The 72,089-nt window shown below is 38.7% G+C and overlaps 2 protein-coding genes across 3 annotated transcripts; one reads left to right on the forward strand and one right to left on the reverse strand.

The window, feature by feature from the left end:
• The first annotated feature begins 7,252 nt into the window (after positions 1-7,252).
• Positions 7,253-12,195, forward strand: LOC104221866 (GTP-binding protein At2g22870). Of its 2 annotated transcripts, XM_009773004.2 has the most exons (5): positions 7,253-7,772; positions 8,455-8,524; positions 10,226-10,388; positions 10,566-10,812; positions 11,842-12,195. In XM_009773004.2, exons 1-4 carry the CDS (start codon positions 7,295-7,297, stop codon positions 10,776-10,778), a joined length of 924 nt encoding a protein of 307 aa, XP_009771306.1. In that variant the 5' UTR covers positions 7,253-7,294; the 3' UTR covers positions 10,779-10,812; positions 11,842-12,195. The 2 variants fall into 2 exon arrangements, with proteins under 2 accessions (XP_009771306.1, XP_009771305.1); XM_009773003.2 differs by lacking the exon at positions 11,842-12,195 and having other exon boundaries at positions 10,566-11,096.
• Positions 12,196-19,573: 7,378 nt separating this feature from the next.
• LOC104221867 (uncharacterized) lies at positions 19,574-20,230 on the reverse strand. The gene has a single exon (XM_009773005.1). It carries the CDS (start codon positions 20,228-20,230, stop codon positions 19,574-19,576), a length of 657 nt encoding a protein of 218 aa, XP_009771307.1.
• Between the last annotated feature and the right edge of the window lie 51,859 nt (positions 20,231-72,089).

Here is a 72,089-nt window from a genome sequence, read left to right on the forward strand (position 1 = left end):
TTGATTGTTTATGAGGTGAGAGTTACCTCATACCTTGTCTTCATCGAGTGAATACGCTTGTTAATTTGCTAAGTGAGATTGCAAGCAAACTAATAACATGTACTAAACTCATGTTGACGACCTCCAAGTTTGATTTTTAAAACTAGCCTATTTGGACTTGATGAATGAAATTGGCTGTTTATTAGGAAAACTACTACTTATTGAACTAAAAACGCCTGCTAGTTTTCCTCAAAAAGTCATCGCATTATTTCGAAACAGTGAATCTATACCGAAGCCCAATATCGAACCTATATCGGATCAAGTAATCTGACAAGAGAGTTGGCGTACATGGCCAAACTCTTAATGTGACCGCATGAGAGTTTGTTTGGGGTACATTTGTCCCGGACCAAATACAACAGATTTGGACAATTCAGTGGTCTAGACAAAATACATGCAGATGCTTGCCAATGATTCTATGTTATACTGTCATAACTAAATCAAGACCCCAATGATTATATACATTAAAACACACCTGATCTAATAAACAATGCTATCTAATATTTCATCTCAAACAGAATGTATGTTAATTTATACAGAGCAATTGCTGTTGGAACGAACTTAAACAAATGTAGGCCGACTACCATTCAACCTATGGCCATGTTTTGAACATAGGTATTGTGAAGGAATCAACATTCATTTCTTTTATTTCTGCTTCAAAGCTTCAAGCTTTCAACAACAAGTAATTTCAGAAGTGTGTACCTGGAAGTGTTTACAGTTGAAGAAGAATAGAAGTCAGCAGAGTAACAATAGGAGCAACACCAAACATCAGCAGTAACAGCAGGTAACAAACAAGGCAGTGGAAATAGAAATCCCAGATAGACCAAACTTCAGGAAAAAAAACCCATGCAAACTACAACCAGTGAGCTCAGTTTAAACTTGGAAGGATCAGAATCGATTGAACAAGTAGAAGAACAAATGAAATCCAGACAACAATGTGAAGAAAACAGTTCCTGATTTTTCTATATTCTTTCTCTCTTGTATCTGTGTGTGTGTATATCAAAATCTGTTCCCTTTTTTATCAGCTTCAAATCAACCCTTTAACAGCCTGTTTAGACCATCAGAATACCCTCCCATGTGCTACCCCTTTTCAGTTTCCACTCACTATTTAAATAAGAGCACAACCCCATGACATTCCCTTGGCAGGCTTAACTTTTTAGTAATGTTTATTATTTCTGAAACTTAAAGCAGAATATGGGCAGCAGGATGTAGTCTGACAGCATATGCTGTCAAACTATTTAATTCAAAAAGCACTTAGGCAGGGCACAGGCTGTGCACAAAATGCACATGTTGTGCACAAATGCACATGCCCTCCAATTTCAGAATTGTGACTAAACAGAACATTGATTTTTACATTTCTGATTCAAATTAACAATTATAAGCACTAAACTCAGTTCCTAAATGATTCAGGCCATGCTTATCAAAAGTAAATCGATTTGTTATTGTTCAGGCAGCTGAAACTAATTGACGACACATGTCGACTTGACTATATTAATCATAACATGTACAATCGTAGCCAAAATCAAACATTTAACAGTATCGAACGCATGATTTGAATTGTACTGACTAAGCAGAATTGTACTCGAGGAATCAGTTAATCAGTTCAAATTTGAAATTCAACTAATTGCACAACAAATACATACATACACATTATCAGAACAAGTAGAAGAAGGACTCAATCAAACAACAGAGGTTCAGGCAAGGTGGACAGGACACAGTCGATAAAATTCGAAACACAAATTTCACAACAACATGAACAGCCTTTTAAACAAACATGGACTAACAGAATAAAGAAAAGAAAACAAAACTCACCTTAAATCCCGAAAAATCAAAAACCTTAACTTGGATTCGAACAGACCTTTCTTAAGGCTGAACGGACTTTAATCGAAGTGTTTCTCAGATGAGAAACACTTCGATTAAGGTCCATTAGACCTTAATCTCTTGGTTTAAACGAGATACGGACCAGTGACGAGGAACCCTAAGGTTCCAAAGATTAGATCTGGGATTCATGCTTCCCTGGTCAGATTCGGACCAAACCAAGCATGGTTTGGTCACGAGGGGGGTCTGGGGAGTGTCTGGTGTGAAACTGGGGTTAAACGGTGTAAGTCAAGTTCCGACTCGAATCTTCAAACGAAGATTCGAGAAGGTGGGAAGGGATTCGAGTTAAGTAGTTAACAGATCCATGTTCAGGATGGCAAGTGGGTTCTATGGTGTTAAGGGTGGGGTTACCGGCGTCCATGCCGCCGACTTTCATGGTGAAGAATACAGAGGCGGCTAGGGTTTTGGAGGGGAAAGGGATGAGGACGAAGGTGACCTAAGGCTGGGGTTCGGATAGGGGGGCAGGGTAAGGTTATGGGTTTATATAGTTAGTGGATAGGTGGATCCTGGCCGTTGGATGAGACGTGATGAAGGGCCAGGATCCTTCAACTAACGGGGAACGGTGTCATTTCGAGGGTAAAGGGTTGGGGTCGGTCCGGGTGAGACGGGTCGGGTCTGTTAGTGGGTACAGGGTGTGAGATCTTGGCCGTTGGATCAGTTTGGTTTGAATGGTTGAGATGGATCGGCATTGAAACGACGTAGTTTTGGTGTTAAACTACGTCGTTTTGTGGCCTGGGGTGGGCTGTTCGGACTGGTGGCTTGGGCCGTTCATTTGGGCTTCAGATTTTGAAATGGGCACGGCCCAAATTTATTTAAAACAAATTTTTACCCTCTTTTTCTTTATTTCTAATTTCCTAAATACACAACCTAATTAAATAAAACTAGACACCATTAATTAACACTTAACATATTTATTTCACGCGTATAAAATGTTAAAAGTAGGTAAAATTAAACAAGGCAACAAATCAGGACAAAAGAAATGCGTATTTTTGTGATCTCCCATTTAACAATCGGATTACGGTTCACATTACGCACGACACATACATTTTGTATTTTGTTTTAATAAAAATGGGCAAAAATCATAAATAATTAACAAAGTGCCATGTAAAATCCAAATTTGTACAGCAGGACCATTTGTTATTATTTTTTAATTCTTTTGGAGCGATTGTCGCGTAAGACAAAAATCACGTGCTCACATCGGGCATTTTCAATCCTTCAAGGATCTTCATATAGATTTAGCCAAATAAGTCATATAGGTTAAGACTTGTATCTAAATGGTATGACATCTTCAAGTGTCTGGACTGCTGGTCCGATCCTCACAATCTTTTATAATATTGTGCACTATATTGTATCAAATATATCGCCGACGATCATTTTGTGTCAGTTCCGAAGCGACATAACTTGTGGAGATCTCATCACTTTCTTTATTTCCAGGTACCTGAACTTTTTCGGGAGTTTCATGAAATGTTATGTCGTGGGCTCTTCTAGAGCTTATTTCCTCCTTATTATGATCATTTTGATCATTAGCTCCTACTATTTTTCAAGGATTGTTACCTTTGGAACCAATTGGTCTATCACGCTTTATGCGTACAGTAAACTCTATCCTTCATAGACTTTAATTTTAATAGGAGCATTTGTAGCTGAAATATGATATTAGTTTTGTATCAACAAATGCTTCTGGCATTCGACTTGAATTATCTTCTAAGTGAGGATCATATTAATGATAATTTGATTCATATACCATATTTTTCAACTGTTTATTCCATCCCCCAAATATTAGAAAAACTAACATATATCCCCAATCATCTTTGGGAAACATATCTTTGTGTATTATGGTAGAGAAATTAATCATATACCACACAACAAAAGATAGTAAAAATATTTGGTTTCTGATCCTAAACCAATTGTGAAGGGAGGACTTATCATATATTGTTGATCTGATGCATACAAGTGCTGCTATATGCAATTTAGAAAATCTTAGACCAACACATGAAGCTTTGTTCTCATAAGCAATGGTTTAGCCATTAATAGGAGGTATTCAATGCTAAACCAGCTTGGATATAAACCAGCATTATCAAGATGAACTGTCTTGATTTCATAATCTGAAAATTATGCTCTTAATCGAGAAAAGCAATTCCAAATGCCAAACTGCAGGTTGACAATAATTACACATGTAACCATCTCATATATGCACCTATAAGTGGTTCACATGATAGGTGAACGAGCCCATATTCACCTTTTATATATTTCAGAATCAGGGGTCTTAGTCCCAACTTTAGCTGGTATAATCAATTCATTATGAGAGCAAGCAACACATGAGAATTCCTGAAGAATCTTCTAGTTCTTTAGTATATGCTTATCTGAATTCTCAAATAGCTCATTTAAAAATGGCAAATGAAAACTTCAAGTTTATCATGTCATGTGCTATCTCTTAGTAAACTTCTGGTTTACTATGGCATAAACTTTTGCTTTAGTAAACTTCTGGTTTACTGTGATACATGATATAGTACAAATTAAAGAATAAGACGGGTAACTTCTCACATACATATTATTTTACCCCCTATGATTGTGGAAACATGAAGATTATCAATCTTCCAATCATTTGTAGTCTCAATATGATAGCCATTTGTATTAGTAAACTTCAGGTTTACTACAACATATGTTTTGACCATAATCATATAATATGAATGACATATTTGTATATAAGCTCTTCGAGAGCCTTCATTTATTATCCACAATCTAATATTTATCGGGCACTACTGGTGTCATGTATCCTTTAGGCAAACAGTTAGCTCTTCAGGAGTTGTTGATACATTTTGTACTATCAAATATTTCTCATACACTTCTGGTATCATGAGAGAAAATCACAATCAAATAAACAATGTAAAACAATTATTTAAGCACAAGAAAACTCTTTTTCATAATATTTTCCTACTTCAGGAGGCAATTTCAATTGTATTACTTCTTCAGGAGCAAATTTAAAATACGAAATATTGAGTATATATTCTCTTAATTATATTACCTCTTCTGAAGGTGAATTGTGATATATTCACATCAAGAGTGCGTTCATATTTACCCGATTTATTAATATTGTCACATTCACTTCAGGGAATGGATTAATATTATCCAAAGTTCTCATCCTTCAGGAAATCGAACATAATTATCTGAATGCGCATTAATCACATCAAATTGTGATGCCTCAATCTCTTTTAAAATATTTACTACTTCAGGAGCAAATCGAGGCGTGCATTTAATATAGAGAATATTTATGTAGCTTATCTTCAATTGTAACCATAGAAAGCCTAAATTATCACTTCTGGTGATCATAGACATATACCACTTCTGGTGGTTAACAAAATATAATTACAATGAGATATATGAAATATAACTACTTCTGGTGGTTGTATATTTCTTGCAAACTCTGCTAGAGTTTAAGTTGATCTAATAATATTATCCATATTCTTCAAAATGACATAAATAAGATATATTATAGTAAACATCATTATCAAATCATAATTTTTTCTTTATGTACAACAATTACATAACCATACTATCTATTACAAACAACAAAAATTAAAATATTTACATTTCTATAGATTCACCACCGATTACATGACTTGTTTCTCCTTCTGGGAGTGCAAGGTAATCAGTTACATCCAAATGCATGATGTCTAAATTATCTCAGAAATAAAATTTGCTTCAGCATTTTTCTCTGTCTTCTTTAGGAAGGCTTGATAAAGCTCAACCAGGTGCTTTGGCGTACGACAGGTACGTGACCAGTGCCCTTTTTCTCCACATCTATAGCATGCATTTTCTGCATTTGGTGCGTGCACCGCTTCATGCTTTTGTTCCTTCCTTTTCCACTGATGGTGGTGAGGAGTGTTCTTTGGTGCATTATTATTACCATGATTAGAGTTTCTTTCCCGACCACGACCATGACCACGACTGGGGCCACGACCTCTTCCACGTTTAGCTTGGTGGAAGTTCGTCTCATTCACTTCAGGGAATGGACAAGAACCAATAGGTCGGCTTTCATGATTTTTCATTAATAGCCCATTATGTTGCTCTGCTATAAGAAGATGTGAGATAAGTTCAGAATACTTTTTAAATCCCATCTCTCGATATTGCTGCTGCAGGAGCATATTCGAGGCATGAAAAGTGGTGAAAGTTTTCTCCAACATATCATGATCAGTAATATTATCACCACATAACTTCAATTGGGAAATAATTCTGAACATAGCAGAATTATACTCACTGATAGATTTAAAATCTTGTAGCCTTAGATGAGTCCAATCATATCGTGCCTGTGGAAGAACGACCATCTTCAGGTGGTCATATCTATCTTTCAAATTATTCCACAGTATGACTGGATCTTTAACAGTAAGATATTCCATTTTCAGGCCCTCATCAAGGTGATGGCGTAGGAATATCATTGCTTTGGCACGGTCTTGGTTTGATGCCTGATTTTTGTCTTTGATGGTGTCTGCCAGACCCATCGCATCAAGATGAATTTCAGCATCAAGCACCCAAGACATGTAGCTTTTGCCCGATATATCCAGGGCTACAAATTCAAGTTTAGAAAGATTTGACATTATTTAGGAAAAGAAAGTTCTTACCTCAGATACTTTCAAAATATTTGCTCGAGATGGCAGAGTCTCGTGCTGATAACGTGTTATAAAATAAAGACTATAAAGTAAAGACAAGTATAGAGAGAAACTGATATATTATTCGAATTCAAACTGATGTACATAATGAACTGAAATCTCTTCTATTTATAGAAGAAAGGAAGCTGTTGTGTAAGCTGCTACTGTACCAGATATGGATAATCTTCTACTGAGAGCAATGTTTATCCATAACGGAGTACTGAAAGGATAAACTTATTATACTCGATATGAATAATCTTCTATCGGGTTATTGTTTATCCATAACTGGGTACTGAAAGGATAAGCTTATTATATCCAGTATGGATAATCTTCTACCGGGGATAATATTTATCCATAACTGGGTATTGAAAGGATAAGCTTATTATACCCGGTATGGATAATCTTCTATCGGGGGTAATGTTTATCTATAACTGGGTACTGAAAGGATAAGCTTATTATACCCGGTATGGATAATCTTCTACCGAGGGTAATGTTTATCCATAATCGGGTATCGAAGTGATATATTTCCAATAGAGTACTTAAATAGATAAACATATTTACGGTAGAGTCCCATATGGATAAGCTTCTTCGAAAAGCTTATTTACGACGGAGTACTAAATTAACATTCAAAGTACAATATATTTATAACAAGTATATATTTATTATTTATATCTTGGGAACGATAAGTAGTGTGTAACCAGTGCAGTGCAGCCATTGAACTAGAATTAAAGCTCAAAATGCAAGTAATGTCAAGGTTTCGCCTCTTCAATTTCCATCTCTTCTCCACTTTCCCTCAATCTACCAAACTCCCTTATTCATTTCCCAAAATTCCCTTTTCTCAAAATTCATACCCAAAAAATCCCCGTTTCTCAATTCATGCCTTTACGCCAAAAACCTTTAAATCTTCTGCTACAACTTCAGAATCAGCAGCTTCAATATTAGCAAAGAAAGTATTATTCATGGCTCCAGGAGTTGAACCCGAAGATATAACCGAAGATATGATTTTACCCGGATCCAATATAGTTGTTGGACCCTATGCGGGGGATTCCAAGATTAAAGAGGTTGAGTTTGTGAAGAGTAGTAATAAACCTAAGGATTGTCCAAAAGATGAGAAACCCGAATTTGCTATGTTGGGTCGGTCCAATGTTGGAAAATCATCTCTTATTAATGCTTTGTGTAAGAAGAAAGAGGTTGCTCTTACTTCTAAGAAACCAGGTTTGGATTTTTGCAATGTAGTACTTATTATTTGGAGCCCGTTTGCATTAGTTGAATTTAAGTATCCATTCGTTTCAATTTATGTGACATAGTTTGACTGAACATAGAATTGAAGAAAGAAATGAAGAATTCTGAAACTTGTAGTCTTAAATATGTCGTAGTGACTATATTATGAGGATTCATTATGAATTGGCAAGTTTTACGCTGGCTGTGAGCCTACTGCAACCTGCCTCCTTTATCCGAGCTTGGTACTGACAACATAAGCCCACAGTGGCGGAGTCAATGTAAGGAGCAGGTTTCGATCCACCAATCCTTCTGGAGCAAATGGATGCGCTACCCATAAGACCATGCAAGTTTGGCACAATGATGATATAAGTTGAGCTTAAAGAAAGAAGTGAGGACGACCCCAGTTTTGTTTGGGAATGAGGCATAGTTGTTGTTTATAATGTTCATGTGACTATTAAGTTTGGCAAAACTTATGGTCTTAAACATGTGGTATAAAAGATCGTCGTTAAGGGTAAAATAGGAAGTTCAAGTTAAATTATTTTCAAATTTAGAAGGACGTTCATCCTTAAACAGATTAAAAAGGAAATAGGGTCACATAAATTGGAACTAGTGGAGTATTTAGTTGGTAATTATTTTAATTAGGTGGATCCTAATTTTAGTATGTTTAAATGTACAGGGAAGACTCAGCTGATTAATCATTTCTTGGTGAACAAGAGTTGGTACATTGTGGATTTGCCTGGTTATGGGTAAGCAATTTCTTGATTATTATGCTATTTGCTAGGCTACTCTTTGATAGGTGAGCTTTTTTACTATTACGATGAAATGTGTTGGATCAAGTTATTTCAAAGAGTGTTGAGCAGGTTGGGGGTTAGTGGGCTATAGCGGTAGTCTCAAGTAACTGCTTACCGTACTTGATGCTTTATTTGGACACGAGCATGACTTCACTTGGTTTGGTAAAATGCTACTGGTTTGTTCGATTAAGCGATGAGCTGCGCCTCAACACCAAACTAGTTGGAGTTAACTACATGATATCATTTGTAAAAGGCTTCAAATGAGGAAACACATCATCTTGATCCCAATCATCTTGGAAATACAACTACATAGACTGTTTAAATTTAAGTGATTGAATTCTCGAAATGCCCGTGAAAAAGGGATATGCAAAGAAAATGTCTTAATTGCCACTCAGGAACTTATTTACTGAGTTTTTCCTAGTTGCTAACTGAATTCCTTAATCTAGGTGCTGCTTCACTAAGCCCATGTCAGTCCAAACATTGAATCTCATATCTCTGCTTTCAGATATGTCTGTTCTGACACTTATAAAGCACATTGCAGCCTTATCCAAGATAAACAATATATTTGCAGTACAAAGAAGCACCACGTTCTTTCTTTTTACATTGCTTACATGCTCCTCTTGTTTGAACGTTACTGCTTTTTGTATTAAAAGCATCATGGTTCCAACATTCATCTGGAAATTTCATTCTTCATTGCTTTATTTTTCCATCTTAGAATGTCGTGTCTATTTTTCCTGTGAGGTAGAATGGGAAGAAGTGAGAATTTCCAATTACATCTTTTTAAAGTTTTCAATTCAAGAAGCTGTAATATCATATATCATCAGGGAGAAAATTAGCATATTTGATTAGATCCAAAGGTCCAAAGTCAGTTTACAGTTAGTATACTGTGGGCTGGACAAATCAGTTTAGCTGACATCAACCTAATTCAGTGGAGGTGTTGTAAATGCTAAACAAACAATCAGACATTTATGTTCTTGTTCAGGTCTTGATAAAACAGTCTAGATTATTGACATTTATTTGAAGATGTATTAGAGTAACTTAAATAAGAGTTTGTTAAGTTACAGATCTACCAGCTAAATTGTAACGACTAACGAAGGCCTATAAATGAGTTATTTACTTCATCTTTCATTCTTTTATAGATCTCGGTAGGCTTCCCACTGTTTAAGGATGTAGAACCTGACCATAGCTGTGCCTACTTTAGGAGTTTTTGGTTTGGGGATGAGGGGAGAGGAGAAAATGTTGGAGGGAATGGAAGTAACAGTGGAGGAATAAGGTCATTCCCCCTTGGTTGTTAAGGAATAAATGACAAAGCGAAGTAAAAGTAATCATTTTCCATATTTGGTAATTAAACATGTATGGAGGGATCTCCTTATCTGCTTTCTCAATTGTCTGCTTCTGATCCTTAGAAACAGCCAGAAGTATATTATTCATCAAAGCAATTGAATCTGATGCTCTCCCCTTTAACTTTCCCTTCCCTGACTCAAGCATAGTCATAGAAGCCTCCTTTGTCATTGAGTTTGCACTCTCTCCTATTTCCTTTATCAACTAACACTTTGAGTTATGTTTTTCCATCACGTAACTCTTTGTACCTTTTGCATTAATATGGAAATCAACTATTTTATCTACGTCTAATTTATTTCTTGTTGCTTGTTTCAGTTTTGCTAATGCTTCTGAAGCTGCCAGAATGGATTGGTCCTCCTTCACAAAAGGCTACTTTTTAAATAGAGATACCTTGGTGTCGGTTCTGCTTCTTATTGATGCTAGTGTACCCCCTCAGAAAATTGACCTTGATTGTGCTAATTGGCTCGGACGCAATAAGGTATGCTTCTGATTTGCTGAATTTCATAGTCTTTCTGTTAGCATTTCCATTCTTTTCATGTGGCTTATTGAAGTCATTTATTCCCATTGCTACTTATAAAAACAATTCCTTTCTTACCATTATTGACTTTCATACAACATTTTTCCGCGATAAGTGACTTATGCAATACATTTACAGATACCAATAACTTTCGTTTTCACGAAGTGTGACAAAATGAAGGGAGGGAAGGCAAAAAGGCCAGACGAGAATATTAGAGATTTCCAAGAGTTGATTAGGCAGAATTATCAGCATCCACCTGCATGGATAATGACTAGTAGTGTCTCTGGTTTGGGCAGGGATGAACTGCTTCTGCATATGTCTCAGCTGCGGAACTATTGGAACAATGAATAGCCCGAGAAAAGCATTAGCAGCATTATTTTGTGAGGTAAGCCCATAATTCTGGGATCTTGAATTAACCATGATATGGTCCTATTGGTCCTTAAGAGGTGACAAACATAGCCAAATGGGACTTGTAGGGCTACGTCATGATGGATGTAAAGTATTCCGTGCACAATGATAAAATGTATTACCAGCCTGCTTGTATTTTTCGTGCCTTTTTTATCAACCACATTCCTTTTAGCTGTCATGGTTCCCTATAATGTTTATTCTAGTGGAACATGTGTAGTGGTGTTATGTAGTATAAAAATTAGCCATGATATTAGTTTCTTCTGTCCATGTGAAAAGATGGCCAACATTATGTTGTTTCGGTTGTTCCCTCAAATACGTAGGGAATTAAAAAAGGTAACAAAAGAATATACATCCAAAAGGAACTGCAGAGTACACCAAGAACATAATATTTCTAGAACTGTACTGCTAAAACATACACTGCTGTAGACTTGTTGTCAAAACACGTTCTATTGCTTTCTTGCCATAAAGGCCCAAAAATACATGAGGGAAGCTACTCCAGATGTATTTCAGCTGTTTATTGATCTTCTGACCCTGCTATATTTGAACCGTCTCCTTAGAGTTAAAGGAGGCACTCATTGCACCCCAAAAAACATTAACGAACATCGTCCAAATTTCCCATAAGGACAGTGCAAAAAAAGAAGCCTGGTGGATTCAAAGTGATTTATGCATCAACACATGCATTGTGTGCTGTTATCCATCCAATGTCTGCTGCCCTTGTTGTACCTTTGTCTTCCATATAGCTTTCAGTGGCCACCCATTTTGTAAATAATCATCAATGTTCTTCAGTCTGTAATAATGGGGCTGGACAGTGTATTTACCATATTTCCTTCCAATCCAGTTTATTGTATTAGGTTCTCCTGTCTGTAAGAGATTCCACTCAATTTGTGCAATGATTGTGCGCATTCTTCTACCTCCCAATCAAAGGGATTCCTTCTCAAATCAAAGCTCCATTCCCCTCTGATTCTACATTGAGCAATGAAAGCCTATTTGTTCACATACACTGCAGGAAATAACTGAATCTGGTCTAGCCAAGGATCAGTCCCATCCTGATCTTTTCCCCATCCAGAACTATGAGTTTGGTGGGAGTCGCTTTATAATTCCACTCAGGAAGTTAAAAAACATATGGGGGATATTCAGGCTGTTGTTTCCGTTGGTGCAGGAGGGGCTACAAAGGTACTTGTACACACTATAGGCTCCTGTAGTTTGTTTAGTGTAACTTTTAGTACAATATTTGACTTGTGTCTTTTAATATTTTGTGTAACTTGGAAAAAGATTTAGAGAACATACTTTAAACACATTTTAAAATTGCATTAACAGCTGAACACTATTTTGGAACTTAAATTTTCGTACTGTCGCACAATGTTATTGTCATTTCTACTTATCTTTCCTCAGAAATTGTATTGCTTTTGTGTAGTGATGTGGATAGTATAGGCATTCTGAACTAGTCTATATATCACTAAGTTTGGTTATCACTCAAAACCTTAGGATTAGATGCCCACAAAGTACTACTGTGATGATCTGATTGATGAGACCTGGTTGTGGATAAAAACGAAGAAGGTTGCTATTGAGTTCTACTTCTGTTCCATTTGATACCATTTGATTTTGGATACGGGAGTCAAGACTGTTAATTTGATTTGTGTATTATATTAGTAGTAGTGAAAAAAGACATCATATAACAATTGAAAAGCTGGTTGGATGGAAAAACATTACATCGAAATGTAAAAAATCGAATAGTTTAACTTATTTGCATTCTTGAAAGTTGTGAAAGTTGTATAAGTAAATATGATTAGTGGAATAGTGTCGAACACTTTAAGATGTTCGTGATATATAACTTGAGATAGATGGATTATAAGGTAAGCTGGGGTATGTGTTTAATTTCTTTTTGATAACCGTGATGCTCGGGTGAACTTGCACACTCCGCGACTAATTCCATGGGGTACCTATTACCTCCTGCCAGCAAAGTACCGGATAACTTTGTCCACCAAGGCTTGGACAGATGCGAAGAAATCACATATCAATTTTGCTTCCGTTGGAATTTGAACCTGAAATTTCATTGTTCTCGGCCTATTTCATCGATTGCTAGGCGACACCCCCGGGTGCTTGGGATATGTGTTTATAGTTGGGAGAGTTGTTATCTCCCTTGTCTGGTCAAAACATAAAATGAGACTATTCAGGTACAGAATCTAAATTTGGTTTTGTGCTCTCTGTCCCATATTGACCTGAATATTGCTATGTCTATAGTGGGGCTCTTGACTCTTCTTTTGTCCTGAAATGATCTATTTCCATTATGAATATATCAAATTGTTTTAATTCTTGTCTTGATGTACCCAATAAATATTTAGGAAGAAAAATCAGTTGCAATTTTAGCAGAGTAAATGATTTTATGTAAAAGTGACAGATATGCCAAATATTTCTCAACAACTATTGATGGTCCTTTTAATTAGAGATTAATGTAGTGGTTTGCAATTACAGATCTTTAAGATAACTTTGAAATAGCATACTAAAAGTGGACAAAGTTACCAAACGTTTTTTGGTTATAACACTAAGTTGGTAAGACTTTGAAGTTACACAATTGTATTAGGTTCATTTGGCTGATTGGAACTTGTATACAAGGTTTGGTTTTGATCCGGAATGTCTAAGTTTGGTTCGGACGCATTCGACGAAGTTGGAATGTTTGAAAATTAAGAGAATGGTTTGATCTTTGATTCTTGGTCATGATGTCATATGTAGTGTTTCGACCTTTGGATAAGTTTGGTTAATGTATTTGACTTGTTGGTATGATTGAACGGGGTCCCAAGGGGTTCGGGTGTGTTTTGGGTCATTGGTTAAGAGACTAATTTAGTTAAGGATTTGGAGTTTGACCACGGTCAACATCAGGTAAAGACCTCTTTTTTAGTGCTTTGCTGGAGCCGAAGGTCTATTGGAAATAGTCTTTATACTTGCGCAAGGTATATACTAGCTTTTCAGACCCCAACGGCGGATTATACTGAGTGTGTTGTTTTTGTCGTTGGTATGATGTAGTTGTTCTAGTAGTACATCTACCAATATAATATGTATTGTAAGAGTTCAGGAAATGTTAATTTAAAATCATATCTCTCTCTCAAGATTCAATTAGAGTATTAGTATAATCCTATTTGGTTAGAATAAGTATGGTATTTGGAGAACCCTTAATTTTTTCTTATTTATTTATAATGGAATGGAGTTGAATCAGCGAAATAAACGGAATAAATGCGAATTATTCATACAGTCAATTCAAACTAATAATATGATTGATGCATACTTGTTGATTAATATATTAGATTAGACTAGATTGTAAACATCGTCACATATTTAATTAATCTACATAGGACCTTTTTAGTGGTAAATTTCAATGATCTAGTTGTGAAATATCAGTAATAAAGTAAAATTTGAATTTGATTACTGAGTTTGTGTGTTTTTTACATCAGTGTGGAAATTTGAAAATTATAGTCAACTATGTTAGGTCATTTTTTGTTTGGACTTTTTATCTTTCTCATTTACCCTTATCTTAGTTTTAGGAGTTGTGTATGCTCTATCATATTTTCTTTTTTTCTTTTTGGATTAGGTAAATCATAGTTTCTCAATTTCATATTTAAATAATTTCGTCATTCTTTTTAACAAATATTAAATACTTCTTAGGAGTATTTATATAGCAAATGGTACCATTTACCAAATAAAAAGGTACTTGAACATCAAAACACTAGAACATAAAATACTAAAGCACCAATTATTGAGAGGAGTGGAAAAGGAATCCTAGTACCTAATATAATTATAGTTATATAACATCATTATAATAGTAGGAGTATTTATATAGCAAATGGTACCATTTACCACATAAAAAGGTACTTCAACATAAAAAACTACATTAAAATACTAAAGCACCAATTATTGAGAGTAATGGAAAAGGAATCTAGTACCTAATATAATTATGGTTATATAACATAATTATAATAGTAGGAGGATTTATATAGCAGATGATACCATTTAAAGGTAAAAATTGCACGGGGCGCTTTATTTGGTCGCCCCCATATAACCTATACCCATATTTTTAAAATTATTTAATCTATACCCTAATTTTTATAACTTCAGGCGTCTCTTTTTCCTACCTGTGCGCTCCTTTCTTCCTTCTTTCTTTTCCTCTTCCGTAAATGAAACTCTCATGTTTTGCCTAGCTGACCAAGGCGACGCTTTTCGGGGGATTTGCAGAAAGTTATTTATTAGTACCAAGTTACCACAGTTGAAAACTACTCCATGACTATCCTACCTCACCCTAAATAAGATATGTGTACATATGGATTCTGAATACTATCACATGGCTACCCAATTGAGCTGTAAAGAAACTAATTATAGAACAAAACTTTAGCTAAAATATGCTGAAGTTCAGCAAATAGATAACAAAATTTCAGTTAGTATAATAGTTAAGTTCCGCAATTACAAACAAAAACTTCAGCCAACACTAAGGTTACGCGAAAAACTTCAGCTAAAACATGTTGAAGTTCAGCAAATAGAGAACAAAACTTCAGCTAACAGAATGCTTAAGTTCAGCAATTACAAACAACTTCAGGCTCGTCTGCTAGAATGCTGAAGTTTGCGTGATTGCCTTTGCTACTTCAGGCCCGTATGCCTGAAGTTTACGCGAAAAGTGAGTACGCTTACAATTTTTTTTTGCAAAGCGGGTATAAGTTAAAACGTGACCCAAAAAGCGGGTATAGATGCAAATCCCCCCATTTAAAGTGGTATTATCACTTTTAACCTCCGCTAGAAATTATTTACATTCGTTAGCCGAAAAAGTGTATCAAAATTGTATAATTTTTGTATTAACATATAGCATGTATATATATACAAATAATATACAAAAATTATATAATTTTTATGGTTATTATTTTAAGAGTAGGTATACAGTGACATTTTTCCATATAAAAAGTAATTGAACACAAAACACTAGTACATAAAATACTAAAGCCCCAATAATTGAGAGGAGTGGAAAAGGAATCCTAGTACCTAATACAATTATAGTTCTATAACATAATTAAAATACACGAATATAATATAATATAACATTACTAATTTTCCTACCTAAAGACCTGCTCAAGCCAATGCTGTTGCAGTCAAATGTTTTATTTTTTATTTTTTTAATTACAGGACACCACGTAGGAGGTATTCAAAGTCAATTTTAGACTGTTATTTGCACGCTCACAAGACTTTCAACTTTCAAGGGATAACTCGATTGAAGACTATCCAATTCGAAACCCACGTGAGACGAGTTATTAGAATGTTTAGAATTAAGACAGGCAAATGCAGTTGTCATTTACTACGTTTTGATGACACGGGGATGAAACAAAGAGTCCTTATATTTAGCGGCGGAGCAAGAATTTTCATTAACGGGTGTCAAAATGTAAATAATTAGATACATTGAAAAGTCAAGTTGAGTCAACATATAGTAAATATACATAAAATTTAAAAAGTTATCTAGCAATATAGTGTAATTTTCCGGCGAAAGGGTGTCGCTTGACACCCCTTAGTTCAATATGGCTCCGCCACTGCCTATATCCTTGTAGTTAGTGGAGAACAACTATTAAATCGGATTTGTCGTAAAATTGAGATTATTTTATTTTTTCTTTATTGCATCTATACCATAAAATTTATTTTTGACGGAATAAAAAAAACATATGATAGACTCGTAACTATGGAATATGATCCTAATCGAAATGCATACATTTATATCCTATACTATAAAATCCTAGTGATCCTTTGAAAAAAAGCCGAATAGCCAATATAGACATATGTACTTGCACTGATCTGTGTTCCTGGCCTCCATACTCTACAAGGTTTAAACACCTTGGACCATTGACAAAGCTTATGTGGCGTTATAAAGTGCATGGTATACTGCGTAAAATCATGGAGTTAGGGGATTGGGATCGCAAATAAGTGCAAGTAGAAACATTTAATTGGTTGTTCGATCGTGTATGGGCAAAAAAAAATATCTTTGATATAGGCAAATCACGTCAGCACCATGATAGCCTTAATCGGCTGCCACATGCTATCAGTAAGGTCTCAACAAAGATCTGCCCTAGGTCGAAGTAGCCCGAAGCGATGAAGGGTGCGGTCGAAGAGTCAGCAAAGATCAAGGTCGTGGGGTCATCGTAGATCAAGGTTGAGGTCGAGCATCTTAGACAGAGTTATAACGGCTAGTTTTAAGATATGACACAAAAGAGAATATTCTAGTGGATATTCTCTGCACCTGTAGTATTAAAGTTTCTAAGAACATGTTCCCTATAAATAGAAAGAGACACAATGATAGGGGGCATGAGATATTCACTTGTAAGAAAGTATATTAACTTTATAGAGAGAATCTTAAGAAGACGAAGATAACCTTTTTATTAATTCTTGTCTAAGCTTTTCTACTTGATCCAAGAACAACCTGAGTGTTCTAAGGCTCGTCAATCATTTATTATTGTCAGAAAAAATATTCACGGACCCCACCCCTTTTCAGGTGACTCACACGCTTTATTTACTTAAATGCCATGTATTTTGCTCACATTCATTATCACTTGGTCATTATCAATCATAAAACCGATAACCTTATCTTTTGGACATTATTATTAACTAAGATTGAATCGTTTTTATTTAAATCTAATTGGTTGAACCAAAATTTATATTTCTGGTCAAACAGATCGGTGTTTAAATTTTTTTTACAAATCCTAATATATGAAACTAAATCGAGTAATTTAGTGCTGGATACTCTGAATTATACAACAACAACATACTCAATTTTATCTCACACTGTGGGGTCTGGGGAAGGTAGTATGTACGCAGTCCTTACCCCTATCTTGTGAGGATAGAGAGGTTGTTTCCAATAGACCCTCGGCTCAGGAAAGCATAAGTACCACATTAATGAAAATATAGACAAGAAGGGATTACTTTGAATTATGTTTAATCTAAATATTAGTTGAAACTAGACATGTCCTTTTTCTTGTAAAACCTATTCCCTTAATTAATTCTCGAATTTTAACTTTGCCAATGCTAATAGGCCTCTTGTAGTTATTCCGATAATAGCGAGTTTGCATTCACGATTAGGAAACAGCTTACTCTAGGCGTCTTTAACACTACTTGGTGGATCTCATTTGTGGGGAAGAAACCATTACTTTCAGTCCACTAATGATTGTAGATTATCTATTTCCATTTTAATTAATTATCTAATCTAATCATTAATTGTTTATGATCTCGATTTTTCACTGATCTTAGCCTTCTTTTGTTTTGTAAGACTTCTCATGATCACTGAAATCAAAGAACTAAAGAAATACTTCAATTTTTTTAGATATTCTAGTATTGTGACCTCGATCAAAATTACCCTTGAGATAAATGAGAGACCTAAGTTCTCAACTAATTGATCATTATTTATCATATTTTCCTCGGAGAAAAACCATAAACAAAATTGGAGTAAAATAATTGAAGGTCGTGTGTTTCATATGCTAGAACTCAAGAGCAAATGTCTCACTAACTCCAACACATGAGGGATGAAATACTTGCGCTCTTCAAAAGAATTAATAGTCGTATACAGAGTCGTATCCAAGATTTATACTCTAAGGGTATAGCTTTTAAGATTTTTTCTTTAAATTCATGTAATCTTAAAGTTAGAAGTTCAAACCTACAATACAATTATTGCATTTTCTGTAAATTTTTGTACGTGTATTTATGTTCCGCATCAGAAGTACTACGTTTAGCTGAACTCGATCCCATTGCGTCCACCTCCAGTTATATAGTCCTCCTGGTTTTACTAGTTGACTCAAAGCTGAATATGGAGATTTAGCCCCCGTTTGACCATACATTTTGGCAAGTTTTTTTCAAAACTTTTTTGAAAACATTGTTTGTCCATAGATTAGTGATCTGTTTTTGAAAAATTTCTGAAAATATTTTTCAAATTTTCAAAATCTAGTTTATGGTAGATTTTGGATGAAAATCAAGTTCCTACTCACAAAACTTCAAATTTTTTTCAAATAAAATGCATTTCCAAACATAATTTCAACTTCCAAAAATTATTTTTCAAAACTACTTCAAAAATTATTTTTTCAAGTTTCAACTCAATCGATGTCCAAACGCTAGCTTAGTGTGTGTGTGTATATATTTAAAAGAGTTCTTCATTCAAAGTTGAATGTGAATTTTTAGTTTTTAAAATAAGTTCTTGATTCAAGGTTGAATATGGATGTATAATTAATTAAGGTTTGGTTTGCTGGCAAGACATCATTTTTCTTTTTAAATTTCTTTTGGTGCAAGGATTGGTCATGAGTAGTTGGGGTTCGGAAAGAATGTGTTAGAAGAGGAAATGATTTTTAGTATATTGAAATTAAACTGTAAACCTAGTTGTTGTAAGAAAATATGGTAACCTAGTTTTTGCTTAAAAACTTTTAGTTATCAGTTTGATCATTTTAGAAAAGCAGTAAACAAAAATCTTAGCGCGCTTTAATCGGGAAGTACAAACCATACTTTTGGAATGAATTTTGATATAAAATACATCTGATGTTTTGGAATTGGAGGAAAAGGTGAAAATGACAAGAGAATAAAGCAGCTTCAAGTATTTGGATTGTGATATTTTTAATTTAGTTCCAATTCAAATTCTTGATCCAACCCCAAAGTAGACATATATAGTAGTACTCATATTGTAAACATAAAAGCATAATAAGTTACAACTCTCAAACTAAGTTGAGGCAATGGCAACACAGCTAAAGAACTGCATTTGGTGAAGGAAGGGTTCCAGGGCTTAGAAGAATAGAAGAACACCATGCAAAAGAAGCAGGCGATAGAGGAAAATTAGCAAGTGGACTGCATGATCCAAATAAGTTTTCTGATAGATTTCGTGGCGTTACATGTGATCTTTCTTGTGCTTCATTTGTTGAGTCATTACATGCCACGCTAATTGATTCAACTTGGTTGTTTGAAGAGTAAGAAGGACGAAGGAACTCTCTCCATTCTGCAGCAATGTTATTTCTTGGTAATGAAACTGGTGAGAGATCAAGTGGAGGAGGAGCCACATCTTGTAAACGCCTCGAGCTGGAACTAGAACTAGAGCCAGAGCCAGAGCTAGAATTACTAGAGTTGGATTGAAACTCAGGTGCAGCAGTGAGCATTTGGACGACTTCCTTGAAATTAACAGGTTCGACTTTGTAGATTTTAGGAGGAGTTGGTGGCAATGGTGCAATTGGTTGTTTAGTCATTGGTTTTGATGGGAGCCTACGAACTCCATGAAGTGAGGAATGATATGAAGGTAATGGTTTATTTTTCTTTACTTCTTGTGGATATTTGGAATATGGAATAGAACTAGAGGAAGAGGAACAAGAATTAGAAGAAGAAGAAATAGCTGCATATGAATAAGAATCCATTTTAATTTTCTATGTTCCAAACTTTTGTGTAAGTTTGTCTTAGTAGGAATACATTTGCGGCTTTTGCATTTGCTTATATATATATAGAGATCTTTTGTAAAAGGATACCTGAAAAAGATAGAAGATTAAAATAATTTAAAGGAAGAAGCAGAAGGAGAAGAAAACTGGACAAGTTTAATTGAAGGAATGAAATTTGTCTTAAGCGTCGGCTATGAGCTGAATAAGATGTAACATTACCACTTGGCATGTATGTCTAGTACTGTTCTTATTTGACCTCTATTATAAAACTGCCTCCTTTATTGTTTTTTTCTTACATATAGTTCTATTTTTAAAACTTAATCATTTAATATTCGGAATCTATTATTCGACTAATCCAAATTCTTACGGTGTAGAATCCATTTAAAGGAGAAACAAGTCATGACCATGTATTGTTTCTTTGGCCTAACAGACCTTACGGATTTGTCCCTTGGGCTACATCACATCGAGCCCCAAAAATGCGTATATCATACAATCTTGTGTTGTGCCTTATAAATCTCTTTACTTTCTATTCGGATTTACCTAAGATAACATGTGTATCCCTTTTTCAAAAGTTTACTAGCTTAGAAGCCTGTTGTCAGTCCTATTTGATCCGCCCTTCGCCCTCCGTTATGAACTCGAAGCTTGAGACGTCGGGCTAAGGGTAAAGGGATCGTATCTATCCCATTAATTTACTAATTAAGTCGCAAAATGTTAATTCTGTATCTAATTTTTTATATGAACTTTTAGCAATTATTTGGTATGTGTTTAATGGTGGAGTAAGCTGATTGCTTAGCCGCCAGGCCCCTCTCCTCTGTGGCTTCTCCTTATGAAATAGTGTTTTTATGTAACTTTGTCTTTGCTGAAAAACATAGTTTAAAAAATTTATACAATCTAATAGTGATAGTATCATAGTGCTTGCTTCAGGTGTAAAGTGGACATTATTAGGTGAATTTAATATATATACACTAGTAATGCATTTCAACTTATTATAATAGGTCAATTTTTTACTTTTTCATTTTGCTGTATTAGCGGAGGGTCTCCTGGAAACAACCTCTCTGCCCCTCGGGGTAGAGGTAAGGTCTGCGTACATATTACCCTCCCCAAACCCCACTTGTGGGATTACACTGGATTGTTGTTGTTGTTGTTGTTGTTGTTGTTGTTCATTTTGCTGTATTACTAGTTTATATTTTATTGTAATGAGTTATCTATTATTGTAGTTCATCTTAACCTAACGAGTTTCTAAAAAAGTTATAGCTGTTTTGAGTTGAGGTTTGACCCTTACGCAGAGGGTTCTGATAGTGAAAATAGCATGAGTTAGCAAGTTTTCGGACTGGTAATTGAAAAATAGCGCAAACCCATTGAAAAAATAGCTACTATTTTGCTGCAACACGAAAAGTTCCAGCATAATATACCAAAAATTGGTGCATCTGTGTATGAACTTCCAACATATATGCTGGAACTCCAACATATAGAAAGTTCCAGCATAATATACTGGAGATTGGAGCACCTATATATGAACTTCCAGCATATTATGTTGGAATTCCAGTATATTATGCTTGAAAATCACATGTAAAAAATTCGAACTTCAGTATATTATGCTGGAATATTTTGCGGATTTTAAACAGTATTTTTGTTCAGATTTATCTTTACATTAAAAGTGGCTAAATTTATCTTACTTTTGAAACTGTGACTATTTTTCAATTTCTACTTGTAAATCTGGCTATTTTTGAATTTCGCCCGTTTTAATACCATATGCAACAACTCAATCTACTAGTGATATTGTCCATTTTGGTCTTGGTCCGCATAGTTTTAAAACCCGTCACTAATATAATAATATTTAAGACTTTATTTACTTATATGCTTAATATTTTTCCCGTGTTTTGTCCATATAAAATTTGCTTATGGCGTCACATCCGGTCTACGGGTAAACAAGAAAATTAACTAGAAATAATAATTGGAATAGGAAAACAACAGTTTCATGTATATAGTCGATTAATAGGTCTAGAGAAGGACAGTTCACTATTTGATGACTGTATATAATTTGAATTTGATATTATACAAGTGACAATCAAACAGTTTATTAAAATGAACTTTATTGGATTATTGCTTGTACTTATACAGCTCATATGGTTCAAAACTGGAAACAGCGAATATAAAGATTCAACCTGTTGACTAAATCAAACACATTAATCATTTTTCATGATAAAAACAGAAGAAGATTGTTACATCAATATTTTTCGGGTGGCCATTAGCCATCTCGCAAATAATTGAACATTTTTTTTTTTGAAATTCCTAGGGATATTTGTAGATGCTTATCTTCGGGTACATATTGGGTAACTTGCTCATTGTACAATAATTTGCAAACTACACAGGAAATGTAAAGCGCACTAGGCAAGTCCAGTGCAACGAGCTCAGACTGAGAAGACTGCTGGTGAGGAGAATCGATCTCAGATCTCCTACGTGGAAACTAGTGGCAAAGCCAGGATTTTTATTAAGGGCAGTCCAAATATAAAGAAATAAACTCACCAAGAAGTCAAGGGGTGTCATTATATATTATATATACATATTATTTTTAAACATTACCAAGCTAAACAATGTAGTTTTCGGACGAAGGGTCACCCCTTGAGTGCATATGGCTCCGCCACTAATGAAAACCCAGTCACCTAACCAACTCAGCCAACCACTAAATTTTCACCATTGTTATTATTTGCAAATAAACAACTTATCCATTGAATAAGATGTTTTCGCCTATACTAGCTAGAATGTTTTTGAGTTACAAAATGTGATCCCTAGCAACTTTTATGTAGTATGTGAATATGCTATATTTGATTTTATATACTCAATTTTTTTTTTTGAAATCAGTGTTCGCATTCATTATTATAATAATATTCATATGCTAAATTTATCATTTTGTTGAGACAAAGTAATAGTATGAATTGTTATTCTGAATTATTATTTGATGCGAATATGCAACATTGTCCGATAATCTCCGTAGCAGATGTAGCTTATTAGTTAGTGGTTCAATCAGATCTAATATCTTTGACATGAGACTAGAATAGGTAAAGGATGGGTCGGGTTAGATATGGTCATGTTAAAACGGGTAAAGCAAAAATAAATAAATTATTTGATTCAATCTGTATTTAATATGGATAAAAGATTATATGGATATTCATATTATCCATGACTTATTAGAATTACTATTCTACCAAATTTGAGGAACCCTAATTTGAGGCTTTACAAAATTAAATCCATTAGTTATTCAATGATTATCCATTTTCTAAGTGGATAAATATGGCTCTTATCCATATTTGATATATTTTTTAAAAATTTCATTATCCAATCCATTTTTAATGAATAATATGGGTGGATAATTATTTTCTTTTAATCATATTGGTACTGCGTAATTTTATATATATATATATATATATATATATATATATATATGAAGAAAATCGGGTACGAAAAGGGGGAGAGAATTACAAAGTGAGGTGAAAGTTTCACGGTAAAAATAAGTAGCCAATTAAATGGGATGATTCTCTAAGTTACGGGTTTCATATTTACTAATTATTGTAATTTTATTGAAATTTTACACATAGATTTAAGTAGGGGTGTTAATGGTTCGGTTCGACCGGTTATTTTATAAGATTTATACCATACCAATTTTTCGGGTATTCTATTATGTATAACCAAAATTAGACTTTTCGAAACCATCCCAATCATGTCGGTTTCTCTTCAGTATCGATACGGTTCGGTTATAGATTTATATAAAAACCTATGATTTCTTAAAAAGAAACCTAAAAATTGATTCGATGCAGTACGGTTCGATCGGTTTAATCGATTTTCAAATATCCATTGACACCCCTAAATTTAAGTTCACATCGTAAATATTAAGTTCAGACGTAAAGTTGAATCCGCCCGTTTATATGAAAAATACTAGGAGTAAAAGTTAAACAGTCCCATCGCTTCCGCAATTTCAACGCGTGCATTACCTTTTGTGACGTCTCAGAGAATTATTAAATTAAAACTTATAAGTTTCTTGTTGTGACAAGTAGCTAGTTAATGATCTTCAAGTCTATGCTTTTATGACATAAATAAATTTTGAATGTATAGATAGTTTTTTATATTGCAAATGGGGCCAAGTCTTCTTATATCCGAACTCGATAACAGTTATTCAAACAAAGATCAAACTAGTGACTTTTTGTAATAAGCTGAAATCCTCAAATCTTCTAAGATCTTGTTAAACATTATTTTATGTGAAAATATGTAAGCACCCACGTAATAACTTCAGTGTTATGAAATAAAAGCAATTTAGTAAAACACGAACAAGAAATAGAGATAGAGAGAAGGAAGAGATTTTCTTCTTCAATTGTGTGTATTTTCCTATCTATTACAAGGCCTTTATATAGACATGAAAAGTGAAGAAAATATGTCATGGAATATGTCATTGAACATAGAAAATATGTCATTAAATATGTCATTAACCATTTAAGAGAAAGATCATGGAGGAAGAGTAGACATCCACCATATTTTGATTTTTATCATAACACTCCCCCTTGGATGTCCATAAATAATGTGCCTCGTTAAAACCTTATTAGGAAAAAACCCTATGGGAAAAAAAATCCTAATGTAGGAAAAAGAGTACACATATTTAGAAATACGTCTTTTGGTTGCCTCGTTAAAAACCTTGCAAGGAAAACCCAATGGGACAAAACCTTGTAAGGGAAAAAGAGTACAACGCGTATTAACTCCCCCTGATGAGATCATCAGTTCACATCGTTGAGCCTTCGTATCCCAATCTTGTACACTAGTTTCTTGAAGGTTGACGCCGGTAGATATTTGGTGAACAAATCAGCCATATTATCACTTGAACGGATCCGTTGCACATTAATATCACCATTCTTTTGAAGATCATGTGTGAACAATAATTTAGGTGAAATGTGCTTTGTCCTAACTCCTTTATGAATCCTCCCTTTAATTGGGCAATGCATGTTGTATTTTCTTCATACAAAATTGTGGGTAGTTTATCACACTTCAAACCACATTTGTCTCGAATAAGATGTATAGTAGACCTCAACCATACACATTCTCGACTTGCTTCATGAATAGCAATTATCTCAGCATGATTAGAAGAAGTAGCCACGATTGATTGCTTAGTCGATCACCAAGATATGACAGTGCCACACATGTAAACACATAACATGTTTGAGATCAAGCCTTGTGTGTGTCAGATAAATACTCCACATCGACATAACCAACAAGATCGGTATTGCAATCATTGCCATAAAATAAGCCCACATCGGTAATCCCCCTTAGATAACGCAATATGTGCTTGATTTTATTCCAATTTCTCCTTGAGCAGAGCTATATCTTGTTAAGACATTAACTGAAAAAGTTATGGCATGCCTTGTAGTGTTAGCAAGATATATTAGCGCACCAATTGCATTAAGATATGGTACTTTAGGACCAAGAAGCTCTTCATTATTTTCATGAGGTCGGAGTGGATCTTTATTTATATCGAGTAATCTCGCAACCATCGGGGTACTTAATGGATGTGCTTTATCCACATAGAAGCTCTTTAAAATCTTTTTAGTGTATGCTGATTGAAGGACAAAAATTCTATCTTTCATATATTCAATTTGTAGACCAAGACAAAATTTTGTCTTTCCAAGATCTTTCATTTCAAATTCTTTCTTTAAATAGTCTACTGCTTTAGGAAGCTCTCCGGGAGTTCTAATGATATTTGAATCATCAACATACATGGCGATTATAACAAATTCAAATCCAAATCCTTTTATAAGGACACAAGTACAAATTGAATTATTTTTATACCCTTTCTTTCAACAAGTACTCTCTCGGGCGATTATACCACATGCGCCCTGATTGTTTCAATCCGTATAAGGATTTTTGAAGCTTTATTTAATAAATTTCTTGGAAACCTTAATATGCTCCAAGACAATTTAAATCTTTCAATGATATCCACTATACGCATATCAAGTTTTTCATATATTGCCAGATTAAAACCTGAAGTGACTATATCCACTATAAGAGAACATGTCTCCATATAATCAATGTGAGGATATTTACTAATTTTCTTGTGCCACAAGTCGTCTTTATGTCTATCGACTTGAACCTTTCGCACAAGAACACATTTATACCTCAATTGACTTTATACTTTCAGGTGTTGGACTATCCGTCCGACTTCACATTTTTCAAGTGAAGTCAATTTCATTGCGTATTTTTTATTTGGCCAATCTTTTATCCGTCCAAATTTCATGATAGATTTGATCTCAAGATCCTCGTCAATATTAATCATATTGAGCGCTACATTATATTAACAATATTGTCGACAATCATTTTATGTCGGTTCCATTATTACCCAATAACGACATAACTTATTGAGATCTCTTTATTTCATTATTTTCAGGTACCTGAGCCTCTCCCATGAGGTCTTATGAAGTGTTATGTCGTGGTGCTCTTCTAGGGCACTTGCCTCCTTATTATGACCATTTTAAATATTTGCCCCTCTCCTTCTTCAAGGAGTTTTATCTTTGGAACCGATTGGTCTGTTACACTTCATGCGTGCCATAGACTCTGTCCCTCATGGACTTTATTCTATTTGGAGCATTAGCAGCTGAATATGACATTTAGCTTTGGGTCAGCAAATGCGTCTGGCAATAATTTGTAAATGAATTATCACTTGAACTTCAAGTTTATATTTTCTTGTGCGAGGATCTATATGTATTCATAATAATTCATTTCACGTATCACTTTCTCAGCTGCCCATTTTCTCCCCCTAATGTTGGAATCACCAACACATTTCCCAACCATCTTTGGGAACTCATCTTTGTGCATTTTGGTGGCATAATTAATTCATATAGCACATCCATATTTCTATATAGAAATTATTTGGTTCCTGACGCTGAACCGATTGTGATAGGGAGAAATTTTTATAACTTGGCTAGATGCGTACAAGTGTTGTTGTATATTAAATAATAAATCTCATACAAATTTCATTTTTGGGAGTTTTGTTCTCATAACCAATGATTTAGCTATAATTGGAGGCATACAATTTCTGCTAAATCAACTTGGATTTAAACCAGTATTATCAAGATAAATCATCATAATTTATATTCTGGAACTGTGCTCTAATAATTTGAGCAAGCAATCTTGCAAAAGTCAAACTGCAAGTTGATAACAAATGCACATGTGACCATAGAATAGATGCATCTATTAAAAATCATATATTAGTAAACGGTCCACATGGCAGGTGACTGAGCCCATATATTTATCACCTTTTATTCGTTCCAGAAATCAAGGGATTCAATCCCAACCTTAACTGGTATATCATGAGAATAAGCAGCACAAGAGAATTCTTGAAGAATCTTCTATTCTTCAATATATGTCAATATAATTCTTAATTAATTTTTTCGCATCATAATTGAACCGAGATGGTCAACCGGTCATGCCAATTAATATTTGTTTTAGTAAACCTCTAGTTTACTTGTGGCATATGATTCCATCATCATGCTTATATTTGTGTAGTTCAAATAGGAAGAAAATCGGGTAACCTTTTATATTTACCCGGTATGATTATAGAAATATGAAGATATTCAATCTTCATTTCATTTATAGTCTCAATCTGACAACCACTTTGACTTATACATTTGAAATTCAAAAAGTTTCTTTTGAGACTTTACAATATCAATGTCATGAATAATTTTATTCATCTGGGTAGTAACAAATTAGTTTTTTCGGAGCTCTTAACAACTTTTGTACTACAAGATCTTTTATCATACCATTCATATGGTAAATGTCTCCTTCACGGAGAAACTTATATCATAATAAATTGTCATGGTCAAAATTATCATAAGCAAAATTATTTCTTGCTTTAATTTTGCCTTTAATAATTTTTATAAGGTATGCCAAAATATTTTGGCGTATCACATGTACGAGACCAATGACATATTCATGTAACCACACAATAATATTTGTTCTCTTTATTTCATTCAAACCTCCCTCAAAGGTGAGTTGTGTGGTACTCATCCAATCATGCCTTGCATGTCTTTATTCATTACTTTTATCACATATTACCACATTCACCTTTAGGAATGTGTCTACATTCTCAATGCTTATCACAAGTCACATTCTCTTCAAGGAATGGATCATAATCAACGACGTGCTTCATACCAATTTGATGATAAACATTGTCTTCACATTTTGAAGGACTATTTTGATAACCCTTGTTGTTCTCCTTTTATAATCATTGTGATGATTATTATTATTTGGAACGCTCTCGTTCATTGTTCAACCACTTGTCTTCATTTAGACTTATTATGCACTGCTATCACATTTACTTCAAGAATGTAGCAAATCAAGTGGGACAATTTTCATGTCTTTTCATGAAAAATATATTATTTTTCTTTAGTCATCATTATATCATAAATATGGTACATTGGGACTCAAACCCAATATCTTACCAATATAAAGGCATGTTAGGTCATAATAAATTGGGACTCAAACCCAACTCTTATCATTATGGAGCATCAGGACTTGATCTCGATGTCTTACCCTCAATCAATGACATAATAGGCTAAACAATATTGAGATTCATTCTCAAGACTTAATTTCAATCACATGCCAAGAAAGTTATACACAACTAATTTGCATCTTAGCAAATCAAATTTGCTTTGTTAAATAAATGTACAAATCTCAAATCAGCGTAAAGCTTTATTAATCATTTGTAGCATCTATATGAAATACAACCGTTTGTAGTTAGAATATTTCTTTTAAATTCTATTAGAGTTTAAAAAAATCATAAAATCATTGTCATAATATTTATTGAGTCTCTCTCAAAAATATTGTTGTTTTCGGGGTATACCCTACCTATTAGATTTGATTAAATGCCATGACTTTCCTTCACTCAATTCATCCAAGAAATTAGTGAATAAATTTATCAAAAATACACCATATAGGTAACAATACATATATATAGTACTAATACATAAATTCAACATTTATATTACCTGAAAAGTGACATTATAGGTCACAACTTACCAGTTGTAGCTTGTGCATCATTCATATAAAATACTTAAAAATGGTAAGTCAGTAGCAAGCATCAAGTAGGTCATGGATACTCAAAAATACCTCTTCTAGTAGTCATACTAATCATTGTTTGCTTTCAAATGATACAACCATAAATTATGAAGTATACTTTCTCAATAGTTGATTTGTTTTCCAAACTTCAAAGAAGTAATTAATCAACCTAGATAAAGATGTGAAGTATTTCTTGTTTTCTCCAAGATGATTTATGCTTTTAATCAGTATGACCAATTTTATTTTATTTTTTATTCCTTTTTTTTGGTGCTATATGCAAGTGTAAAAATCCAAAAGGAAAAAAAATATTCATCCAAGTAAAAGAAAATGTTTAAAGCGGCAGGACAGATTGAAGATAGTTAACACATAAATATGCATAGGACAATTTATATAAAATATCCTTGGTTACCATGACATGCATCATATCAACAATTAACTGCTACTATGATTTTCACATATAGAACTTCGAAAATTTTATTCCATTCATGTGATATAAAAGATGTAATATTAATATGTGCTTATGCAATACAGGTGTAGTACGAAGTTGTGTGCATATGAGATTTTAAAGGAATGACAAGTATAAGATAATCATACCTTCTTACATTTCATTACTTACCATATGTAGTTTCTCTTTACATTTAACCATGTGATGATATGTATAGCTTCTAATTGTAATTTTTTTGGATGTAGGAAATTTTTTTTGTAGGTATATATACAATTGGTTAGAGAATTTAGTAAAACATGAACAAGAAATAAAAGCAATTTAGTAAAACATGAACAAGAAATAGAGATAGAGAGAAGGAAGAGATTTTCTTCTTCAATTGTGTGTATTTTCCTATCTATTACAAGGCCTTTATATAGGCATGAAAAGTGAAGAAAATATGTCATGGAATATGTCATTGAACATAGAAAATATGTCATTGAATATGTCATTAACCATTTAAGAGAAAGATCATGGAGGAAGAGTAGACATCCACCATATTTTGATTTTTATCATAACATTCAGAAGTTTATCTTCTCTTAAGTACATTCTTTGTTGTTTAATCCTTTTTTCCTTATAAGCAGTTCTAATGGAGTGAGGCATACGACTAATTAATCAAATTCTATGTGTATACGGATAAAACCGGGGTAACGAGCATCTCGATTTTCTGGTGGGGCGAACAAAGAGAGGACATAACTGTATATAGTCGAAATCGAAGCCGAGGACCGCCCGTATCAAAGCCCGAACAAAACACCTGCCCCACGAGCCATCGAGATCATGCCCTCGGACCTGATTCGAATAACAAGACATCGAAAAGCATCGCCAAACGACCGCACACGATTAATAAGGGGCCGTGATAACTGTGCCCAACTGGATATTACGGTATGAATCTCGGTCCGTATCAGCTGTAAATCAGTGATTAGCGAAAACGAAGATTTTTACATTTTTTTAGAACTGTACTTAGGGTAAAATTCCCCTACTATATAAAGGGGAAGCTGATCATTCATTAGGATATTATAACACGCATATCAAGGCAATATACATATGATTTTCTCTGTTTCTAAATGATTGTTCAAAGTTCTTGGTCCATAAGTCCTTAGCATTGGTTCGGAACCGAAGCTGAGCTCACGTTAAGCTTTTAACCGTGCCCGGATTCGCTATTAACATTGGTTTGGTTATTTACTCTATTTTTTATTTACTTATCTAACGTCATTAATCACTTATATCGAGTTAACCCACATATCCTTAAAACCGCATACAAATTCAATTCTTATTCGTTTTTAAGGGTGAACAGTTTGTCGCCCACCGTGGGGCTAAGGATAATAGTAGTAATTTGATACAAATTTTCATAACGCACTCTGTTTACGTTTGTTCTTTGAGATTTTATTTTCAGGTCAACTTAAGAATGTCAAGCTCTCAATCTGCTTAATTGAAAGTTGGTGATGAGTCTAGCCATTATGGCGAAAACAACAATATAGTACCTAGCAACGAGGTGCCCCTTGTTGACCCCAATAAAGTCCTAGTTGCAGACCCAATCGATGTAAACCTGTCGACCGACCCCGAGAACAGCGTTCGCGGAGGAGCCCGATCAACAGATCGGGGGTACACACGATGGTGAAGGTGACGATATCAATATGTGAGTGATCTTCAAAATGTTACAAGCTCAACAAGCGACGATAGCCCAGTTGCAGAACCAAAGCCGCACCCCTAGTAGAGTTGAGCCCGAACCATCCTGGGAAAATACCCGAAGAAATAAACAAGTTACGGGAAGGCTGGGTGAAGTTGAGCCCAGGACCAACCCCGAAATAATAAAGATGCTAGAGGAACAGACAAAGCCGGTGGAATCGGGAAAGAAGAAAATCAAATCCAACGACAAAAATTGGAGACTATAACTCCAGAGTTGATCAAATTCCAGGAGTACCCCCGATATTAAAAGGCCAGAATTCTAAGAAATTTATCCAAAAACCTTTCCCCCTGAGCGCAACACCGAAGCCAATCTCGAAGAAGTTCTGTATGCCCGAAATTTTGAAGTATAATGGAACCACAAATCCAAACGAACACGTGACCTCTTACACATGTGCCATCAAGGGAAATGACTTAAAAGATGACGAAATCGAGTCGGTTTTGCTGAAAAAGCTTGGAGAAACCCTGTCAAAGGGAGCAATGATATGGTATCACAACTTACCCCCTATTTCTATTGACTCATTTTGCTATGCTTGCAGATGCCTTTATAAAAGGGCACGCAGGGGCCATCAAGGTCGAAACCAGGAAATCAGACATTTTCAAAGTAAAACAAAGAGATAATGAAATGCTCAGTGAATTCGTGTCGAGGTTTCAAATGGAACGAATGGATCTGCCTTCGGTTGCAGACGATTGGGCCGTTCAGCCATTCACTCAAGGACTCAACCCCATAAGCTCATTGGCATCACATCAGCTGAAACATAATTTGATTAAATACCCAGCGGTAACTTGGGCTGACGTCCATAACAAGTACCAACCAAAGATCAGAGTCGAGGACGATCAGCTTGGACCCCCCTCCGGGTCCGTTTATCCCATCAGAACTAATAAGGTCTAAGAGATTCGTCGATCATGAACCAAGACCGAATAGAAATAGGTATCAACAGTATAGCGAAGATCGAAAGGGTAGCGGATCCGGGCATAACCCTGCAAAAAATGAAAAAAGGAATGATCGGGACCACAACAAACGGGGACTCAAGAGCAAACATGATTTCGATAGGCCACCCAGGTCCAAGGAGGCACCGAGATTATTGGAATATAACTTCAATATCGATGGTGCCAGCATCGTATCTGCCATCGGGCACATCAAAGATACCAAGAGGCCTCGACCATTGCAATTCGACCCTACTAAAAGAGACCTTAACCTGATGTGTAAGTACCATGGCACTCATGGCTACATGACCGAGGACTGCCGATAACTAAGAGAAGAAGTCGCCCGATTATTCAATAACGAGCACCTCCGAAGTTACTAAGTGATCGAACTAAAAATCACTTTAGGAATAGGGACTCCAACAAATAGACCGAACAAGAGGAACCTCAACACATCATTAATATGATCATTGGTGGAGTTGACGTCCCCCATGGACCAATGCTAAAGTGAACTAAGGTATCCATCATAAGGGAAAAACGAACTCGAGATTATATACCGGAGGGAACCATCTTTTTGAACGATGAGGACGCGGAAGGCATCGTGCAACCGCATAATGATGCACTGGTAATATATGTACTCATAAATAAATCTCGAGTTAAGCGTGTGTTAATTGATCTAGGTAGTCGGCCAATATCATCAGATCGAGGGTCGTAGAGCAGTTGGGTTTACAAGACCAAATAGTGCATGTAGTCCGAGTTTTAAACAGATTCAATATGGCGTGCGAAACTACTAAAGAAGAGATAACCCTCCTGATAAAGACCACCGAGACCATTCAGGAAATAAAGTTCTATGTGATTGAAGGGGATATGAGATATAATGCTCTATTTGGAAGGCCATGGATTCATAACATGAGGCTAATACCCTCGACGCTACACCAGGCACTGAAGTTCCCCACACTGGGAGGGATCAAGATGATTTTTGGAGAACAGTCGACTGCAAAAGAAATGTTCGCTGTCAATGAGGTGATTCTGGTGTCCACACTATCGACATTAAATAACACGGAGTTGACTAGGAAGGAAGAAGCTAAATAGCAATCACCGATACCGGCCCGACCAAACCGGAAAAGCAAGAAGCATACGAGGATGATGATTACGAAATCCCTAGATCGTTCATCACCCTTGATGATTCCGATGCCAAAAAATCAACTATTGAGGAGCTGGAGCAAGTTATATTGATCGAACTCTTGCCAGATCGAAAGGTTTACCTGGGCACGGGGTTAACTCCCGAGCTAAGGAAAAAATTCATTGAATTCCTTATAGCTAACATTGATTGTTTCGCTTGGTCCAACCTTGATATGATAGGGATCCCACTATAAATAACCACTCATAAGCTCAGGTTGTATCCGAAGTTCCACCCAGCTAAATAGAAGAGGAGGCCTCAGTCCGAAGTCAAGCATGCATTCATCAAAGACGAGGTATCCAAACTCCTTAAAATAGGTTCCATTCGGCAAGTTAAGTACCCAAATTGGTTAGCTAATGTAGTGGTAGTACCTAGAAATGGGAATAAGTTAAGAATATGTATAGATTATAAAGATTTGAACAAGGCGTGCCCTAAGGACTTTTTTTCTTTGCCTAACATTGATCGCATGATCGATGCAACGGTCGGCACGAGATACTCAGCTTTCTCGAAGCCTACTCCGGGTACAAACAAATCCGGATGGACCTGGGCAATCAAGAAAAAACTTCCTTTATCGCTAAATTCGGCACCTACTGCTATAATGTAATGCCATTCGGAATAAAGAACTCCGCTGCAACTTATCAATGCCTAGTAAATCGGATGTTTGAAGAACAAATAGGAAAATCAATGGAGGTTTATATTGATGACATGCTAATTAAGTCCCTGCAAGAAGAGGACCATATGAAACATTTGCAGAAAACCTTCGACATATTAAGGTGATACAGTATGAAGCTCAACCGGTAAAAATGTGCCTTCGGGGTCGTATTCGGAAAATTCCTCGAGTTCATGGTATCCAACCGAGGGATTGAGATTAACCTCGATAAAATCAAAGCCATAGAAGATATCACCATGGTGGATAGTGTTAAGGCTGTTTCGAGGCTAACCGGGCATATAGCTGCCCTGGGTCGAGGTCCTCGGACAAAAGCCATTGATTCTTCTCACTATTGAAGATGAAGAATAAATTTTCTTGGACCCCGGAGTGCTAGCAAAGCCTTGGGAGAACTCAAATGATACCTTTCGAATCCACCCCTACTCCATACTCCGAAGGCGGATGAACGACTATACCTTTATTTGGCAGTATTCGAAGTGGCGATAAGTGGAGTCCTAGTCAAGGAAGAGTAAGGTATGCAATTTCCTATTTATTATGCTAGTAGAACTCTAGGCGAGGTCGAAACAAGGTATCCTCACCTAGAGAAATTGGTGCTCGCTTTGCTAAGTGCCTCCAGAAAGTTGAAACCGTACTTTCAATGTCACCCCATATGCGTCGTAACTTCTTACCCATTAAAGAATATAATGCATAAACCCGAGCTCTTGGGCTAGCTGGCCAAATGGGTCATAGAAATTAGCGGGTAAGATATCGAATATCGACCCTGAACCGTTATCAAATCACAAAATTTGGCAAACTTCGTGGCCGACTTTATGCCGGCCTTAATACCCAAAGTTGAAAAGGAATTGTTATTGACCTCGAAGACTTCCTTGGGAATCTGACCCTCTTTACAGATGGTGCCTCAATGCATAGGGGTCCAGAATCAACATCGTGTTGAAGCTACCTATAGGAAACCTAGTTAGGCAATCTATTATAATAGTAAAATTGACTAACAATGAGGCTGGGTATGAGGCCATAATTGCAGGTCTCGAATTGGATAAAAGCCTAGGGGCCAAGGTGGTCGAGGCTAAGTGCAATTCCCTCCTTGTGATAAATCAAGTCAATGGAACGTTTGAAGTAAAAGAGGAACAAATGCGAAGGTATTTAGACAAACTGCAGGTAACGCTGCATTGGTTCAAAGAATGGACCCTATAACACGTACCCTGAGATCAAAATAGCAAGGCCGATACTTTGTCTAACTTGAGGTCATTGGTTGATAACGATGAATTCAGCTCAGGAACGATCGTACAACTCATGAAATCGGTAGTGGAGCCATGCCGAAATAAACTCAACAAGTTTAGTATGGGATTAGAGAAACAAGTATATATACTACTTAAAGACTGGGAGGTTTCCCTCGGATCCTAAAGAATCGAGAGCTCTGCGAACGAAGGCGGCCGATTCAGCCTATCCGAAGGTACTTTGTTCATAAGAACGTTCGATGGCCCGCTCGACATATGCTTGGGGATGGGAGATACCAAATTTGTTTTAAGTGAAGTTCACGAAGGCACTTGCGAAAACCATTCGGGGATAGAATCTTTGGTTCATAAGATAATTAGAGCGGGCTATTACTAGATCAACATGGAGAAAGATACAAAGGACTTTGAACGAAAATGCGGCGGATATCAGAGGAATGTACCGATGATCCATCAACCTGAAAAGATACTACATTCAGTCTTGTCTTCTTAGCCGTTCATGAAGCGGGGAATGGACATTGTCGGTCCCTTTCTGTGGGCACCTGGTAAGGCTCAATTCATACTATTTATGATTTATTGTTTTCCTATGTGGGTCAAAGCTCAAGTGTTCGAGAAGGTCCGGGAAAAAGAAGTCGATGACTTTATTTGGGACCACTTAATATGCCGGTTCGGGATACTGACCGAGATAGTGTATGATCACGAAAATAGTTCATCAGTAGCAAAGAACACAAATTTTTCGAAGACCATAAGATCAAAAAGATCTTGTCAACACTCTATCACCCTAGTGGGAATGGGCAGGTGGAATCAACAAACAAGACCATACTTCAAAACCTAAAGAAAAGGTTGACTGGTGCCAAAGGGAAATGGAAGGAAATTCTAGCTGAAGTCTTGTGGGCATTTCGTACAACCTCAAAATCTAGTACCGGGGCCACTTCGTTTTCATTGATCTATGGTGCCAGAGCAATAATTGTCACGACCCAAACCGATGGGTTGCGACAGGCACCCAGTACCTTACTCAACTGAGTACCAACGTAACGTATTTTTTGTATCATTCTATCATAGGTAAATAAGACGAAGTAAAGCATGAGGGAATACAAACTTATACATATGACATACTGGCCTATAAGGCCAAAATGATCACTTGTACACTGGACATAGGCCGACAAGGCCGTACAATCTTTTACGTACACGACATATGTCTACAAGCCTCTAAGAGTACATAAATGTTATAAAGGTAGGGACAGGGCCCTGCCATACTAATCAATACATGTCCTAATCATACTGACCACATAAACAACTCCAAAGCAAATGGAGCGCACCAACACCTTCTGCTGAACTGATAGCCTACTTGGAGGAATCTCAGCCTGTCTATCAGGACCTGCAGGCATGAAATGCAGCGTCCCGAGGCAAAAGGGAAGTCAGTACGAATAATGTACCGAGTATGTAAGGCATATAAATAAGTATATAAAAGACATGGAAGAAACATGGAGTAAATGACTCAACATGTAAGTCTGGATAACTCTGTAAATCATGAAATGCTTATAATGTCATGCATATGCGTATGAATGTTATGTCGTGCATAGGTACATGTATTCATAACATCGTCAAGCCTATGAGGGCATCCAATAATATCATCTCGGCCACTGTGGGCAAATCATCAACGTATACCAGCTGATCAGGTGATGGCGTGTATATAATAGCGTAACCTTTTTCCATATCCCATATACATATATAAACATATATACACGTATGCAACGCTATCTGGTCATGGGTCAATGTACATATATGAATGAATGTAGTGCATGATAAGTACATCAATAAAATCTCTCAAAACGTCATATGACCATTATATCTTTGATTAATGTCATGAAGTAAACTTATCAACTTACGTATTTTCTGAGACCCATGAACAAATGATAAAATAATAGGACACATGGAGAATCAAGAACATAGGCATCTCTAGCATTTCTACGAATAGAGTCATTTATGGAAGTTGTACATTTTCTCATTTCATTTGTATCGTATGTATCATGCCAAAAAGAAAGAAGGGATAGCCTTGACATACTTGAATCGATTCGCTTGACAATTCCTCTAACGCACGTTAATTGCGGCAAAATATGTAACGGCGGATCGAAGCAGGGGAAAATCCGTATAATATTCTTGAGAAAGATTGCACCGTACTCCCTTAAAATTGTAAAATCTCACGTTGCTAAGACACAATATCGCATGAATTGTTTGAAGTAACTCACGTTACTATTGAAGAACATGATCTTTGCTTGAAGCTTTTTCATCCGTAAGAAAGTGTGAGACTTCTGCATATGGTGAATTTTAAGAAGGCTTTTGTATTAGTGGGTGTGGGCCCCACTTGTGGCTTAGTTGGCCAAATACTCTTTCAAGTCTTGCCACCTTGCAATCTAAGCCAAAGAGTCACAATTTTGGCTTGATTAAGACTCAACTTGCTGCCATGTTGGGGGTCTTTAGTATTATCCAAATATCTTAATTAATCTTCCACTAATTCATAATTAACCAATTATCCACATAGTTAAGAATTATCTCAAATTACTTAAAATACTACTCACTTTTAACACACTTTATATACTTTACTATCATGGTTATGTGGTACCTTGTGTGGACTAGTGCCAGTTAAGAATTATATACTTTAAAGTATATAATTGGTTTCCTAATAGTACAGTATTAATCATCATTTCCTGACGTTCCAGTTAAGAATTATATACTTTATATACTTTGACGAAATTCATTTTCTTCGATTTGCTTACCCTCTCACCTTCACGAATTTACTCATCACTTGTTTGAAATAACATAATGCTTATAATCTCAAAATAATATCATTCCCGAACTTATATCGTTTAACTTACGATGAAACTTTAAAGTACGAAAATGTAGGATTTAATATCTCATTTCCGAGCTTTCATCAATTTACTAATGGCGTACTTTCACGTACAAAAACATAGGGTGTAACAATAATACCGGTTGAAGTGGGAGAACTTAGCCTTAAGTTCCAATATGCGATGGAAGAATAAAATGACGAGGCCGTGAGCACGAGCCTGGAACTATTGGATGAAAGGTGCAAGGCCGCCTTAGTCCAGTTGGCCGCCCAGAATTAGCGGATAGAAAGGTATTACAACCTTAGAGCCAACCTCTGATACCTCAATATCTGGGACTTGGTGTTAATAAAAGTAACACTGCACACCTGGAACCCGAACCAAGGGAAACTGGGGATGAATTACGAAGGACCATATCAAGTCAACAACATTACTGGTAAAGGCTCGTACAAACTCGAAGCAGGAAACAATGCACAACTATCGAACAACTGGAATGTGCCACACTTGAAGCGGTACTACTGCTAAGGTACGATCTCATTCACCTTTTTATAATATTATGAATTGAACTAACACTTGTAGGCGACAACCAACGAAAAATGTGACTATTAGGTCTTAAAGCACATGTTGTACTCTTTTTACCTTGAACCAATTTTGTACCAAATGGGTTTTCCAGCAAGGTTTTTAATGAGTCAATAGTAAATCATGCTAACTTAGAATCGAAGACCAGTTTTAAATTAGAGTCAGTGGTCTCATCAACAATATCCGAGCCCTCTCAAGATTGACTCGAATATTATGATCCATCACACTCAAGCAAGTTTCTTAGTAAGGAAAGAAGGAAACTTTGTACTTGAACAACTTAGGCTCGATGGGTAAGATTTATTGTAACGGCCGAATGGTTAAGTGAACCTTGACCTCGTAGGTCACCTTAGTCATAATACAAGCATTTACACGATTTCTATCATGTATTTTACACACAGAAATGAAAGAAAGTCTCCACCTTAATATTATATATTGCTGCCTATTAAAGCATCGATCCTAAGAGATATCTTTATTCGGGTACTGTCAAGCCCGAGGGCTACCCCTACTCGAGCCTAAGGCTATCCCTATTCGGGAACTATCAAGCCCAAGGGCTACCCCCACTCGAGGACTGTCATCTAAAAATAAGTTCGGGACTTGGGCTATCAAATCCGGAGGCACAAAACCTATTAGGTAGTGCCTAAACCTAAAAGACCACGTCGACCCTAAATAACGATTCAGAGACGTCCAAAGTCCATAATCAAAACATAAAGCCTTCATAAAAATTTAAAACCTGCAATAAGGTTATCCTCAGCAAAGCATCGCCTAAAAACACTTAAGCATCTTGGGAAAACTTTTGGTTACTACGAGTTTTCAAAGCCTCGAGCAAACAAAGTTGCATCGAATTCAGGCTTTGTTCGGGCTTCCAAAAAGCAAACGTCTTATTACTACATTCGATTCTATGCTAAGGCATCAAAAATATATGCAAGAATGAAAATTATTAAAAGGTGCTAAAAAAGTAAAGACTCGAAATTGCCAAAGAGGATTTCTTTTATATATTTCGGAATATTTTTACAAAGGCCCAACAAAACGGCCCCAAAATAAACAAAAAATTATGTACACAAAAACTAAAATATTCTAAGGCATTCACGCTTGATCTTCATATGAGCCTGATTCATCACCAGAATTATCGGGGCCTTCGGATCGTTCGGAGCCCTCCGCACCTTCGGACTCGGATAGTTTCTTCGCCTAGGCCTCAAGGTTTTTAGCCTCCTCGATCTTTGCCGATAGGTATAAGCCTCGGGCATGTATCTCTTCGAGAGTCTCCCTTTAAGACAACCACTTCACATATTCGGCATTGGTTTTCAAGCGGGCCTCAACTATTTCAACATCGGCCTTGTACTGGGTCACCATCTCATTGGCATTGGCAGAGGTTGTCTCCAGCTTGGACCTTGTTTCTTCGAACTCTTTACCAAGGGTATCCCGTTATACATCGGTCGAGCTTAGTTATGCTCGAAGATTTTCATTTAGTTAAGCCTATTTATTAGCATTCTCCTTCGCCACCCGAAGCTGTACCTCCATCGAAGACAGCTTTTCCTGAGCGGTTTCCTTCTCCGAGGCTAGCAGATCCATGAAACTCTTCCACCCATCGGCCATGACTTGGATCTCGTCCATCTCCTTTCTTAGTTGGTCAATCTGGTCGATCTTCAGTTTTTGACCTTTTGGGAAAAATGGTGGGAAACCTAAAATTAAGCATTGGAATTGAGTTCTTTAGCATTTATTTATGTTATTAAGTTAATTATGACTAGATACAAGTGGATTGGAGGTGTAGCCTTGAGGTAAAGTGGTAATTGAGGCTTGATTTTGGCCATGGAATCGGGGTAAGTATTTGGTCTAACCTAAGCTTGAGGGAATATGTGTTGTTGTCCTATTTTCTATGTGTTAGTATTGAGTACGACGTATAGGTGTGGTGACGAATATCTATACGTTGATGTTGAGCATGTAAGTGAGTCTTATACTGTGACCATTGTGTCTGTTATTACGTACTATTCATGCTTAAATTGATGATTCTCCATGTTGAACAAGTCTTATGATATTTTCTTGGTATTGGATCATTGCCGTGTATTGACTCAAGTTGAGACTTATTTTGTGAAGTTAACTGTTAAAATGAGATTTGTTATTGTTGATTCCCTTTCTGGGATATTATTGTTTGTACTGTTTGGGTGAGGAAGAGTGTAAAGCACGAAGGGTGATACCGTGCATGATATTGTGAGTGAGTGCTAATATACATAGGGTGATTCCGTGCCATATTCTGTGAGTGTTAATGCACGAAGGGTGATACCGTGCCATATTCTGTGAGTGTTAATGCATGAAGGGTGATACCGTGCCATGATTTTGAGAGCTAATGCAGGAAGGGTGATGTTGTGCCATGATTATGAGAGTTAATACATGAAGAGTGATGGCGTGCCATTTATGTTGTTTCTTATGGTGAGGATGAGAGCAAAAGCATGAAGGAGTATTGCGTGCACGTGTTACTATATCATTATCTCTGTTGGTTCAAATATGGTATTTACTTTGCTTCTCCATTAAAATACTGTCAGAATCTGATATTCCCTGCAACATGTTTTCCCTTCCCATCATTATCTGTTAATTTTCTGTTATTATTGTTTTCTCGTATATGATTTAACGTCATAGGTTTATATCGTTGTCGTGTTCTAGCCTCGTTACTACTTCGCCGAGGTTAGGCTCGACACTTACTAGTACATGGGGTTCGGTTGTACTGAAACTGCACTCTGCACTTTCTGTGCAGATTTCGGTGTCGGACCTTGTGAGTAGAGTTTGGGTTGCTTTCTTCAGTCCACGGGAGATCCAAGGTAGATATGCTGGTATTCGCAGACCGTGGAGTCCCATTCTCCCCTATCTTGGATTTCCCGTCTCTTTCTATTTTGAGAATAGATGTATTTTTTAAAACCTATATTTGTAGAATTTCTTAGACGTTCGTGGATTGTAACACTAGATCATTAGGGTACTCATGTATTAGAGTTGTTGAACTGTTATAACACTTATGTATTTTATCTCTATTTGCTTTAACTATTATTTATTTATGTTCTGGTTAATAATTAATATGGTAAAACTGTGTCTCTCAGCTTGCTAGCTTTCAAGAGTATGCGCCATCACGATCCCGACGGTGGAAAATCCGTGTCGTGACAAGTTGGTATTAGAGCATTAGGTTTCCTAGGTCTCACAATTCACGAACAAGTTAGGTAGAGTCTCAAGAATCGGTAGGAGACGTCTGTGCTTATCCCCTAGAGGCTATGGAGTTTAGGAAAACTTCACATCTATTCATTTTTGTCGTGCGATTTGATTTCTCAATGCTGATTGAAGTTCCACTTTGTTCTTTGTAGATAGTGAGAACACGTACCGTTCATCAGCCGACCAGCAGCAGGAGACCCCAGTGGTAGCTCCTATTAGGGGCAGAGGCCAAGGCCGTGCTAGAGGCCGAGGCTGGGGCAGGGCTCAGCTAAAGCTCGAGCAGCAGCACCAGCGGCGGAGACTTAGGTAGAGTTTGAGGATGAGGTTCTGGCCCAGACCGTTCCAGCAGGGCCAGATCAGGTCCCAGAGGGGTTCATCGCCACCCTGGTACTCCAAAATGCTCTAGTTCGTCTAGTGGGCCTTATAGAGAGTGTCACTCAGGTAGGCATACTTCCTGTAGCACCAGCCATGTCTCTGGATGGGGGAGGAGCACAGACTCCTGCTACTCGCACTCCGGAGTAGATGGATCCCCAGTTCCAGACTCCAGCAGCTCAGCCAGTAGGAATAGCTCAGCCAGTTGTTGCGTCTCAGGCCGCTGGTGGATCATCTATGTCTTCTGAGGCTTTGTTAAGGTTGGATAAGTTCACCAAGCTTTTCCTGGTTCATTAGAGTGGGGCAGCTTTTGAGGACCCCCAGGATTATCTTGACCGCTGCCATGAGGTGTTGCGAAACATAGGGATAGTAGAGACCAATGAGGTAGGTTGACTTTGATGTATTCCAGATGATAGGGTCCTCCAAGAGATGGTGGAATGATTTTGTGTTGACTAGACCAGCTGGGTCGCTTGCCTGACTTGGGATCAATTCTCTTAGCTATTTCTCGAGAACTTCCTTCCTATCACTCAGAGAGGGACCACTGGTCATTCTACCAGTATGGTCATTTCTTATATGAAGGCTCGACGTATGGTTGAGAAGGGGTGTTTGACTTATTTGGCTTATGTTTGCGATTCTAGTGCAAAAGCTCCTTCCATGGATTCCGTACTAGTTGTTCATGAGTTTCCAGAGGTATTTCCTGCAGACCTACCAGGGATGCCACCCGACAGGGATATTGACTTTTGTATTGATGTGGCTCTGGGCATTCAACCCATTTCTATTCCGCCATACCGCATGGCTCCGCTAGAGTTGAAAGAATTGAAGGAACAATTGCAAGATTTGTTGGATAAGGGCTTTATTAGACCTAGTGTCTCTCCCTGGGGTGTGCCGGTATTATTTGTTAAGAATAAGGATGGGTTAATGAGGATGTGCATAGACTATCGACAGTTGAACAAAGTCACCATCAAGAACAAGTATCCATTGCTGAGGATTGATGATTTATTTGATCTGCTTCAGGGTGACAAGTTGTTTTTGAAGATTGATTTGAGGTCTGGCTACCATCAGTTGAGTATTAGGGCATCCGATGTCTCTAAGACAGATTTTCACACTCGATACGGGCATTATGTGTTTCTATTGATGTCATTTGGGTTGACAAATGCCCCAACAACATTCATGGATTTGATGAACTGAGTGTTCAAGCCCTATCTTGATTCCTTTGTGATTGTTTTCATTGATTATATCTTGATCTACTCCTGCAGCCGAGAGGAGCTTGAGCAACATCTTCGTGCCGTTCTTCAGACTCTGAGGGACAACCAATTATATGTTAAGTTTTTGAAATGTGAATTTTGGTTGAGTTCAGTTGCTTTCTTGGGCCACATTGTATCATCAGAGGGTATTTAGGTAGATTCTAAGAAGATTGAGGCAGTTAAGGACTGGCCTATACCCACATCAGCTACAGAGATCCAGAGTTTCTTGGTTTTGGCAGGCTACTACCGTCGGTTTGTGGAGGGGTTTTCATCCATAGCAACCCCGATGACCAGATTGACCCAAAATGGTGCCTCGTTCAGGTGGTCGTACTAGTGTGATGTGAGCTTTCAGAAGCTTAAGACAACTTTGACCACAGCGCCGATGTTAGTATTGCCCATAGGTTCAGGGCCATATACAGTATATTGTCACGCATCTCGTATTGGGCTTGGTGCGGTGTTGATACAGAATGGAAATGTTATTGCATATGCTTTGCGGCAGTTGAAGATTCATGAGAAGATTTACCCAGTTCATGATTTGGAGCTAGCAGCCATTGTTCACACGCTGAAGATTTGGAGGCATTATTTATATGGTCTGTCATGTGATATGTTCACGGATCACAAGAGTTTGCAACACTTGTTCAAGCAGAAGGAGCTAAATTTGAGGCAGATGAGGTGGTTGGAGCTACTAAAGGACTATGATATCACCATCTTGTATCATCTAAGGAAGGCCAATGTAGTGGCCGATGCTTTTAGTAGGAAGTCGGCTAGTATGGGCAGCCATGATTATATTCCAGTCGGTGCGAGACTACTTGCTTTTGATGTTCAGTATTTGGCCAATCAGTTAGTGAGGTTGGATGTTTCTGAGCCCAGTCATGTTCTAGCTTGTACGTTCGCTCAGTCTTCATTATTTGAGTGTATCAGAGATCGTTAGTATGATGAACCTCATTTTCTTGTCCTTTGCGACACAATGCAGCGCGGTGGTGCCAAGCAGGTTACAGTTGGAGAAGACAGAGTTTTGAGGATGCAGGGTCGAGTTTGTGTGCCTAATATGGATGGACATCGTGAGTTGATTCTAGAGGAGGCCCATAGTTCCCGGTACTCTATTGATCTGGGCGCTGCCAAGATTTATCAGGACTTTCGGCAACATTATTGGTGGAGGAGGATGAAGAAGGATATTGTTGCATATGTAGCTCGGTATTTGAATTGTCAACAAGTAAAGTACGAGCATTAAAGACCTGGTGGTTTGCTTCAGCAGATTGAGATTCCTGAGTGGAAGTGGGAGCGTATTACTATGGACTTCGTTGTTGGGCTCTCACAGACTCAGAGGATGTTTGACGCAGTATGGATTATTGTGGATAGGCTGACTAAGTCAACGCATTTCATTCCTGTGTCAGTTTCCTATTCTTCGGAGCGATTGACAGAGATTTATATTCGTGAGATTGTTCGTCTCCATGGTGTGCCCGTGTCTATCATTTCTGATCGAGGTACACAATTTACTTCACATTTTTGGAGGGCAGTTCAGCGTGAGTTGGGTACGCGGGTCGAGTTGAGCGCAACATTTCATCCTCAAACTGACGGACAGTTTGAGCATACTATTCCAATTTTGGAGGGTATGCTCCGAGCATGTGTTATTGACTTTGGAGGTTCTTGGGATCAGTTCTTTCGGTTAGCGGAGATTGCCTACAACAACAATTATCAGTCGAGCATCCAAATGGATCCCTATGAGGCATTATATGGTAGACGGTGTCACGAGAAGATTTATCCTGTTCATGACTTGGAGCTGGTAGGCATTGCTCAAGCGTTGAAGATTTGGAGGCACTATCTATATGTCGTGTCGTGTGAGGTGTTCATGGATCATAAGAGTTTGTAGTATTTGTTCAAGAAAAATAAGCTCAATTTTAGGTAGAGGAGGTGGTTGGAGCTATTGAAAGACTATGATATCACCATCTTGTATCATCCCAGGAAGGCCAATATGGTGGCCGATGCTTTGAGTAGGAAGTCAGCTAGTACCAGCAGCCTTGCATACATTCCAGTCGGTGAGAGACCGAGAGACCACTTGCATTAGATGTCAGGCCTTAGCCAATCAGTTCATGAGGTTGGATGTTTCCGAGCCCAATCATGTTTTAACTTACACATTCGATCAGTCTTCTTTATTTGAGCGTGTAACGACCCAACCAGTCGTTTTGAGCTCTAGAGCATCGTTTCGTAGTTTGAGACAATGAGCAACTTCACTTCAAGTATTATGAATTTTATGCATGGTTAGAATCAAATTCCGAGAAGTTCGGAGTTGATTTGGAAAGTGAATTCTCATTTCAGAAGCTTTAAGTTGAAAGAATTGACTAAGATTGGATTTTTGAGTAAACGACCTTGAAATCGGGATTTGAAGGTTCCAGCAGGTTCGTATGATGATTTTGGACTTTGGCGTATGCTCGGATAAGGTTTTGGATGAACCGGGAGTATTTCAGCGCTTATTGTGGAAGTTAGCATTTTAGAAGAATTTCATAAATTTAGGTTGAAGTGTATTTCAATGCTATCGATGTCCGTTGGGGATTCCAAGTCTTGGAATATCTCCATGTGGTGATTTTGGTGTTGGGAGCATGATCGGAAGTGGATTTGGAGGTTCGTAGGTCATTTTGGAGTCATTTGGCGAAAGTTAGAAATTTGAAGGTTTTTGAGAAGTTTGACTAAGAGTGGACTTTTTGATAACAGGGTCAGATTTCGATTCTGGAAGTTGGAGTAGGTCCGTAATGTCGAATTGACTTATGTGCAAAATTTAAAGTCATTTCTAATTGATTTGATATGTTTCGGTGCAAAATATAAAAGTTGGAAGATTTGAAAACTCATAATTCGATTCGATGCGCGATTCGTAGTTTTGACTTTGTTTGACGTGATTTGAAGCCTCGATTAAGTTCGTATTGTATTTTGGGACATGTTTGTATAATTGATTAAGGTCCCGAGGGCCTCGGATGGATTTCAGAAGGTTAACGGGATGGATTTCAGACAATAGGAGCTGCTGCATTTTCTGCTACAGAAGCTGTTTTTGGACAGCATTGGTGCAATCGCAGAGCTGACTTTGGGAGCTCATATCTTGCAATATATAAGGAATCTGAAAATTTATAAAACATGAAAGTTGTTTCCCTTGCACTCTAGTTTCTATAAAGATAACCATTCATCATTTGGATATTTGTACAGAAAGTTATGGTCGATTGAATAAAGGCTGGTAAAGCAGTTTCGCCAGAAATTTTTGATGCATGGAGCCAACTTTGGAAGCTTATATCTCAGAATGTATAAGAAGTTATATAGTGGACAACCTATCAAATGAAATATCTTCGAGTTTAGTTTTTAATTCTTTAAACCGCACATCATTTGTATATTTCTACAAGGAGTTATGGACGTTTTAGTAAAAGGTGTCCAACAGGGAAAAACTTGTAAAATGAGGTACAACCTGCACAACACAAGGTACAATTCGCTAAAGCACATGTGCCTATATAAGGCAGTCGGGCAGCGACTATTTTTGGAGGCTTTCTTGAGCTAGGGATTGGTTCTTTCATGGTGGATTCGACCTTGGGGACTAAAGAATACACGATGAGTTTTTTTCGATATTTTAAGTTAATAACATCCTATTAACACTAGTATTAACATCATTCAATCTTTGAAATTCCTAGAAATCTTCCAAGTTGTTCAAGAACACCAAATTTTCCAAACATTGGATTTTTAAGGAAAAGCTTCAAGAAGGCAATTCTAATGCTTCAAGCTCATTTCTTATGAGTCGGTGAGAGTAATTCTAATATTTGTTTCAAGTTGTTATGGTCGGATAATTGATTTCATAATCCCTAGTTCATAGTATGGCTGTCCAACGGGACGGGACGTCCCGTCCCGTCTCGCGTCCTGTCCTGTCCCGTCTCGCATCCCGTCCCGGTCCCGTCCCGTCCCTCCAGTTGTTTTTTTTAAAAAAAAAACTAGCCATTGGGCAACGGCTTAAATTGCAAAAATAGTCGTTGCCAATGGTCCAAACAGTCCCTACCCCCCGAAACACCCCCTAACCCCCCAAACTTTTAATATAACCCCTAAGTATATTAAATTATACTTTGGCCCTATTTTCTACTATAAATACCCCTATTCTTCTTCATTTTTTCCCACAAAAAATCAACCTTCTCTCTCAAATCTCTTACATTCTAATATTCTATCTATATTCTATATTATTCTCTCAATTTTGTTATTATCAAGTATCAACTATCAAGTGATATCTTTCAAGTATTTGGGCAACTTTTTTGGAGCAACTTTCAAGCTTCAAATTAATTCGTCAAGTATTTGGAGCAATATTTTGGGCAATTTCTTCAAGTTTCAATATTTAATCACGGTGCACTCGTTCCATCTCCTAATTTTAATATATAATTTTTGCGTATCATTTTAGTGCTTAATTTTTGTGTTTACTTTACGTGTTAATTTTCGTATTTTATTTGTGTGTTTAATATTTGTGTTAGTTTTTTTAATTTAATTTCGTATTTAAATTATGGCACCTAAAATTGTATTTGGTATTTTTAAAAAAAGCAGTAAAAAAATAGTAAAGGTGAAAGTAGTAGTAATCCTAATCCTAACCCTTCTCCTAGACCTAGAATTAGAAAGTATATTGATGAAATGACTCATGTTGATGAAACTTCATTTTCCCAACCCTCCACATTTTATGATGTTCATGTCGGAGAACAATTAGATCATGAAACTTTACAAAGACAATTTGGCAATGATATTTTTTTGAGGATGAAGAAAATGAGGATGAAGAAAATGAGGAAGAAGAATTAGATGAAACACCCACTAGTCCCGCAACACAAGCTCCAACTCAGAGTCAATCTCAGTCTGGAGCTTTACCCCCTGTACCCCCTATAAGCCTAAGGCTGAACGTCCCAAAACATCACTTGTATGGAAATTTTTTAGACATGATAAAGTCAATCATCGTGCTATATGTGAAAAATGTAAGCAAGTATTTGCACACACAACAAGTGGTGGGACGGGGGGTTTAAGTAGACACTTAATAAGGGATCACAAATCTTTATGGATACAAGCTAACATAGAAGTCGGAAAAATTATAGATCCTACCATCAGTACTGACACTCATAGCGGATCTGGTTCTAATCAAATTCAACAACAACTTGACCCTGCTTCTGGTCATGTTTTACGCAAATATAACAAAGATAGAGATCGTGAGAACTTAGCAAAAATGGTGGCTGTTGTAAGCACGTGATTTTTGCTTCACGGACAATCGCTCCAAAAGAAAATAAAAATAGTGACAAATGGCTTCGCTGTACAATTTTTCGATCTTTCCGTGACATGTGTTGTTAGTCGTTTGTGGGTCTGTCCATTTTGCATCTAGTCATTATCAAACAAAAATACAAAAAAATATATGTGTCGTTAAAAGAAAATTCAAAAATATAAATATATGTGCGTCGTTCGTTCTAGGTTGTGATTTAACTTACTTAAATATTTTCGTGATAATTGTGTGGGAATGTTACATTATTGTTGATGTTAATTTCATTATTTTATTTTTTGTTTAAAAGAAAAAAAAAGCAAAAGAGTGAGGGATTAAAATCGATTTGGGCCCAGAAAATGAAACAAAAAAAGGCCCAAAACCGGCACTCAGACCCAGTCCAAATCCGGCCTGCCCAAACGTTGATTCAAACGACGCCGTATCAGCATCCTTATTAGAGCCGTTGATCTGATTCAAACAAACGGTCTTGATCAATCCACTCATTCAACCCTAAACGACGTCGTCTTAGGCGTTTGATCTGAGCCGTTCAACCCCTTGATCCAACGGACCCCGGCTTTCCCCCTAAACCCGTCCAGTTTTGACCCGATCCAGCCTTACCCGGCCTCACCCACTACCAAAACCCAAACGACACCGTCTTCCCTAAGTGGATAGATCCTGGCCATAGACCTCATTTGATCCGACGGCCAGGATCTAAATCCCTAGACCATATATAAACTCAACCCTTCACCCCACGCCCCCTATCCGAACCCCCCTTCAGTCATCTCCTTCCCCGAACCCTGAAACCCCCAAACCCTAACGCCGCCCTAGTTTCCCTTTCACCTAAAGCCGGCGGCACGAACGCTGGTGACCACCCCCTTCACACCCCTAAAGCATCCAACCACCCTGAACACGAATCCACTAACCACGAACCTCGAATCACCTCCTATCGTCTCGAATCTGGATTTGAAGATTCGAGACAAAACTCGATCTATACCAAACCTCACCATCTTCAGACACTCCCCTGACCTTCCTCGTGACCAAACCAAGCTTGGTTTGGTCCGAATCTACCCACAACTCCCTAAAAATCAGATCTGGAGATCCAAAACCTAGAACACTAATAGCCTTGGAATCCGGCCGGTCTTAACAAGGGTTTGAGGTCTAATAGACCTTAATCAAGGTGTTCTCATGTGAGAACACCCTGATTAAAGTTTGTTCGGCCTCAAGAGTTCGAAGTTGAGTCAGATTTGGGTCATTTTGATTTCAAACTCTTTTGGTAAGTTTTCCTTTCTTTTGTTTTAGTTCTAATTAAGTTGTCAGCATGTTTCGTTGTGTTTGTTTGTTATTTTGTTATTTTTCATTCGGATTTCTTCCATCTCTGTTAAAGGCCTTTTTATTTGGTCAATTGTCTTCTGTTTGTGTTCTGAATATACCCTGTGATATACATGCTCATCAATTAGATTAGTCGTCAAACGAGTTTAATTCATATAAGTTCCCAGTGTTTGAACAAATTTGTCTGAAGTCATTCGGGACTCTATACGTGTTGTTTATATGAACGATTGATTGTTATGTGTTACGATTAATATAGTCGAGTCGATATATGTCGTCAATTAGTTTCAATCGTTAATGGTAACAACTTGATTCGTATTGCTTATTTCTGCTGTGATCGTATTTGAGTCCCATTAGGAACTGAATTGTATTGCCTATTGATTTTGTTCAAATCGAATTAAAGAACATCTAGGGGAAAGGTTATAATGGCAGATTCAGACTTTAATTTTAAAAACACGATGCCATTTGGTTTAGACCGTGGGCAGCATGTGTATAGTTAGCTTTAAGGAATTAAAATAATTGGACAGCATGTGCTGTCAGATTATATTCCTACTGCCCATACTTTGGTTAAATAAACAAGTGATTAGTACATTTTAACAACAAAAGAGAGAGGGGCTGTCAGGGATTTGATGGGAGTTTTGTTTATTTAAAAGAAGTGAGTGGAAAAACAACGAGGGGGGGCAATTTTGAGTTGAAAAACAGACTGTAAAGTGTTAAGGTTAGGCTATAAAAGAGGCAGACCTTCCATTAGAAAGGGGGTTGATTTTTTTGAGTCTGGAGAGATCTTGGGAGTAAGAAAACTGAAAAGGAAAAACAGAAATAAATTTCAGAACATTGTGAATGAGTATTGTCTAGAAGAAACTGTGCAAGAGTCCAGTTTGATCAGGTTTTCTGTGGGGTTTTGCTTTTCCTGTTGTTTGCCAAGCTTTCTTGTGGTCTTTGGATTTCTGTTGCTGTTACATTCAACATTCTGGGCTGTTGTTTCCTACTCTATTCTTTTTCTGGGATTGTTCATTTGTTGCTCGACTCCTTGCTGAGCTTCACCATTATTGGCTGGTTGTTTGTTGCTGTGTTGTTGCTGTGAATCTGCTGTTGCTGTTGTTTGCTGTGTGCTACTCAGCTGATCTTTTTTCCTTCTTCTTCTGTTCCTCTACATCAGGTACACAACCAAGGCACTATCAAATGTAATTGGAACATTGAGCATGAATGCAAAAAAGGAAAAGACTTGAAGTTGATTTTCATACATATATTGTTATATTAGATATCATGTATTGTATGATAATTTTCATTCTTGTGTTGACAATCGAAGCAGCTTGTATGCCTAGTGTATATCAATATAAGTTAGCTAAATAGTAGTTTACATATGTATGCTGATAGGTGATAATATGCTCAATAAGATAGGTTGCATCTCAGATTTTAGTTTACTTTGCAGTATATGTGGTAATGTATGCAAACTGTACATCATGGATTAAGTTCTTCCTTTTTAGATTGATGGTCTCATATAACTAGTAAATCACCTGTTAAGACAAAGAACACCAAACTTGCAATCTCAACCTCATAAAGGTCGAGTTCAGGCCAAAACAGGCCAAGCCGGCCTGCTTCGAGCAAGAAGCGGCCCAGATTTGGCCCATCACGCATGGGTTGGATTTGGGCTCATAATTATTTATTCAACTGACTGTACATGCAGCCTCATTTCTGATTTTCAAGCTTTTTTGAATGTTGTTACAAACAACTTGCAAGCATGTAATTAATTAGGACTATCTACTGTTTTCAATTGATAGAGACAAACACGACAAGAAACGTAGTTGCTATAGGATATCCTTTTAAAATAAGAACGAGATGAGCCTCGATGAAAATAAACAAAACACGCAGATGCGGGGCCCTTGTTAAATGTAAATCATTGAAGCATTTAGTTTCCCGGACGGGTTGTTTAGCAAATCTCACAACCTTCCTAAAATGACAACACGTTAGTCTCTTTAGGATACGCTTTAATAAACTTTACCTTCTTAAACTCGGGTGCACATTTATGTGACCCAAATCCAAATCTCGACGGATTCGAAATGCCTCTCTAATCACGGGTACATTGACTGTGACGTGGTTCGAGATGCATGTCCATGACGTTGCAAATTCATTAGAAATAAAGAACGAGGTGAGCCTCGCCAAATAAAAATACAAATTGCGGGGCCCTCAATAAATATTGCTTTAAAAATTGTTTAGGCTTCGGGATGGACCGTTTAGTAAAATTCCACGGTCCTACCCAAAATAAATACGCTAGTCGCTTTAGGCGCGCCTTTAATAATTTAATTTCCTTAAACTCGGGTGCACATTGATGTGACCCAAATCCAAATCTCAACGGAGTCAAAGTGTGTCGACGACCACGGGTACATTGATTGTAACGCGGTTCGAGATACATTTTCACAACGTTGCAATTCTTGATAAAAACAGTAAATGATAAAAGCGGTTAAAAGTTAAATTTTGCACATAAGTTCACACTTGTATAAAATCAGATAATCAAGCCGAATATAACAGTTGAGCGACCGTGCTAGAACCACGGAACTCGGGAATGCCTAACACCTTCTCCCGGGTTAACAGAATTCCTTATCCGGATTTCTGGTACCCAGACTGTAATATGGAGTCATTATTTTCCTCGATTCGGGATTAAAATTGGTGACTTGGGACACCCTAAATCTCCCAAGTGGCGACTCTGAAATAATTAAACCAATCCCGTTTCGATTGTCCTTTAATTGGAAAAAACTCCCATGCGCCCCTCGGGTGCGGAAAAAGGAGGTGTGACAGCTCTGGCGACTCTGCTAGGGATTTCGACCCAGAACCACTGGTTCAGGGTTAAGAATTCGAGCTTAGAATAATTGTTGTTATTTGGCTTTATTTATTATATGATTTTTACATGATATATGCTTAATGTGCTAAATGATGCTTTTACCGCTTTAATATTATCTGAATTGTGTATATAAAACTGCTACGAAACCCTTCTTTCTAAGTCTTCTGAATTTATGGTGTACACGTGCGCGTGACCCACCCTTCTGTTAAAGTCATACCAAATAAGACGGAGTTGGGACAAGTAACTAGGCCGGGCAGACTTTCGTGCTCCCAGTACATTGCCCCCGCTTCGGCTCAAACTGTCCGTTTGGGTAAGCCAGGTTTAGAACAATCAACCTCAGGGTTACACTTAGAATAACTCAGCCATGTACCGGATCCCTAGTAGGAACGTTTATTTGCATCACGTGCATTTGACTTAGGGGACTCAACACAGGGGTTGGGTCTGTCTAAGACAGGTGAACCCGAAATAAAAAGACCATCCTGATGCATCCTACTTGCTATACGTGCATTCATTTGCCTCGAACATGCTTGCTGACCGGCTTAAATGAAATCATGGTAAGAGCTGAGGAGTAAAATGGGTCATAATAAAAAAAAATATATATATGTAATAAAAATAAAATATAGTTTTCAAATCTTGAAATAAAGGTATTTAATCTTGAAAGGTATTTAGTCTTGAAAATAGTTGAAAAAATTCCAAAAAAAAAAAAAGAGTCTTGACTTTATTAAATTAAATTTCAGATACAAAACGATTGGAGTATGTTTTCAAAATGAGTCTTGACTTTATTAAATTAAATTTCAGATACAAAATGAGCACCACACAAAACCCCTCCTCCGCAAATACAGAAGAGTTTCTATTCCAGCTTCAAATGTGGTGGGGTGAATTAGGCGAAGATGGTCAAAAGTGGGTCATCAAGCATTTGGGAAATCTCCCGGACATTATGAAAGTTAAACCCCGTGAGGATCTGATTGCGGCATTAGTGACTTTTTGGGACCCTGTTCACAATGTCTTTCGTTTCTCTGACTTCGAGCTCACTCCTACATTAGAAGAGGTAGCTGGATATGTTGGTTTTGACGGAAGTTTAAGGAATCAAAGCTTGATATTCACGAAGGCTCCCTCGGTACATCGATTCTTCGGTCTTTTGAACATCAGCAGTCAAATCAGGAAAAGCAACGTCGTCAACGGATGTTGTTCTTTCAACTTTTTGTATTCAAGGTTCGGAAAGTCAGATGGGTTCGAAATTCATGAGAAAGGCCTTACTAACAAACAAGACAAAGACGCATGGCAGGTTCACCGTCGTTTCGCCTTCATGGTGGCTTTTCTAGGAATCATGGTCTTCCCGAACAAAGAACGAACAATCGATATTCGCACCGCAAAAGTTGTGCAAATCCTCACCTCCAAGGAAAACCACACCCTTGTCCCCATCATTCTCTCGGACATTTATCGGGCTTTGACTTTATGTAAAGCGGGAGCGAAAGTCTTCGAGGGATGCAAAATTTTGTTGCAAATGTGGCTGATTGAACATCTCCAACAACAGCCCAAGATCATACAGTACAGGCCAAACAACGATAATTACATCGAGGGTTATGAGGAAAGAGTGAAAAATTATCAGGTTCCAGAAGGGACAGAAGCATGGGTATCTCGGCTAAGGGCTCTAACGGCAAATCAAATTGAATGGACTCTGGGATGGCTATCAATGAGGGAAGTAATACATATGTCAAACTCAAATAGTTATCTGCTACTATTGGGATTGAGAAGCATCCAGCCATACGCGCCATTGAGAGTCCTAAGACAACTAGGAAGATATCAAGTAGTTCCTGATGATGAAGATTTGAGTGCGCAAGAAATCGAACTACACCCAGAGGCCACTATTCCTGAGGCGTTACTTCAGCAGATGTGGAATGGATGTCGATACTTAAAAAGCGATACTCAAGTCCCAGACACTACAAAGGGTGAGATAAATCCTGGATATGCAAGGTGGTTCGAGAAACGGTCTCGCGTGGATGATGTACCAGAACCTGAGCTGAGAAGGCCAACTAAAAGACCCCATATTCAAAACTTTAATGATAAAATCCAAGAGCGGTTGATCTGGGGAGAAAAAGAGAAGGGGTACAAAGCAACTATCCACGCCCTAAAGGAAAATCTAAGGAACCTCAGTCTGGAGAAGGATTTGCAAGCACAAGAAGCTGAAGGCGAGAAGAAGAGTCTAGCCTGTGAGAATGAAAGTCTTCATGCTCGATTTCTGAAAATGAAAAAGGCTTCTGAAACGCCAATGAGGAATTGGAAGGATCAAAAAACCATCGCCAATCTTTTTGAAAGAATGCAGGATTATGATTCCATTCTTGCTGCAAAAGAAAGGGCGTTGAGCAAAGCAAAAGAAAGGATCCAACAATTAAACGAAGAAGCCAGATCTGATAAGGAACGCCAAAATAGGCAATCCGAGAAAGACAGGGCACAATTCAAGAAGGAAAAAGACCATTGGATACGATCAGAAGACCAACTTCGTGCACAACTAGAAGAGGCAAGAAGGTACAGAGAGCATCAACAAGCGGACACTGATAGAGAAAGAGCGCAGATGAGATTAGAGCAGGCCAGACTCCGAGCTCTATTAGAGTCAGCCCTAGATCGTGAAGGCCGTATCCGAGATATAGCCACCACTCGCCAGCAGCAATTGCAGGATCAAGGCCAACATCTCCAAGATTTCAGGGCACAGATCCACGACCTGGCGGTCTACACCTCTCAAAGTTATGTAAACTGCCAAGGAATGGATTATGAAAGGTTTACCGAGCATGCACCCACCTTTGCCCGTCATCTAGCAGTGGAGTTGGAAAGGATGTATCGAACATTGGGAGGACATCCGGGTCAAGCCCCGCCTTGAGCAAATGATCTAATAATTTACAACACAAGTGGAAAGCGGGGCACGTTATGAGATGTTAAGAATTGTATCTTTTATTTCAATTTGAATGTGTGTATTTCAAGACATTGTTTTTACAAAGTTCTCAAATGTAATGTTGTTCATTTTCTTTTGTGTGTATTTTAAGACATTGTTTTTACAAAGTTTTCAAATGTAATGTTTGTTCATTTTCTTTTTATAAATGTTAGCCTCATGGCAGAACTACGCCTGGTCTGATTCACGCAGGGACGTGATACGTAGGCAATCCCCATAAGATTCGACCGCTTTTAATAAAGAAAGAAAATAAAGTACATAGTAAAATAAAACACAGAGTTTCCAAAATACTTTAAAAGGACGAATGAGCAAACCGGGATGACGCATGTTGTTTGAAGCAAAGCATGTAGGAACGGTTAACTGCATAGGTGCATTGCATCCTCTATGTGTTATGGTCAAATCTGTTAAACTCTAACGCTAACAAAGTTTGTTATTGTCTGATTCAGACAAGTTAGTTGTTAAAGAACTCTGGCAACACACTCCTACCAAACCAGATCCAAAGGACCGATAGCAACAAGCATGACTACTTCAGAGAATAGTAATGAGGAAGAAAGGCCGATGAGCCAGTTGCTAAAAGAAGCGATGTAAAAGATTGAAAGGATGGGACTAGAGATGAATGCAATGCAGCTAGCCCTAGCCAAAACACAAAAGAGCCCTGAAACACTGGGACACATGACAGAATACCCCCACTCTGGCCCTTCCACAAGCCGTCCAAATCCCCTTTATCATCAAGAAAGAAGCCCTCATGATTCCCAAGCTCCACCACCATATCAACCTCTCCCAACACCCAATATTCCCATTTTTGTGGGACCAACATCGGCCCCTTTGCAAAGGACGACCAGTGAGCCATTGTTTCAGGCTCACGATACACAATACTATCCCCCTGAGCCTACATTTCATGCACCCGAGCCTCAAGCTTACAATCCGCATGTGGAAGTGTCGGCAGAGGTTGAGAAGCCAGTTAAGGCTCCTGAACAGGATGAAGTTTTGAGAAAGTTCAAAAGCCTGGAGCAATCCTTCAGGAACTTGCACGGGCTGGGTAATCAAATCAGTGTAGCATATAAAGATCTGTGTCCTTTCCCAGACGTCCAACTCCCGGCTGGTTTTAAGATGCCTAAGTTTGATTTATATGAAGGGCACGGTGATCCCATGGCACATTTGCGGGGATTCTGTAGCAAAATGAGAGGGGCAGGCGGCAAGGATGAGCTGTTGATAGCTTATTTCGGCCAAAGTCTGAGCGGATCTGCACTAGAATGGTATACCAGGCAGGATTCCAGCAGGTGGTACACGTGGGATGATCTGGCGCAGGCTTTTGCAGGTCATTTTCAGTACAATCTCGAGATAGTCCCTGACCGTCTCACATTATTGAGAACTGGGAAGAAACCCGGGGAAAGTTTTCGCGAGATCGGGTTCCGCTGGAGAGAACAAGCAGCTAGAGTCGATCCTCCCATGAGAGAGGGAGAGATGGTGGACTATTTTTTGCAGACACTAGATCCAACCTACTTTGGTCACTTGGTGACAACAGTTGGAAAATCGTTCAACGAGGTGGTCAAGATAGGGGTCATGATATAAGAAGGTCTGAGGTCTGACAAGATCTTGAACTATTCGGCACTCAAGGCCACGACCCAGGCTATTCAAAGCGGCACGGGAGGTGTGCTGAGAAGAAAGAAAGAAGAGGTTGCCACGATCGAGGCAGGCAGCTGGTCTAGGGCTGGCAGACCACACTACAACCAACCCAGACCTCACAGGTCAAAATACCCATACAGCCCACCACAAAATTTCTATCCACCTCGAGAACCACATTGTTCCGTACACCAAGCCCAGGCATACACTCAGTCTTCGGTTCGCCCACAATGGCGCGCACCAGCCCCCCACAACACATACCCAGCTCCACATAATAACTACCCACCGCAAAACACCTACCCTCCACCAAGGGCATATAGAAACCCTTCAGGGATAGGCTTTCAGGGAAATCCAGATGCTAGGAATGACAGGTTGCGGAAGCAGAGAACCTTCACGGAGCTGGGAGAAACCTACACCGCTTTGTTTCACAAGCTGCGGCAATTGGGTTTGGTTAGTCCTGTCCAGACTCGAGAACCAAATCCCCCACCTCAGAATTTGGATCGATCAATCAGTTGTGAATACTGTTCAGGGATGCTCGGGCATGATACCGAGAAGTGCTGGAAATTAAGGCATGCCATACAAGATCTTATTGACACCAATAAGATCGAGGTCCAGACACCAGAAGCTCCTAACATCAACCAAAACCCACTGCCAGCGCACCACGAAACTCACATGATTGAGTTGGTGTGTGAAGGAGGAGAATTGAGAAAACCCTCACAAACAGTGATGATGATCCAAGCCGCCCCGAAAGAAGTCTCAACCAGTGGAGGAACGAGTGTACAGTCGCAGGGAGAAGGCGTCAAGCCGGTAGTGATATTGGGAAAGAGCCCGTCCGCCATAACAAGCAAACCCGAGCCAAGCAAGTTGGTAATACCAGGGATCCCGCCCACACCGGCGGTCGTGTTGAAAGGGGTATGTAGAGAACGGGTGACCATAAAGCCTGTGGTCCAGCTGCCGATGATTGACAGCAGGGCTGTGCCTTGGAAATATGAAAAGGCGGTGGTGATGTACAAAGGAAAGCAGGTGGAAGAAGTCAGTTGTGAAGCGCAAGGGCTGACTCGATCAGGTCGATGTTTTGCTCCGGTGGAGCTAAGAAGGACCTACCCAGTTGCAACCAAGAAACCTGTGTCCGAAGAAGAGGCTGAAGAGTTCCTGAGGAAGATGAAAGTACATGACTATTCTGTTGTCGAACAGCTGAGAAAAACACCGGCCCAGATCTCATTGTTGTCGTTACTGATCCATTCTGAGGAGCATCGTCGGGCCCTGCTAAAGATATTGAACGAGGCTCATGTACCCAGTGAGATTTCTGTAAACCACCTGGAAACCATTGCCAGCAAGATTTTCGAGGTGAATAGGGTAACATTCTCAGATGATGACCTACCGGTGGAGGGTACGGAGCATAATAAGGCTCTATACCTAGCTGTCAAATGTGAAGACTCGGTGGTAACTCGAGTATTGGTGGATAATGGCTCAAGCGCCAATATTTGCCCACTATCTACCTTGAACCAGTTAAAGATCGACCGCGGAAGAATCCGAAAGAATAGCATCTGTGTCCGGGGGTTTGACGGAAACGGAACAACCACTGTAGGGGATGTTGTACTTGAATTGACCATTGGTCCAGTCCTGTTTACCATGGAATTCCAGGTGTTAGACGCCACAGTATCTTACAACATGCTGCTAGGACGACCATGGATTCATGCAGCAAAAGCAGTGCCTTCCACTCTACATCAGACGGTGAAGTTCGAGTGGGAAAGACAAGAGGTCGTGTTACACGGCGAGGATACAACGTGCACCATGGGCAGAACCATTGTACCTTTCATAGAGACTGCTGATGACAAAGGTCCTTGGGTCTACCAGATTTTTGATACAGGGTCGGCCAGCAAAATTTCTGAAGGAGAAATCATCCCGCACCCTAGGGTAGCTGCCGCGACAGTCATGATGGTCTCGGAAATGCTGGGTAACGGATTTGTGCCAGGAAAAGGCCTGGGAGTCGAGCTTCAAGGGATTGTCCAACCTGTCTCCCTTCCTAAAAATCTGGAAATTTTCGGGTTGGGGTTCAAACCGACCGCAGCAGATAGGAAGCAAGCGCGAAAAATGAAGAAGAGGGTTTGGTTTCTGCCTAAACCAGTGCCACGCCTCTCAAGGTCTTTTGTCAAAACGAGTGCCAAGGGGTCGCCGGTCCCAAAGATTCTAGGACCTTTGATCGGTATAAATGAAGACCTAAATCAGAGTTTTGAGAGGCTATTCGCGGATGTCAGTATGGTGGAAGCTGGAGAAGGTTCCAGCAGAGCAGAGATACAGTTTGTGGGGCCTGAGGCCAAGACCAACAATTGGACAGTTACTCCTCTTCCTGTCCGAGGGGAGTCTTGGTAGTAGGCTTTGATTTATGTTTTGTGTGTTTTGTTTTGTCCGGATTATTCAAGGGTGTAATCCAAATTTTACTTTCGTTTTGTAAAAGTGTGAACCCTTTTATCCCGCAAGTTTAATGAAGTTCTTTTCTTTTGTCCCATTTTAATTTTGTTTTGTTCTTTTTCTTTCTGAACAGTTCTCTTTTTACTGGTTCTAATGACATGGCATGCACAGCGGATCTTCGACCTAGTCTAATAAATCAATCTGAAACCGACTCAATGATGCAAGAGGTCGTTTGTGACGATGAATCTGAATGTGACGAAGGGGAAGCCTTCGAAGAGATAAACCGAGAACTGTGCCAATTTGAAGAGAAACCCAAGCCTAACCTAAATGACACCGAGGCTGTGAATCTAGGAGACGCTGATAACGTCCAAGAGACCAAAATTAGCATCCACATTGAGCCGAATGTCAGAGAAGAATTGATCAAAACCCTCATGGAATTCAAAGATGTTTTTGCATGGTCCTATGACGATATGCCTGGATTAAGCACCAATTTAGTGGTTCACAAATTGCCCACTGACCCGGCATACCCTCCGGTCAAGCAAAAACTAAGGAAATTTAAAACAGAAATGAGTGTAAAGATCAAAGAAGAAGTGATTAAGCAGTTGCAATCGAAGGTCATTCGGGTCACTCGATATCCCGAGTGGTTGGCCAATGTGGTACCAGTCCCAAAGAAGGATGGAAAAATCAGGGTGTGCGTCGACTACCGCAACCTCAACAAAGCAAGTCCCAAGGACAATTTTCCGTTACCCAACATTCATATCCTGATCGATAATTGCGCTGGGCGCGAGATCGGATCCTTTGTGGATTGCTATGCGGGTTATCATCAGATCCTAATGGACGAGGAGGATGCTGAGAAGACAGCGTTTATTACGCCATGGGGAACCTACTGCTATCGGGTAATGCCATTCGGGTTAAAGAACGCCGGGGCAACGTACATGCGAGCAATGACTGCTGTGTTTCATGACATGATACACAAGGAAATCGAGGTGTACGTCGATGATGTGATCATCAAATCTTGGCGTCAGGAGGACCATGTAGCAGACCTAAGGAGATTTTTCCAAAGACTCCGGAGGTATGATATCAAGCTTAACCCGGCCAAATGCGCATTCGGGGTTCCATCAGGAAAGTTGCTAGGATTCATCGTCAGTCGAAGGGGGATTGAGTTAGACCCATCCAAAATTGAATCCATCCGAGATTTGCCACCGCCAAGGAACAAAACAGAGGTAATGAGTTTGCTGGGAAGACTCAATTACATCAGCAGGTTCATCGCTCAACTCACAGCGACTTGTGAACCCATATTTCGGCTGCTAAGAAAGGATGCTGCAGTAGGTTGGACGGCAGAATGTCAGGAGGCTTTCGACCAAATCAAAGGGTATCTGTCTAATCCACCCGTATTGGTCCCGCCTAAGCCCGGGAAGCCCTTAATTCTTTACCTGACGGTCTTGGAAAATTCATTTGGTTGTGTACTGGGGCAACATGATGACACAGGAAGGAAAGAGCAGGCCATCTACTATCTTAGCAAGAAATTCACAGTGCATGAGGTCAAGTACACTCAACTCGAGAAAACATGCTGCGCCTTAACTTGGGTAGCTCAGAAGTTGAAGCACTACCTGTCTTCATATACTACTTATCTCATATCCCGTTTGGACCCATTGAAATATATCTTTCAGAAACCTATGCCCACGGGAAGGTTGGCAAAATGGCAAATTCTGCTCACAGAGTTTGATATCGTCTATGTAACAAGGACGACCATGAAAGCCCAGGCGCTGGCAGACCATTTGGCAGAAAATCCCGTTGATGAAAAATACGAGCCCTTAAGAACGTATTTTCCTGACGAAGAGGTGATGCATACGAATGAGTTGGAATTACCTGAGGAACCAGGTTGGAAGCTTTTCTTTGATGGAGCTGCAAACGCAAAAGGGGTTGGAATAGGAGCAGTACTCATTTCTGAAACAGGACGGCATTATCCTGTTACGGCTCAACTACGCTTCTATTGCACCAACAATATGGCCGAGTATGAGGCTTGCATTCTGGGTCTGCGCCTGGCTGCTGACATGGATGTCCAAGACGTCTTGGTCTTGGGAGACTCGGACCTCTTGGTACATCAAATTCAGGGTGAATGGGAAACACGAGATCTAAAGCTCATACCATACCGACAATGCTTGCATGATCTGAGCAAGCAATTTCGATCGGTGAAGTTCAAACACATCCCGAGAGTTCACAATGAGGTTGCAGATGCCTTGGCCACCTTAGCATCAATGCTGCACCACCCTGACAAAATGTATGTTGATCCTCTACACATCCAGGTCCGTGATCAGCACGCCTACTGCAATGCCATAGAAGAAGAAGCAGATGGCGAACCCTGGTTTCATGATATCAAGGAATACCTCAGAATGGGGATATATCCAGAACATGCCTCTGGAGACCAAAAAAGAGCCCTTCGGCGTTTGTCGAATGGCTTCTTCCTCAGTGGAGGAGTATTGTACAAAAGAACCCCGGATTTGGGATTGTTGAGATGCATAGATGCCAGTCAAGCAACGACGGTTATGGCAGAGGTACATGCGGGAGTTTGTGGACCACACATGAGCGGATATGTGTTGGCAAGAAAGATCCTTCGAACAGGGTGTTATTGGCTCACCATGGAACACGACTGTATCGCTTTCGTGAGGAAATGCCATCAGTGCCAGATACATGGAGATTTGATTCATTCTCCACCAACAGAGTTACATACGATGTCAGTACCCTGGCCGTTTGTGGCATGGGGCATGGATGTCATTGCGCCCATCGAGCCAGCAGCATCCAACGGTCATAGGTTCATTCTAGTGACCATTGATTACTTCACCAAATGGGTTGAGGCTAAAACCTTCAAATCAGTAACCAAGAAGGCAGTGGTGGACTTTGTTCACTCCCATATCATCTGCAGATTTGGGATCCCAAAAGTGATCATCACGGATAACGGTGCGAAATCTTAATAGCAGCTTGATGAAAGAGGTATGCCAACAATTCAAGATTACACACCGCAATTCCACCCCATATCGTCCCAAGGCGAATGGAGCAGTCGAAGCAGCCAATAAGAATATCAAGAAGATACTGCGAAAAATGGTGGAAGGGTCCAGACAATGGCACGAGAGATTACCCTTTGCTTTGTTGGGTTACCGCACTACCGTCCGAACTTCCATAGGCACAACTCCTTATTTGTTGGTGTATGGAACTGAGGCCGTAATACCAGCGGAGGTCAAAATTCCATCCCTCCGAATTATCGCGGAAACCGGGATTGATGATGATGAATGGGTAAAAGCTCGATTGGAACAGTTGAGCCTGATAGATGAGAAAAGATTGGCAGCAGTGTGCCATGGTCAGCTGTACCAGAAGAGAATGGCAAGAACATATAATAAGAAGGTGCGCCCCAGGAAGTTTGAAGTAGGGCAGCAGGTATTGAAGAAGATCCTCCCACATCAGGTCGAGGCAAAAGGCAAATTCGCCCCAAATTGGCAAGGGCCTTATATCGTGACCAGAGTATTGTCCAACGGTGCTTTGTGTTTGACAGATGTCGAAGGTAGATGTGTCGACATGGCTATCAATTCAGATGCAGTCAAGCGATATTATGCGTGATTTATTGAATTATGGCAATTTTTGGTTTACTTGTTTGTATTTGGCATTTATTGGATAATGAGATGACGGAGGCAATTCTTTCTTCTATCCAAACACTTTTTAACCTTTGTTTCCCCCTTTGAGCCTTAAGTTATTCTTTCGTACCCCTCTTTTGGAATCACTAATGGAAAAGACATGGAAAAAAAAAGAGAAGAAAAGAAAGGAAAAGAAAAGAAAAAGAAAAAGAAAAGGGAAAGAAACAAAAGAAAAATAAAGGAATATAAAACCGTGGGAACTACGTTTGACCTGATTCCTCAAAGAGGATACGTAGGCGCCTCACGGCTCGGTCATAGTATGCACCATAGTGAATAATATGATGCATAAGGTACATAGTGTGCATAATAGGCACATTGTGCATAACGCACATAGCGCAACATAAGTGTGAAAAATAAATTCTCCAAGCAAGAAAACTGGGGCAGAGGTTATGTTTTAAGCTCCAACAAAGATTTGATTCCAAAAGTTGTAGCACACCACTCATCAAATTATTTTCTTTTTTCATAGCCTTTCTTTAACTCCACACCAAAACCAACATCAACGTCCAAAAGACCTCCCGATCAATGTTCAAAAGATGTCGAGTCAGGCAAATGAGGCCGAGAATAATACACCGATCCCTAGCAAAGAAGAGGATCATAAGACTGGGAATGAATTGATGGTCAAAGGAATCTCCAGAAGAGAGGGTCGTATCTACAACGCCTCGATTCCCCGAAAGAAATAAAATGAGAGAATCTTATTGGTGAAAACCCTCACAGGCACCGAGAGGCGATGTAAGATGAGGGATGTGAAATGAGAGAGTCTTATTGGTGAAAACCTTCACAGGCACAATAAGGCGCCGGGAGATGAGAAAAGAGAGAGTCTCACTAGTGAAAACCCCTAGAAGGGCACTATGAGGCGACAAGACAGATCAACAAAAAAGCGACCACATTTGCAACAAAATGGACAGTCATTTATCGTCCCCAGCAAGTCAGACCATCGGGCAAATCGATTGATACAAATAGACTAGGTCGGGAATCTATGGTGCACGTCATGATCACGGGGACCAGTCATGTCCTCTAGATAAGTTCTTTTGAGTTTCTCCTCCCCCACCAAAAATGGGTTCAGAAAGATTTTCTCCTTATAGCTTTTATTTCTCTTCCTAAAATTTGTCTTGAAAAGGATTTTTCAAAGCTTACTACCAGAAACCGGAGGGGAATTCATCCAATGCAGGATAATAAAAACAGTCTTAGAGGCCGATCCCAGGCAATGCAGTGTTCGTGCCTGGCAATTTTGGGAGGAAGTACGCTCCTAAGGGAAGTGGTTTCGGGAGTCGAAAGCAGACTCCCACAGCATGTGCTTAAAGAGAAAGCAGAAAAGGGGATAAATTGAAAACCAATCCCCAGCAGGCTAGAGACCCCCAACAGGCAACTTTGCCCGCCAACCAATTATGGGGACATAGAGCAAGAAAAGGGAAAGAGAGGGAAAAATCATCCGCCGGAAAGGCACCCTCTACCACCACGATCAAAACTAACTAAATCCTTTTATCTGCTGCAGGAAAACAAAGAATTGATAAGGGCAGCTAAACGCAACGCCAGGGAAGTCACCAAAAACCGGGGCAGAAAATTTTCTGTCGATTGTCGAAAATTTTCTCGGAAGAACGGGGAAGCAATTTTAATACATTTAAGTTCTAGGTCGCCCACCAGTATAATGCGGGAATACTTTTAAGTTCTAGGTCGCCCACCAGTATAATGCGAGAATACATTTAAGTTCTAGGTCGCCCACCAGTATAATGCGGGAATACATTTAAGTTCTAGGTCGCCCACCAGTATAATGCGGGAATACTTTTTAGTTCTAGGTCGCCCACCAGTATAATGCAGGAATACTTTTTAGTTCTAGGTCGCCCACCAGTATAATGTGGGAATACATTTAAGTTCTAGGTCGCCCACCAGTATAATGCGGGAATACATTTAAGTTCTAGGTCGCCCATCAGTATAATGCGGGAATACATTTAAGTTCTTGGTCGCCCACCAGTATAATGCGGGAATACTTTTAAGTTCTAGGTCGCCCACCAGTATAATGCGGGAATACATTTAAGTTCTAGGTCGCCCACCAGTATAATGCGGGAATACTTTTTAGTTCTAGGTCGCCCACCAGTATAATGCGGGAATACATTTAAGTTCTAGGTCGCCCACCAGTATAATGCGGGAATACATTTAAGTTCTAGGTCGCCCACCAGTATAATGCAGGAATACATTTAAGTTCTAGGTCGCCCACCAGTATAATGCGGGAATACTTTTAAGTTCTAGGTCGCCCACCAGTATAATGCGGGAATACTTTTAGTTCTAGGTCGCCCACCAGTATAATGCGGGAATACTTTTAAGTTCTAGGTCGCCACCAGTATAATGCGGGAATACTTTTAAGTTCTAAGTCGCCCACCAATATAATGCGGGAATACATTTAAGTTCTAGGTCGCCCACCAGTATAATGCGGGAATACTTTTAAGTTTTAGGTCGCCCACCAGTATAATGCGGGAATACATTTAAGTTCTAGGTCGCCCACCAGTATAATGCGGGAATACTTTTTAGTTCTAGGTCGCCCACCAGTATAATGCGGGAATACATTTAAGTTCTAGGTCGCCCACCAGTATAATGCGGGAATACATTTAAGTTCTAGGTCGCCCACTAGTATAATGCGGGAATACTTTTAAGTTCTAGGTCGCCCACCAGTATAATGCGGGAATACTTTTAGTTCTAGGTCGCCCACCAGTATAATGCGGGAATACTTTTAAGTTCTAGGTCGCCCACCAGTATAATGCGGGAATACTTTTAAGTTCTAAGTCGCCCACCAGTATAATGCGGGAATACATTTAAGTTCTAGGTCGCCCACCAGTATAATGCGGGAATACTTTTAAGTTCTAGGTCACCCACCAGTATAATGCGGGAATACATTTAAGTTCTAGGTCGCCCACCAGTATAATGCGGGAATACTTTTTAGTTCTAGGTCGCCCACCAGTATAATGCGGGAATACATTTAAGTTCTAGGTCGCCCACCAGTATAATGCGGGAATACTTTTTAGGTCTAGGTCGCCCACCAGTATAACGCGGGAATACATTTAAGTTCTAGGTCGCCCACCAGTATAATGCGGGAATACATTTAAGTTCTAGGTCGCCCACCAGTATAATGCGGGAATACTTTTGAGTTCTAGGTCGCCCACCAGTATAATGCGGGAATACATTTAAGTTCTAGGTCGCCCACCAGTATAATGCGGGAATACATTTAAGTTCTAGGTCGCCCACCAGTATAATGCGGGAATACCTTTAAGTTCTAGGTCGCCCACCAGTATAATGCGGGAATACATTTAAGTTCTAGGTCGCCCACCGGTATAATGCGGGAATACATTTAAGTTCTAGGTCGCCCACCAGTATAATGCGGGAATACTTTTAAGTTCTAGGTCGCCCACCAGTATAATGCGGGAATACATTTAAGTTCTAGGTCGCCCACCAGTATAATGCGGGAATACTTTTAAGTTCTAGGTCGCCCACCAGTATAATGCGGGAATACTTTTAAGTTCTAGGTCACCCACCAGTATAATGCGGGAATACTTTTAGCTCTAGATTTTGGAATCAGTCACCCCACTTGAAGACGGAAGGGTACAACAGAGGTCCCCAAACAGGAAACAATAAAATCCCCAGCACCAAGAAGCAGACAACTACGGAGGCAAGCGCGCAATTCAAAAGGAAAAAGGAACGCGTCTCAAAAGAAGCAGTTTGGGAACGTTATAGCATGCCCAACATAACAATTTTGATGAAAAGCCATACCACCAGAGAAAACAATTGAAAGGCTTGAAGAAGAGGGCATGTTCTCAACGGACCAAGCGAAGTAATGAAAACTGGCATTCAAACGTCAGCGAAGGACCAGCGTCATCTCCCAAAGTCACAAGATAAAGGCATCAGAGGAAAGCATTAGCCGATAAGAAAGCAAGGCAACAACAACAAGTTGAAGATGGACAAGATTTCATGATCCTCAGTCTAGCTTAGCTTCTTGTTTTTCCTTTTAGAGCAATGTAACAGGGAGATCGGTTGAGCAGTAGCATCCTACAGCAGCATACAACAGCGCACGACAACAGCAAGCACTACGGTTACATGGTAGTCCCAGCTACCAAAATTTCCCGAACTACATTGACCTGATTCCTGTTCAGCCCAGGATATGTAGGAAACCTCTGAAGCAAAGGTTCGGTCAAATCTTTTTCAAAAAAATGCTTCACACGGAGTATTCGGACGGGCAAAAATCGCTCGCTTTATCTTTGCGCGAAAACCCTTCGTGTCTTCGTGCAAAGAGGGGCAGCTGTAAGCACGTGATTTTTGCTTCACGGACAATCGCTCCAAAAGAAAATAAAAATAGTGACAAATGGCTTCGCTGTACAATTTTTCGATCTTTCCGTGACATGTGTTGTTAGTCGTTTGTGGGTCTGTCCATTTTGCATCTAGTCATTATCAAACAAAAATACAAAAAAAATATATGTGTCGTTAAAAGAAAATTCAAAAATATAAATATATGTGCGTCGTTCGTTCTAGGTTGTGATTTAACTTACTTAAATATTTTCGTGATAATTGTGTGGGAATGTTACATTATTGTTGATGTTAATTTCATTATTTTATTTTTTGTTTAAAAGAAAAAAAAAAGAAAGCAAAAGAGTGAGGGATTAAAATCGATTTAGGCCCAGAAAATGAAACAAAAAAAGGCCCAAAACCGGCACTCAGACCCAGTCCAAATCCGGCCTGCCCAAACGTTGATTCAAACGACGCCGTATCAGTATCCTTATTAGAGCCGTTGATCTGATTCAAATAAACGGTCTTGATCAAGCCACTCATTCAACCCCAAACGACGTCGTCTTAGGCGTTTGATCTGAGCCGTTCAACCCCTTGATCCAACGGACCCCGGCTTTCCCCCTAAACCCGTCCAGTTTTGACCCGATCCAGCCTTACCCGGCCTCACCCACTACCAAAACCCAAACGACACCGTCTTCCCTAAGTGGATAGATCCTGGCCATAGACCTCATTTGATCCGACGGCCAGGATCTAAATCCCTAGACCATATATAAACTCAACCCTTCACCCCACGCCCCCTATCCGAACCCCCCCTTCAGTCATCTCCTTCCCCGAACCCTGAAACCCCCAAACCCTAACGCCGCCCTAGTTTCCCTTTCACCTAAAGCCGGCGGCACGAACGCCGGTGACCACCCCCTTTACACCCCTAAAGAATCCAACCACCCTGAACACGAATCCACTAACCACGAACCTCGAATCACCTCCTATCGTCTCGAATCTGGATTTGAAGATTCGAGACAAAACTCGATCTATACCAAACCTCACCATCTTTGTATCAGACACTCCCCTGACCTTCCTCGTGACCAAACCAAGCTTGGTTTGGTCCGAATCTACCCACAACTCTCCCTAAAAATCAGATCTGGAGATCCAAAACCTAGAACACTAATAGCCTTGGAATCCGGCCGGTCTTAACAAGGGTTTGAGGTCTAATAGACCTTAATCAAGGTGTTCTCATGTGAGAACACCCTGATTAAAGTTTGTTCGGCCTCAAGAGTTCGAAGTTGAGTCAGATTTGGGTCATTTTGATTTCAAACTCTTTTGGTAAGTTTTCCTTTCTTTTGTTTTAGTTCTAATTAAGTTGTCAGCATGTTTCGTTGTGTTTGTTTGTTATTTTGTTATTTTTCATTCGGATTTCTTCCATCTCTGTTAAAGGCCTTTTTATTTGGTCAATTGTCTTCTGTTTGTGTTCTGAATATACCCTGTGATATACATGCTCATCAATTAGATTAGTCGTCAAACGAGTTTAATTCATATAAGTTCCCAGTGTTTGAACAAATTTGTCTGAAGTCATTCGGGACTCTATACGTGTTGTTTATATGAACGATTGATTGTTATGTGTTACGATTAATATAGTCGAGTCGATATATGTCGTCAATTAGTTTCAATCGTTAATGGTAACAACTTGATTCGTATTGCTTATTTCTGCTGTGATCGTATTTGAGTCCCATTAGGAACTGAATTGTATTGCCTATTGATTTTGTTCAAATTGAATTAAAGAACATCTAGGGGAAAGGTTATAATGGCAGATTCAGACTTTGATTTTAAAACACGATGCCATTTGGTTTAGACCGTGGGCAGCATGTGTATGGTTAGCTTTAAGGAATTAAAATAATTGGACAGCATGTGCTGTCAGATTATATTCCTACTGCCCATACTTTGGTTAAATAAACAAGTGATTAGTACATTTTAACAACAAAAGAGAGAGGGGCTGTCAGGGATTTGATGGGAGTTTTGTTTATTTAAAAGAAGTGAGTGTAAAAACAACGAGGGGGGGCAATTTTGAGTTGAAAAACAGACTGTAAAGTGTTAAGGTTAGGCTATAAAAGAGGCAGACCTTCCATTAGAAAGGGGGTTGATTTTTTTGAGTCTGGAGAGATCTTGGGAGTAAGAAAACTGAAAAGGAAAAACAGAAATTTCAGAACATTGTGAATGAGTATTGTCTAGAAGAAACTGTGCAAGAGTCCAGTTTGATCAGGTTTTCTGTGGGGTTTTGCTTTTCCTGTTGTTTGCCAAGCTTTCTTGTGGTCTTTGGATTTCTGTTGCTGTTACATTCAACATTCTGGGCTGTTGTTTCCTACTCTGTTCTTTTTCTGGGATTGTTCATTTGTTGCTCGACTCCTTGCTGAGCTTCACCATTATTGGCTGGTTGTTTGTTGCTGTGTTGTTGCTGTGAATCTGCTGTTGCTGTTGTTTGCTGTGTGCTACTCAGCTGATCTTTTTTCCTTCTTCTTCTGTTCCTCTACATCAGGTACACAACCAAGGCACTATCAAATGTAATTGGAACATTGAGCATGAATGCAAAAAAGGAAAAGACTTGAAGTTGATTTTCATACATATATTGTTATATTAGATATCATGTATTGTATGATAATTTTCATTCTTGTGTTGACAATCGAAGCAGCTTGTATGCCTAGTGTATATCAATATAAGTTAGCTAAATGGTAGTTTACATATGTATGCTGATAGGTGATAATATGCTCAATAAGATAGGTTGCATCTCAGATTTTAGTTTACTTTGCAGTATATGTGGTAATGTATGCAAACTGTACATCATGGATTAAGTTCTTCCATTTTAGATTGATGGTCTCATATAACTAGTAAACCACCTGTTAAGACAAAGAACACCAAACTTGCAATCTCAACCTCATAAAGGTCGAGTTCAGGCCAAAACAGGCCAAGCCGGCCTGCTTCGAGCAAGCAGCGGCCCAGATTTGGCCCATCACGCATGGGTTGGATTTGGGCTCATAATTATTTATTCAATTGACTGTACATGCAGCCTCATTTCTGATTTTCAAGCTTTTTTGAATGTTGTTACAAACAACTTGCAAGCATGTAATTAATTAGGACTATCTACTGTTTTCAATTGATAGAGACAAACACGACAAGAAACGTAGTTGCTATAGGATATCCTTTTAAAATAAGAACGAGATGAGCCTCGATGAAAATAAACAAAACACGCAGATGCGGGGCCCTTGTTAAATGTAAATCATTGAAGCATTTAGTTTCCCGGACGGGTTGTTTAGCAAATCTCACAACCTTCCTAAAATGACAACACGTTAGTCTCTTTAGGATACGCTTTAATAAACTTTACCTTCTTAAACTCGGGTGCACATTTATGTGACCCAAATCCAAATCTCGACGGATTCGAAATGCCTCTCTAATCACGGGTACATTGACTGTGACGTGGTTCGAGATGCATGTCCATGACGTTGCAAATTCATTAGAAATAAAGAACGAGGTGAGCCTCGCCAAATAAAAATACAAATTGCGGGGCCCTCAATAAATATTGCTTTAAAAATTGTTTAGGCTTCGGGATGGACCGTTTAGTAAAATTCCACGGTCCTACCCAAAATAAATACGCTAGTCGCTTTAGGCGCGCCTTTAATAATTTAATTTCCTTAAACTCGGGTGCACATTGATGTGACCCAAATCCAAATCTCAACGGAGTCAAAGTGTGTCGACGACCACGGGTACATTGATTGTAACGCGGTTCGAGATACATTTTCACAACGTTGCAATTCTTGATAAAAACAGTAAATGATAAAAGCGGTTAAAAGTTAAATTTTGCACATAAGTTCACACTTGTATAAAATCAGATAATCAAGCCGAATATAACAGTTGAGCGACCGTGCTAGAACCACGGAACTCGGGAATGCCTAACACCTTCTCCCGGGTTAACAGAATTCCTTATCCGGATTTCTGGTACGCAGACTGTAATATGGAGTCATTCTTTTCCTCGA

The sequence above is a fragment of the Nicotiana sylvestris genome, chromosome 7, assembly GCF_000393655.2.
Source record: "Nicotiana sylvestris chromosome 7, ASM39365v2, whole genome shotgun sequence".
NCBI lineage: Eukaryota > Viridiplantae > Streptophyta > Magnoliopsida > Solanales > Solanaceae > Nicotiana > Nicotiana sylvestris.

Excerpts from the sequence above, each read along its gene's own strand:
- LOC104221866 (XM_009773004.2), top strand. The coding sequence starts at position 7,295 with ATGCAAGTAATGTCAAGGTTTCGCCTCTTCAATTTCCATCTCTTCTCC. Across the intron at positions 7,773-8,454 it reads TCTTACTTCTAAGAAACCAG|GGAAGACTCAGCTGATTAAT; the intron begins GTTTGGATTTTT and ends TTAAATGTACAG. Across the intron at positions 8,525-10,225 it reads GTGGATTTGCCTGGTTATGG|TTTTGCTAATGCTTCTGAAG; the intron begins GTAAGCAATTTC and ends TGCTTGTTTCAG.
- LOC104221867 (XM_009773005.1), bottom strand. The coding sequence starts at position 20,230 with ATGGATTCTTATTCATATGCAGCTATTTCTTCTTCTTCTAATTCTTGT.